This window comes from Neovison vison, chromosome 9 (genome assembly GCF_020171115.1).
Source record: "Neovison vison isolate M4711 chromosome 9, ASM_NN_V1, whole genome shotgun sequence".
Taxonomy (NCBI): Eukaryota; Metazoa; Chordata; class Mammalia; order Carnivora; family Mustelidae; genus Neogale; species Neogale vison.
In genome coordinates this window covers 66131530-66203618 of record NC_058099.1, presented here as the reverse complement: position 1 = coordinate 66203618, position 72089 = coordinate 66131530, and positions in this window count along the sequence as shown.

The window sequence follows — 72089 nt, the reverse complement described above, 5'->3', positions numbered from 1 at the left end:
CCAGACATTCTCCTGGGGAGCGCTGTTATAGGTATGTCCGTCTCGTAAGGCTATTACCACATGAGCAGCCACACTTCTCTCTCGAGCAGAGGGCATGTCCGTGTACAGAGGGTTTCTCTGGAAGCGGGTTTCTCCCACCGGCCTCCGTAATCTAGACTCAGGCAAGCAGCAGCAGCTCACAGAACCGACAGTCATTTCCCAGGAAATGCTGAGCTTTCCCAGAGGTTTTCGGCTTAGCACGAATAGCACTTCGCTGCTGCGTCCTCAACTAGTCTATAGGCGTTCACTCTCCTGCATAAGGTAAGAAGAGTTGCTGGAGAGTAGCTGCCTCTTGGGCCTTGCTTTCCCGTGCACTAGTTTCGTGCCCTGGGTTCACACTGCCCCTACGAGGTCAGCAGACATAGCCTCGACCCAGCAGCAGCGTGCGTTGCCCAGGGTGGCTCTCTATGCTGACTGCCAACTCCCGGCATAACCAGGGTCTGGCATTTTGCTCTCGCATTCAGGCGGTTTCGTGGAACAGGCCTGTGCCTTCCCCATACGAGAGGAGTGGCAACAGGAAAAATACACAGCGTCAGCGCCCTGGGATGGGGAGCCTGTGGGGGATTGTCCCATCTCCTTCCCGTACACCCCTGCTTCCGCAAACGCTTCCACATCCAGGAGGAGGATGGGAGCTGACTGCTAGTTCCTCCAGGGTACTGTTTCTGCGTGGTCAATGTCGGGCGCCTGGTGGGAACATGAAACATGCCCTAGGGATGCTGCTGTTCCCTTGCGCCCAAGAGCACAGGACACGCCTGCCTGCTGCTCAGACTCCTTTCTCAGAATAGAGCACCCACCCCTGCCCTAGTCACCCCTCGTGTCTCCTTAGCAGCCAGGCTTCTGAGTCTCTGCCCAGGGAGTAGATGAATTTTTCCTTGCCACAGGAGGCTGTTCCTCAGAGGGCAGGCTTTCCTGCTTTGAGTCAATTTCCCAACAGCAATACCAACGATTCCTCTCTTCTCCCGGGGCGGCGTCTGCACCTTCCCAGACATTCTCCTGGGGAGCGCAGTGACAGGTGTGTCCCTGTCCTTAGTGCTCTTACCCATGCGCAACCACGCTTCTCTCTCAAGCAGAGGACATGTCCAGGCATAGAGGGTTTCGCTGTATTCGGGTTTTTCCCACCACGCTGCAGAGACTAGGCTCAGGCAAGCAGCAGCAGCCCACAGAACCGACAGTGATTTCCCAGTGAATGCTGAGCTTTCCCAGAGGTTTGCGAATTGGTACAAAAACCACTTCACGGCTGCTCCTCAACTAGGCTATAGGCGTTTGCATCCTGCATAAGGGAAGAAGAGTTGCAGGAGAGTTGCTGCCTCTTGGGACTTGCTTTCCCGAGCACTAGGCTCACGCCTGGGTTCATACTGATTCTCCGATGTCAGCAAACACAGCCTCGAACCTGCAGCAGCCTGTGTTGCCCAGGGTGGCACTCTGTGCAGAATGCCAACTCCTGGCATAACCAGGGTCTGGCATTTTGCTCTCACGTTCAGGCAGTTTTGGGGAACAGACCTCTGCCTACCCAGATGAGAGGGGTGGCAACAGGAAAAATACACAGCACAACGACCTGGGATGGGGAGCCTGTGGTGGACTGTCTGCCCTCCTTCCACGGACACCCCTGCCTCTGTAAACGCTTCAACATCCTGGAGAAAGATGAGAACTGACTGCCTGTTCCTCCAGGGAACTGTTTCTGCGAGGTCAATGTCGGGCGCCTGGTGGGAACAGGAAAGGTGCCCTAGGGACAGGCGGTCATATTGCTGCTGTCCCCTTGTGCCCATGAGGCACAGGAAACGCCTGCCGTCTGACCAGACTCCTTTCTCAGAGTGGAGTAGTAACCCTCCCCTATTCACCCCTCGTGTCTCCGTAGAAGCCAGCCTTCTCTATCTCCACCCATGGAGTAGATGAATTTTTCCTTGCCACAGGAGGCTGTTCCTCAGAGGGCAGGCTTTCCTGCTTTGCGTCAGTTTGACAACAGCAATGCTAACGACTCCTCTCTTCTCCCAGGGCGGCGTCTGCGCCTTCCCCAGACAATCTCCTGGGGAGCGCTGTTATAGGTATGTCCGTCTCGTAAGGCTATTAACACATGAGCAACCACATATCTCTCTCGGGCAGAGGGCATGTCCGTGTATAGAGGGTTTCGCTGGAAGCGGGTTTCTCCCAAAGGCCTGCATAGACTAGATTCAGGCAAGCAGCAGCAGCCCACAGAAACGACAGTGATTTCCCAGGAAATGCTGAGCTTTGCCAGAGGTTTTCGGCTTTGCGCGAACAGCACTTCGCTGCTGCGTCCTCAACTAGGCTATAGACGTTTGCTCACCTGCATAAGGTAAGAAGAGTGCAGGAGAGTAGCTGCCTCTTGGGCCTTGCTTTCCCATGCACTAGGTTCGCGCCCTGGGTTCACGCAACCTCTCCGAGGTCAACAGACACAGCCTGGACCCAGCAACAGCGTGCGTTGCCCAGGGTGGCACTCTATGCAGACTGCCAACTCCCGGCATAACCAGGGTCTGGCATTTTGCTCTCGCGTTCAGGCGGTTTCGGGGAACAGACCTGTGCCTTCCCCAGAAGAGAGGAGTGGAGACAGGAAAAATACACAGCATCAGCGCCCTGGGATAGGGAACGTCTGGTGGACTGTCTGCCATCCTTCCACGGACACCCCTACCTCCGCAAACACTTCCACATCCTGGAGGAAGATGAGAACTGACTGCCCGTTCCTCCAGGGAACTGTTTCTGCATGGTTAAGGTCGGGCGCCTGGTGGTAAAAAGAAAGGTGCCCTAGGGACAGGCCGTCATATTGCTGCTGTCCCCTTGCGACCAAGAGGCACAGGAATCGCCAGCCTTCTGACCACACTCCTTTCTCAGAGGGGAGTATGCACCCCTCCCCAAGTCACACCTCGTGTCTCCTTAGCAGCGAGGCTTCTGTGTCTCCGCACAGGGAGTGGATGACACTTTCCTTGCCACAGGAGGCTGTCTCTCAGAGCGCAGGCTATCCTGCTTTGCGTCAGTTTGCAACAGCAATGCCAATGACTCCTCTCTTCTCCTGGGGTGGCGTCTGCGCCTTCCCCAGACATTCTCCTGGGCAGCGTGTTATAGTTATGTCCCTCTCCTAAGGCTATTACCACATGAGCAAACACACTTCTCTCTCGAGCAGAGGGCATGTCTGGGTATAGAGGGTATCGCTGGAAGCGGGTTTCTCCCACCGCGCTGTGGAGACTAGGCTCAGTAAAGTAGCACCAGCCCCCAGAACTGGACAGTGATTTCCCAGTGAATGCTGAGCTTTCCCAGAGGTTTTCGGCTTGGCACAAAGACCCCTTCGCTGCTGCTTCCTCAACTAGGTATAGGCGTTCGCTCTCCTGCATAAGGGAAGAATAGTTGCAGGTGGGTTCCTGCCTCTTGGGCCTTGCTTTCCCGAGCACTAGCCTCATGCCCTGGGTTCACACTGCCTCTCCGATGTCAGCAAACACAGCCTCGAACCTGCGGCAGCGTGCGTCGCCCAGGGTGGCACTCTGTGTCACCTTCCCCAAACATTCTCCTGGGGAGCGCTGTTATAGGTATGTCCGTCTCTTAAGGCTATTACCACATGAGCAACCACACTTCTCTCTCGAGCAGAGGGCATGTCCATGTATAGAGGGTTTCGCTGGAAGCGGGTTTCTCCCACCGGCCTGCATAGACTAGACTCAGGCAAGCAGCAGCAGCCCACAGACCCGACAGTGATTTCCCAGGAAATGCTGAGCTTTCCCAGAGGTTTTCGGCTTGGTGTGAACAGCACTTCGATGCTGCGTCCTCAACTGTGAAGACTGAGGTAAAACTGGAATGACTTTTGCTCTCCTGTTCTGTAGCTGATCATTTTGAAACACTCTGTGGCAGGATACACTAGTTTCCTATTGCACAAGAAGCCCTCATAAAGCTGCCATGAAAGATTTAGATCTCAGAGCATGTACATGTTCCATTGATATGTTCCTCTCAGTCTGTGCAGGTACAAAGGTAAGTGGAGAGAAATAGGGCAGAAGAGGAAAGTGGGTATTAAACATTCAGGAGGTAGCCTTCCCCTTTTTCATGAATGCCTGGGAGAGTGTAAATTGAGAAGTAGGGGGGATCTCAGAGCTTTGCCGCAGACAGGGGGGTTCTAGGTCTGCCTAGAGCTGGCAGGGATCCCTGAGGAAAGCTGAGCTAGTGGCGTGGCAGGCCCGAACTGCTGGTGCTGAGGTGAGTTACCCCAAGGAACTGAGTTGAAGTTGGGGGTCAGGTGGTGCATCAGGCTCTGGGTTTGTAGCTGGGGGGGGTGCTGCAAAACGTGGGGGAGTCCTCATGGGGGCATGCAGTTTTCTCTGGCTCTGAGGGTTTTGCACAGCTCCAAAGGAACTAGTTTCCTGCTCGGTGGCAGGTGGACTCCTATAGTGTGGCTCCAAGGTTACCAATCTAGAGGGCTTGGGGGACCGACCCCTGGGGAAGGAGGCCTGAAAACGCAACATAGGGTTAAGGTAATGGTGTTGGGGCATGGCAGGCCTGATATGCCGACACTGAGGTGGGATACCCTTGGGACTGAGTCGAGGAAATGCATCCTGCAATGCAGAAAAGTCAGGGTTTCTGGCCAGAGGGACGGCTGATGGTGGGAGTGGCTTTAAGGGGCATGCTGGTTTCTCCCTCTCTGAGGGAACTGTGGAGCTCCCAATGGCATGGCTTCCCCTGCATGGTGGTCAGGTTTCTGGCTTGTTACAGAGGGGTCCTGAATCTGGGGAGTTTGGGGACCAGGCCTCTTGGGATGGAAGCCTGAAATCAGAAACTAGAGTTATGAGAGTTATGGTAAGGACCTAGGGGCATGGCATGCTCCATCTGCTGGTGCTGAGGTGGGCTCCCTGGTGGGCTGACTTCAGGGGGTATCAGGTGGCATGTCAGACTCTGAGTTTGCGTCCAGGGGTGCCACAGAAGCTGGGGGTGACCTCAGGTTTGCATGCAGTTTTCTCCCACCCTGAGGGTTCTGCAGTGCTCCAAATGGCATGGTTTCCTCCCGTGTGGTGGACACAGTCCTTGGGTGTCACTGAGGCATCCTTAATCTATACTGGCACGAGTCTCAGAGGTGGCCAATCTGGCGGGCTTGGGGTACAGGCCTCTGGGCATGAAAGCCTGTACATTCCACCTAGGTTTCGGGTTAGGGTTAGGGCCTAAGGGCATGGCAGGACCGATGTGCCAGTGCTGATGCGGGCTCCCCTAAGGGCTGAGTTGAGGGCATAGATCTGGCATCACAGCAGAATCTGGTTTTATGACCAATGGGGGTGACTCATGGTGGGGGTGGCGTTAGTGGGGCTTGCAGGTTTCTCCCCCTCTGAGGGTTCAGCACAACTCCAAATGGCACAGGTTCCTACTGTGTGGTGAGCGGAGTCCTGGGGTGTATGTCAAGGTTCCTTAATCCAGGGGGCTTTGTTTTCCTGGACCCTCAGAATGGTAGCCTGAAAACCCAGACTAGGGTTAGGGTTAGGGCCTAGGGGCATGGCAGGCCCAATCTGCCAGTGCTGAGGGGGGATCCCCTATGGGCTGAGTTGAGGGTATGCATTTGGTGGCAGGATGGAATCCAGCTCTATGGCCAGAGGGGCCGCCGTTGGTTGAGGTGGCTTTAGGGTGGCGTGCAGGTTTCTCCCCTCTGAGGGTTCATTTCAGCTCCAAACCGCAAGGTTTCCACTCCTGCGACAGGCTGTGTCTTGTGGTGTTGCTCAGAATTCCTTAATCTGGGGGACATGGGGGCCAGGCCTCTTGGGTTGGAAGTCTGAAAATCCAAACTAGGGTTAGGGTTAAGGCCTAGGGACATGGCAGGCAGGATCTGCTGGAATTGAGGTGGTCTCCTGGGTAGGCAGAATGGAGGGCAGGAATCGGGCAGGAGTTGGGGTCTGGGTTTGTGTCTGAGGGAGCAAAGTAGCTGGTGGTCACCTCAGGGGGCATTCAGCTTTCTCCAGCTCTGAGGTTCTTGCACAGTTCCAAATGGCACCATTTTGCCCTAGGAGGCTGGCAGAGTGCTGGTGAGGGTCTCAGGCGTCCTCAGTCTATGGGCTTCGGGTACAGGCCTCTGGGCACGGAAGGCTGTACACTCCACCTAGGGTTAGGGTTAGGGTTAGGGTCTAGGGTCATGGAAGGCCCAATCTGCCAGTGCTGAGATGGGCTCCTCTCAGGGCTGAGTTGAGGGCATGTGTCCAGTAGCTTGGCAGAAACCGGCTTTATGGCCTGGGGTACCACCAATCGTGGGGGTAGCTTTACAGGGCCTTGAAGGTTTCTCCCCCTTTGAGGGTTCAGCAGCTCCAAACTGCAAGGTTCCATCCCACATGGTGGTTGGAATCCTGCAGTGTCGCTCAGGGATCCTTAATCTGGGGGCTTGGGGGCTAGGCCTCTTGGGATGGAAGCCTGAAAACCCAAACTAGGGTTAGGGTCTTGGGGCAAGGCAGGCCCGATCTGCCAGTGCTGAGGTGGGCTCCCCAGTGGGCTGAGTTGAGGGCAGATGACAGGTGGCTCATGTGAATCTGGGTTTGTGTTCAGGAGGGGATCAGATGCTGGGGCTTGCCTTGGGGGGCATGAAGTTATCTCCTGCTCTGAGGTCTGAGTAGCTCTAAATGGCACCATAACACATAGGCAGCCGGCAGACTGCCAGAGTGAGTCTCAGGCTTCCCCAGTCTGGCGGGTTTGTGGGCTAGGCCTCTGGGTACAGAAGCCTGTACACCCAACCTAGGGTTAGGGTTAAGGCCTAGGGGCATGGCAGCTCTGATACGCTGGTGTTGAGGCAGGCTCCCTCAGGGTTGAGTGGTGGACATATATCTGGCATTGCGGCAGAATCTGGCATAATATCCGGGGCACTGCCGATGGTGAGAGTGTGTTGAGGTGCTCATGCACCTTTCTTTCTGGAGGGCAGGCAGAGTCTTGTGATGTGGCTTTGGAATCCCCAGTCTGGATGGTGAGGGTTAGGGATAGGGGTTAGGGTAAGGAATAGGTTTAGGGTTAGCAGATAGGGGTTAGGGTTAGGGTTATGTCTTAGGGAAAAGGGTTAGGGTTATGTCTTAGGGACCAGGGTTAGGGTCAGGGTCAGGGTTAAGGTTAGGGGTAAGGGGTTAGGGCTAGGGGATAGGGTTATGGTTAGGGTTAGGGTTAGGCTAAATGTTAGGGCTATGTGTTAGAGACAAGGCATGTTGGATCTGCCAGCACAGATATCGGCTCTCCCAAGGGCTGAGTTGAAGGCGTGACTCAGGAGACTCCTCAGGCCCTTAGTTTTGAGGCTGGAGAGGCAAAGATGGTAGGAAGGGCCTCAGGGGAGCATGCGGTTTCAAAGGCTCTGTGGGTGTCAGAGAGCACCAAATGAAACGGTCTCCTCCTGGCTGAGAGCCTGAGTCCTGCCGTCAGTCTGATGTTTCCATCCATGGGAGGAATTGGGTGTCACATATTTGGGTCCAGGGCCTGAACACCCAACCTAGGGTTACAGTTTGGTCCTGGGAGAATGGCAGGCCTGATGTGCCAGTGTGGACTCAGACTCTCCGGAGGGCTGAGTAGAGGGCATTGCTCTGTCGGTCCATCAGGCTCCAGGATTGTGATGTGGGGGTCCAGGGAAGGTTTGTGTAGCTTTAGGGGGCATGAAAATTTTTCCAGCCAGGAGGGTTCTGCATAGGGCCATGTGGTCCAGTTTCCTTGTGGGTGACAGCCAAAGTCCTGCATTGTGACTATGGGGTGCCTAGTGGAGGACTAGGGAGCCCAGTCTCTGGGGACAGAAACCTGAACACCCAACCTAGGGATAGGGTTAGGTCGTAGGGGCCTGGCAGCCCCGATCTGCCCATGCTGTGGTGACCCATCCCGATCCCTGAGTTGAGGGCATGTGTCTGCAGGATGGTGAGACTCCTAGTTCCTGGTCCTTAGGGGCGCCACAAGTGGGGTGGCCTCAGGGAGGCATGCCGGTTTCTCTCACTCTGCGGATTCAGCACTTGTTAAACAGCACGGTTTCCTCCTGGGACCAGGGGCAATTATGGGGTGCAGCTCAGGGGTCCCCCATCTGGGGAGTTTTGGGACCAGGTGTCGGAGGACCGACGCCTGAAGACACAACATGGGCTACGTTTAGTACTAGGGTTAGTGTTAGGCTTATGGTTAGGATCATGTGTTAGGGACAAAGCATGTCGGATCTGTCAGCACAGATATGAGCTCATCCAAGGCCTGAGTTGAGGGCAGGATTCAGGATGTTCCTCAGGGGCTGGCTTTTTGACCTGGAGGGGCAAAGATGGCGGGAATGGCCTCAGGGAAGCATGCTGGTTTCAACGGCTCTGAGGGTATAGGCACCAAGTGAAACGGTCTCCTCCTGGCTGAGAGGTTGAGTCCTGCCGTCAGTCTGATGCTCCCATCCACGGGAGGAATTGGGTATCAGGCCTCTGGGATCAAGAGCCTGAACACCCAACCTAGGGTTTGGTTTAGGTCATAGAGGCATGGCAGCCCTAATCTGCCGGCATTGTGGTTACCCATCCTGATGCCTGAGTTGAGGGCATGTGTCCGCCAGACAGTGAGACTTCTCGTTCATGGTCCTTGGGGGCGCTGGAAGTGGGGGGGGCTCGGGGAGGCATGCAGGTTTCTCCAGTTCTGTGGGTTCAGCACATTTCTAAATGGCAGGGTTTCCTCCTGGGACCAGGTGCAATTATGGGATGCAACTCAGGGGTTCCCTATCTGGGGTGTTTGGGGACCAGGCTTCGGAGGATGGATGCCTGCACACACAACCTGGTCTAGGGTTAGTATTAGGGTGAGTGTTAGGCTTACGGTTAGGGTTATGTGTTAGGGACAAGGCATGTCGGATCTGCCAGCACAGATATCAGCTCACTGAAGGGCTGAGTTGATGGCGGCACTCAAGAGGCTCCTCAGGCACTGGGATTTGGCCTGGAGGGGCAAAGATGGTGGAAATGGCCTCAGGGGAGCATGCTGGTTTCTACTGCTCTGAGGGTGTTAGGGCTAGGGTTAGGGTTAGGGTTAGGGCTAGGTGTTGGGGTTAGGGTTAGGGTTATGTCTTAGAGTCAAGTCATTTGGATCTGGCAGCAGATATGGGCTCACCCAAGGTCTGAGTTGAAGGCGGGACTCAGGAGACTCCTCAGGCCCTGGATTTTGGCCTGGAGGTCAAAGATGGCATGAATGGCCTGAGGGAAGCTTGCCGGTTTCTACAGCTCTGAGGGTGTTGTACAGCACCATAAAAAAATGGTCTCCTTCTGGCTGAGAGGCTGAGTCCTGCCGTCAGTCTGATGCTCCCATCCATGGGAGGAATTGGGTGTCACACCTTTGGATCCAGAGCCTGAATACCCAACCTAGGGTTACGGTTTGGTCCTGGGAGAATGTCAGGCCTGGTGTGCCAGTGCAGACTCAGGCTCTGTGGAGGTCTGAGCTGAGGGCATTGATCTAGCGGCCCTTCAGGTTCCGGGATTGTGGTGTGGGGGTCCTCGGAATGTGTGGGTGGCTTTAGGGGGCATGGAGTTTTCTCCCACCATGAAGGTTCTGCACAGGGCCATGTGGTCCATTTTCCTCATGGGTGGCAGCCAGCATCCTGTATTGTGAATATGGGTTCCCAATCTGGAGGGTTAGGGAGCCAGTCCTCTGGGGATGGAATCCTGAACACCCAACCTAGGGTTAGGGTTAGGGTTAGGGGTTAGGGTTAGGGTTATGACTTAAGGACAAGTCATTCAGATCTGGCAACAGATATGGGCTCACCCAAGGATTAGGGTTAGGGTTATTTTTAGGGTTATATCTTAGGGACAAGTCGTTCAGATACGGCAAGAGATATGGGCTCACCCAAAGGCTGAGTTGAGGGTGGGACTCAGGAAGCTCCTCACAACCTTGGCTTTTGGCCTGAGGGGCAATGATGGCGGGAATGGCCTCAGGGGAACCTGTCGATTTCTACAGATCTGAGGGTGTTAGATAGCACCAAATGAAATGGTCTGATTCTGGCTGAAAGGCTGAGTCCTACCATCAGTCTGATGCTCCCTTCCATAGGAGGAATTGGGTGTCAGGCCTCTGGGTTCCAGAGCCTGAACACCCAACCTAGGGTTATGGTTTGGTCCTGGGAGAATGGCAGGCCTGATGTGCCAGTGCGGACTCAGGCTCTCCGGAGGGCTGAGTTGAGGGCATTGCTCTTGCAGCCCATCAGGCTCCAGGTTTGTGGTGTGAGGATCCTCGGAAGGTGTGACTGGATTTAAGGGGAATGGAGGGTTCTCCAGCCAGGAGTGTTCTGCACAGAGCCATGTGGTCCAGTTTCCTCGTGGATGGCAGCCAGAGTCCTGCATTGTGAATACGGGATGCCTAGTCTGGAGGGCTAGGGAGCAAGGCCCCTGGGGATGGAAGCCTGAACATGCAACCTAGAGTTAGGTTTAGGTTGTAGGAGCATAGCAGCCCCGATCTGCCAGCACTGTGGGGACCCATCCTGATGCCTGAGTTGAGGGCACGTGTCTGCAGGACAGTGAGACTCCTGGTTTCTGGTCCTTGGGGGTGCTGGAAGCGGGGTGGCCTCAGGGAGGCATGCATGTTTCTCCCGCTCAGCATGTTCAGCACGTTGCTAAACAGTAGCATTTCCTCCTGGGACCAGGTGCAATTATGGTGTGCCACACAGGCGTCCCCGATCTGGAGGGTTTAAGTACCAGTCATCGGAGGACGGACACCTATACGCACAACCTGGTCTAGGGTTAGTATTAGGGTGAGTGTTAAGCTTAGGGTTCAGGTTATGTCTTAGGGACAAGACATGTCTGATCTGCCAGCACAGATATCTGCTCACCCAAGGGCTTAGTTGAGGTTGGGACTCAGGAAGCGCCTCAGGGGCTGGGTTTTTGGCCTGGAGGGGCAAAGAAGGCCGGAATGGGCTCAGGGGAGCATGCTGGTTTCTAATGCTCTGAGGGTGTTAGGATTAGTGTTAGGGTTCGCGTTAGCGTTAGCGTTAGGGTTAGGTTTATGGTTTGGGGCTAGGGTTAGGGTTAAGGTAAGGGTTATGTCTTAGGGACAAGTCATTCAGATCTGGTAACAAATATATGGGCTCACCCAAGGGTTGAGTTGAGGGCAGGACTCAGTAGGCACCCCAGTCCCTGGGTTTTTGGCCTGGAGGGTTCAAGATGGTGGGAATGGCCTCAGGGGACTTTGTGGGCATTTTTCAGCTCTGAGGGTGCTATATAGCACCAACTGAAATGGTCTCCTTCTGGCTGAGAGTCCTGTCACCAGACTCTGATACTCCCACCCATGAGAGGAATTGGGTGTCAGGTCTCTGGGGTCCAGAGATTGAAAACCCAACCTAGGGTTAGGTTTGGGTCCTGGGAGAATGGCAGGCCTGATGTTCCAGTGCAGACTCAGGCTCTCCAGAGGACTGAGTTGAGGGCTTTGCTCTGGCGGCCTGTCAGGCTGTGGGATTGTGGTGTGGGGATCCTTGGAAGGTCCTCCGGAAGGTGTGGATGGCTTTAAGGGGCATGGAGGTTTCTCCCATCTAGAGGGTTCTGCACAGGGCCACGTGGTCCAGTTTCCTCATGGGTGGCAACCAGAGTCCTGCGTTTTGAATTCAGGGTCCCCTGTCTGGAGGTCTAGGGAACCTGGCCTCTGGGGACGGAAGTCTGAATACCCAACCTAGAGTTAGGGTTAGGTCATAGGAGCATGACAGCCCTCATCTTCTGGCGCTGTGGTGACCCATTCTGATGCCTGAATTGACAGTGTGTGTCTGCATGACCAAGAGACACCTGGTTCCTTGTCCCTGGAGGTGCCGGAAGTGGGTTGGCCTCAGGGAGGCATGCAGGTTTTCCCACTCTGCCCATTCAGCACATTTCTAAATGGGATGGTTTCCACCTGGGATCAGCTGCAATGATGGGGCTGCACTCAGGTTTCCCCCATCAGACACCGGAACACACAACCTGGGCTAGGGTTATATGAGGTCAGTGTTAGGCTTAGGTTTAGGGTTGTGTCATAGGGACAAGGCATGTCAGATCTGACAGCACAGATACAGGCTTACCCAAGGGCTGAGTTTAGGGCGGGACTCAGAAGGCTTGAATATTCCTATTCCTGTGAATACGCGGACATTGGGCGGCCCTTCTGACCTGGCCACTCTGGCCTTTCTGGCCCCCGTGGCCGAGGGCCTTTTCTCACTTGGGGCATGTCGCAGTGGTCCAAAAAATGCGCCAAAATGGCGCAGCCCACCCCAGGGCCCTGGCGTAGGGGAGTTTCCCAGAGCAGAGTTGAGGGAAGGATTGTGGCTGGGTGTCTGCCCCTGACTTTTCAGGTGGCTGGGGCGCCCAAGGATGGGGCTGGCCTCAGTGGCCGCATGAATGTATCTCCAAAAGGCACTGTTTGCGCCACGGTTCTAGGGGGACTCATGGCGCGGGACACAGGGTTCCCCAGTTGGCGGCCCTGAGGGACAGGGCACGGGAAACAGAAGGCTGAGGAAGCAGGCGAGGGTTGGAGCTTGGGTTTTGGGGCTGTCCTGGCCCCATCGGCCAGCGCCAGGGAGGGGACCCCCAGAGGCTGAGGAGCAGGAGGCGTCGGCCTTACCTGTGCCAGACTCCCGGAGCGCTTTCTGGCGGGGTTCAGACGCGACGACTCGGGATCCCGAGTCAGGCCAATGGGGTGGCCCTGCAGACGTGCGGCGACCGAAGCGAGTTTGTCGGGCATTTTCCAGCCAATTCTCAGGAGCGTTCTGCCCAAACTGTTCCCGGTTTGGAGAATTGGCCCGCTCCTGAGAATTGGCCAGAGTTGAGCAGCCCTGCAGGCCGCCCTGTCCCCCATGGCCAAGGGCCCCTTCTGGCTCAGGGCAAGTCGCGGCCACCCGGGAAAGCAACGCGATGACGCGGCCCATCCAGGGGCCCTGGCACGGCGGAGCTTTCCCAGAGCAGAGTTGAGGGAGGGGTTGTGGCCCTACGTCCGCCTCCGATTGTTTCGATCGCTGGGGCGCCCAAGGCTGGGGCTGGCCTTAGTGGGGGCATGAAAGTTTCTCTCGCTCCGAGGCTTTTCCGCAGCCCCGCACCCTCTGTGCTGAATGCTCACCTGAGGCAAAAACTCCACACTGGCCTGGAACTGGATTGAATCCCATGTCCCTCAGCTTTGTCCTGCTCTTTCAGATCCTCTAACTCCCCCTCTACCCCTACGCAGTAGCAACCACTAGGCTCTTCCTATACACATCTCACTTCTTGTCACTTTCCCTATGCCGAGAAGCTCCAGTGTTCCCTCTTCAGTAGGGACTGTGTCTTGTCCATGCAGTATTCCCAGGATGGAATGAATGTGTGCCAGATCATTGAGGGTCTGAATAAATGTCTGCTGGGTGGATCCTCCCCTGTCTGTCTTTCGGGAATTTGTTTCTGGTCACCCTCTCTCCCAACCCCACATCAGACCTGCATGCACTGTTTGCTCCAATACGAGCCATCCCCTGAGTCTGCTGGTCCCCAGTGCTAAGCTGTAGTACCACCTGCATGACACCCCACACCCCAGATATAGGGGCAGCGATGCCTCAGGAAAACCTGTGCTTTCCTCCTTCACATGGGCCTGCTCTTGTTTTCATAGTGAATCTGGGCCTCTAATGCCAGAACATGAGGCAGGCAGGAGCCATGCTTTGAAGAGCCACTTCTCACTGGGCCGAGTCCATGGATCAGAAATCAGGACCTAAGCTGTAGGTTGTGAGTCCACACCTGTGCCAGGGACACTACTGCACTTCCAGAAGCCAGGATGGAGTGGCCATCAGAGGGAAGCAGAGATCCCCTGGCAAAGCCCCCTGAAGATGGGGAGAACCTGGGCATAAGGTCTTCTGCCACGTGAGGACAAGTTTAGTAACCAGGACCTGAGACCCTCAGGTTGTTTGTCATTGGTCATTAGCATACACTGCAGTCTCAACTACAAATTCTTCAGGGTATGTGTGTGTGATCTTCCTCATGGAGACATTGCCTGTTTCTATAATATAGGCCCAGCCAACATGCCTCCCACCAAACGAAGACCTAGGCCGCCCTCATGAAACAAAATGCTGTCACTGTCCACAAACATCAGTTTTCCCTGTGATCACACATTTCCTCCCTCCCCTGTGCTAAGAGACCCCTGTCCTTCCAGACACACTATTCCTCCTTCCGGGAAGTTCCTCCTCCCTGCCCCTCACCTGTCCCTCCATTTACCTCCCTTAAGAAAGGGACAGGGGACTGGAAAATTCTGTTCTTCTCTTTCCTAGTATTTGCAACACAGCAATTTTCTTGGTAAACATTTTTTAACTTATCTTACGAAATGGTATGTTAATTATATATTTCCCACAAAAAACTGAAGATAACTTAAATGTGATATATATTACCTTGAAGGGTTATTGAACTTTATAGCCCTTCTCATTCTCTTATATGGTAATCATTTCTTTTCACAACTTATCTGACAGCAAATGACAGCAAAATGGAGTTAGTGAGGCATAGCACCTTGGCCTGCCCCAAAACTCACAGCCTACAGAAGATATTTACAGCACCATCCTACCTATGAGAAGTTCATGTTCTCTCTCTTTTTTAAATTTTTAAAATTTATTTTCAGCATAACAGAATTCATTATTTTTGCACCACACACAGTGCTCCATGCAATACATGCCCTCCTTAATACCTACCACCTGGCTCCCCCAACCTCCCACCCCCCGACCCTGTCAGAACCCTCAGATTGTTTTTCAGAGTCCATAGTCTCTCATGGCTCACTTCCCCTTCCAATTTCCTTCAACTCCCTTCTCCTCTCCATCTCCCTATGTCCTCCATGTTATTCCTTATGCCCCACAAATAAGCAAAACCATATGGTAATTGACTCTCTCTGCTTGACTTATTTCACTCAGCATAATCTCTTCCAGTCCCACCCATGTTGATACAAAAGTTGGGTATTCATCCTTTCTGATGGAGGCATAATACTCCATAGTATATACGACCACATCCCCTTTATCCATTCGTCTGTTGAAGGGCATCTTGGTTCTTTCCACAGTTTGGCAACCGTGGCCATTGCTGCTATAAACATTGGGGTACAGATGGCCCTTCTTTTCACTACATCTGTATCTTTGTGGTAAATACCCAGTAGTGCAATTGCAGGGTCATAGGGAAGCTCTATTTTTAATTTCTTGAGGAATCTCCACACTGTTCTCCAAAGTGGTTGCACTGACTTGCATTCTCACCAACAGTGAAGAGGGTTCCCCTTTCTCCACCTCCTCTCCAACACATGTTGTTTCCTGTCTTGCTAATTTTGGCCATTCTAACTGGTGTAAGGCGGTATCTCTTGATAGAGGATAAACTTTATTTATTCTCTGTGGCTCACAAGCTGTCATCTGGGGTAAATCCTGCACCTGTGTGAGCCAAATTAATCAACCAACCAAAGGAAAGCTTCAGAAATTAAAGACGGACTTCACTGCTGAGCTCTCTGTGGCTAAACCAGCCCACAGGGACATCAGAACACAAACTGCAGTGGGGATGTCAGCCCCAGACTATAGGATCAAGTGTGAAACAGAATCCCCTGTGGAGTCGACTCTGAGTGGAGTCTACAAGAACCACCCCTGCCCTTTCTGTGGCCTGTGCATCTGAGGTCTTTGTGAGAACCCACAAAACTCTTCAGCAGAAGCCTCTGAGACCCTCCAGTTTGCACAACCAGTAGAAGTCTCCAGAAAGAGAATAAGAGGAGCCTGGGAGGACACTTGTCCAGCCTCATATCTTGGGAGAAGAATAGGGGCAACTCCACCATGTTCTGGACCCATCTTCTCCTCCGGGTCCTTGCTCACTGCACAGCCACACTGGCTCCAGATCCTTGGGACAAGCCAGACCCTTTATCTAAGCCTTTCAGGGGCTGCCTGGGGGGAGGATGCTCCTAGACCGGCTGCAGGAACAAAAAGCTGGGTGGAAGAAACATTCCATGGTGCTCATGGTTTTGTGTGAGCCCTGATGGAATGGCCCTGCTAAGGGATAGGGTTTTTTTTATTATTTGTATTTTAAATTTCTTTTCAGTATTCCAGAATTCATTGTGTATGCACCACACCCGGTGCTCCATGCAATATGTGCCCTCCACAATACACACCCCCAGGATCACCCAACTTCGCACCCCCACATAAATTCATTTAGTTCCTTGGAGTCCACAGTTTCTCATGGTTCCTCTCTCCCTCCAATTTCCCCCAAGTGCCTTCTCCTCTCCATCTCCCCATGCCCTCTGTGTTATTCCTTATGCCCCACAAATAAGCAAAACCATATGGTAATTGACTCTCTCTGCTTGACTTATTTCACTCAGCATAATCTCTTCCAGTCCCACCCATGTTGATACAAAAGTTGGGTGTTCATCTTTCAGATGGAGGCATAATACTCCATAGTGTATATGGACCACATCCTCTTTATCCATTCATCTGTTGAAGGGCATCATGGTTCTTTCCACAGTTTGGCGACTGTGGCCATTGTTGCTATAAACATTGGGGTACAGATGTCCCTTCTTTTCACTACATCTGTATCTTTGTGGTAAATACCCAGTAGTGCAATTGCAGGGTCATAGGGAAGTTGTATTTTTAATTTCTTGAGGAGTTTCTACACTGTTCTCCAAAATGGCTGCACCAACTTGCATTCCCACCAACAGTGTAACAGGGTTCCCCTTTCTCCACATCCTCTCCAACACACGTTGTTTCTTGTCTTGCTAATTTGGGCCATTCTAACTGGTGTAAGGTGGTATCTCAATGTGGTTTTGATTTGAATCTCCCTGATGGCTAGTGATGATGAACATTTTTTCATGTGTCTATTAGCTATTTGTTTGTCTTCATTGGAGAAGTGTCTGTTATGTCTTCCACCCATTTTGTTGATATGATTATCTGTTTTGTGTGTGTTGAGTTTGAGGAGTTCTTTATAGATCCTGGATATCAGCCCTTTTTCTACATTGTCAGTTGCGAATATCTTCTCCCATTCCATGGGTTGCCTCTTTGTTTTGTTGACTGTTTCCTTTGCTGTGCAAAAGCTTTTGATCTTGATGAAGTCCCAAAAGTTTATTTTCACTTTTGTTTCCTTTGCCTTTGGAGACATATCATGAACAAAGTTGCTGTAACTGATGTCGAAGAGGTTACTGCCTATGTTCTCCTCTAGGATTCTGATGGATTCCTGCCTTGCATTGAGGTCTTTTATCCACTTCGAGTTTATCGTTGTGTATGGTATAAGATAATGGTCGAGTTTCATTCTACACATAGCTCTCCAATCTTCCAGCACCATTTATTGAAAAGACTGTCTTTTTTCCACTGTATATTTTTCTTGTTTTGTCAGTTGACCATAGGGATAGGGTTTTTTTTTTCCAGTTTTTTCAAAAGCTCCATCCACCAGTCAGACCCACACTACTCAGGGACTGAGACTGATGAGAGGGGTATCCCTGAGAATATAGAAAATCCCTGGAGCTCTGGCCAGGCCTGCAGTCTCTTGGAATAAGCCCTTGATTTTCCAGCCAGTGTCTTCTTTCCTCTCTTGTAGCTGTGGCCTCCTATGAGGTGACTCAGCCCCTGTATGTGTGGGTGGCCCTGGGACAGATGGCCAGGATAATCTGTGGGGAAACAATACTGGAAGTAAATATGCTTACGGGTACCAGCAGAGGCCAGACCAAGCCCCCATCCTGATCATCTGTTAACCCCCCACCCATAACTATACCTGTAACTCAAACTCCCAGATCCCAAAAGTTTGACACACCTCAACTACAAGACATAGTTAAAATATATATATATATCAAAAACAAAAACAAAAATAAAGTCCCCAACACCTATCAGTGTCAAATAGGCAGGGAAAAAGAGACAGTCTCAAAAGTAGCCAGAAGGAAAAGACACAGTTTTTAGGGAAAGAAAGAGAAAATTTCTAGCAAATTTCTCATTAACAGAAAGGCATGGAAAGACAGCAAATTTTTAAAACATGGGGAAAAGAAAAAAAGAATTAATTATTTACCAAGGGAGAACATTTTTCAAAAAATGCAGGCTAGGGGCCGGGCTGAGTGATGACAACTGACAGAATGGGAGAAGATATTTGCAAACGACATATCAGATAAAGGACTAGTGTCCAAAATCTATAAATAACTTAACAAACTCAACACCCAAAGAACAAATAATCCAATCAAGAAATGGGCAGAGGACATGAACAGACGTTTCTGCAAAGAAGACATCCAGATGGCCAACAGACACATGAAAAAGTGCTCCATATCACTCGGCATCAGGGAAATACAAGTCAAAACCACAATGAGATGTCACCTCATGCCAGTCAGAATGGCTAAAATCAACAAGTCAGGAAATGACAGATGCTGGCGAGGATGCGGAGAAGGGGGAACCCTCCTACACTGTTGGTGGGAATGCAAGCTGGTGCAACCATTCTGGAAAACAGCATGGAGGTTCCTCAAAATGTTGAAAATAGAACTGCCCTATGACCCAGCAATTGCACTACTGGGTATTTACCCTAAAGATACAAACGTAGTGATCCAAAGGGGCACGTGCACCCGAATGTTTATAGCAGCAATGTCCACAATAGCCAAACTATGGAAAGAACCTAGATGTCCATCAACAGATAATTGGATAAAGAAGATGTGGTATATATACACAATGGAATTCTATGCAGCCATCAAAAGAAACGAAATCTTGCCATTTGCGACAACATGGATGGAACTAGAGCGTATCATGCTTAGCGAAATAAGTCAAGCGGAGAAAGACAACTATCATATGATCTCCCTGATATGAGGAAGTGGTGATGCAACATGGGGGCTTAAGGGGGTAGGAGAAGAATCCATGAAGCAAGATGGGATAGGGAGGGAGACAAACCATAAGTGACTCTTAATCTCACGAAACAAACTGTGGGTTGCTGGGGGGAGGGGGGTTGGGAGAAGGGGGGTAGGGTTATGGGCATGGGGGGGGGGTATGTGCTTTTGGGTAAATTGGAAGGGAAGGTGAACCATGAGAGACTATGGACTCTAAAAAACAATCTGAGGGGTTTGAAGTGGCAGGGGGTGCGGGGTTAGGGTACCAGGTGGTGGTTATTATAGAGGGCACGGCTTGCATGGAGCACTGGGTGTGTTGAAAAAATAATGAATACTGTTTTTCTGAAAATAAATAAATTGGAAAAAAAATTTAAAAAATGCAGGCTAAATAAAACATTTTCTGACATACATACAAAAGGTGACAGGATTGGTCATCAGCCAACCTGATACAAAAGCAATAGTACTGGGCACCCAACAAGCAGGAAGGAGTGATTCCAGAAAGAATCAGATTCTACAAGGCAGATGAAAAAATTACAAATGCTAACTACTAGGGAAAATATTAAGACTTTTTTAGTATCTAAATCTTTTGTGAAGATAATTCATTGTCTGAAGAAACTCAAATACCTATCTATGTTGGGATTTATTATAGAGTTAAAAGCAGTATTTATGAAAAACATAGTGAGAAGGAGAGGGAGAAGTTTGCTGTAAGGATCTCACAGTCTGTGTGACATGGGGGAACACAGCTGAATGTGGACTATTACAACTCATGAGAATATGACAGACACAGGTAGAGCCAATAACCAAAAAAGTAGGAGATAAAATGGAATCCTAAAAATGTACCAGTAACTTAAAAAGGGAAGAAAAGGAGAAAGGAAACCAGGAGAACATGGACAAAGAAACACTATATACAAGGATGTTATGTGGAATGTCAGTGCTAATTACACCCTGGAAAAGGTCTAAATGCAAAGAAAAGACAGATTGTCAAACTGAGTTTCAGAGTAATACCCGACTCTATGTCCCATTTTAGAAAACTACTGTAAATGAAGCCACATGAAAATCCAGGGGTAAGTTCAAGACAAGTTACCACAAATACTGCTCCACAATGTAGAACATGAACCATTCACAGGGAAGAGACAGAGAATGAATACTTAAAAATAGTTAGAATATAATTATTTATATTGCATGTATTTTACATACACAAACAAAAAAGAAATATTCACAGAGCACGTCTCATGAGGAACTGATAGGGAAATAGTCTTCACTCCTCCCTCCTTTCCCCTACATTTAGGGGAAGGGAGGGGAAAATAAAGCAAGAAGAAACCAGAGAGGGCGACAACCCATAAAGAGACACTTCACCATAAGACACAAATTGAGGGTTGCTGGAGGAAGAGGCTGTGGGATGCGTAAGGGGATGATGGATATTAAAGAGGGCACATGATATAATAAGCCCTGGGTGTTATACTCAACTGATGAATCACTGAACTGTATTCCTGAAACTAATAATACACTCTGTTAATTAATTGATTTTAAATTAAAATAAAAATTTAAATTAAGTAAGAATTTTCCATACAGACAGACAAGAGTTCTGCTATGGAGCTGAGAGGTGAGAGGTGGGGACAGCTCCACAGGCACCAGATCCATGAAGCCTTCCAGGAGCACAGATTCTCTCCAGCAGCCTGTGAAGGAGCATTTTCACAGGAACCAGGGATGACATGACAGAAGTTTGTGGTGGCCAGGTTCAGCTGTAGCCTCAGGAGACAGAACTCTGGGGTCTCCACCATGACCGGGACCCTCTCTTGCTCCTCCTCCTCGCTCTCTACCCAGGTCTTGCCTGTGTTGCCCTGCCCATGGGCTCAGCCCCCACCTGACCCCAACCATAACCCTGAGACTCAGCTCAGCCCAGGGAATGCTGCAAGATTGGGGACAATGAGAATGAGCTCCAGAGTCTCCTGATTTTTCAGATCCTGTGATTACCTGTAAGATTAGCTTCCCCCAGTAGAGTGGTCATGACATCCTTGTCACTACCACCTGCTCATGAGACAGAGGACAAAACAATAATGTTGAGCAGAGCCCCCGGACCCAGGCCAGGGTCCTGCCTGGCCAAACAGCCCCCACTGTCCTCACAAGTTCTCCAGCTCTAACCTGGAACATGAACCTCCTGAACCTCCCCATGTGCAAGCCACAGGGGCTCTTTAGAGACCAGCCAGGATGGGGATGGCAGTGAGTTGGGAACAGAAATCCTGCTGTCCTGCCTGGCCTCACCCTCCCTCCCTATTTGCTCCCATGATCAAGCTATGCCCTGAGAAGTTTATAATAATAATAATAATAATAACAGTAATAATGCAGATTTATGTACACAAGTAAACTTTACACAAAAGCATCATCTGTTCCCACTTATGAAAATCTGCACTAATCAGGGTGGGGAAGCATCAATCTTGACACTTAACACATAGAAAACTGGTAGTGATAGGACATCACATGGGTTTATCTGGATTTGACCCTTTTCTGATGCACTACACTCTACCCTGCTCTCTTCTTTTTATACAGGACACCAGGCTAGCCCAGGATATTTCAACCCAGGGACAAGTACAGGAATCCCACTTGCCTTGCCTCCTTCACCAGGTAGGTGGCCTGTGTGTGCTAGGCTGGGCAGGGCTTGTGGGTGGGCAGCTGCCTGTGGGAGGTTGGAAACCATGGTCCACATCCCTTCTCAGGTGACAGGTGCTGTAGGGGAACCTGCAGGAGGAAAGCTCCTGGTCTGAGTCCTCCTCCACCCGCAGGGAGCAGAAGAGCTGCATCACGAACAGCAGGACAGAGTCCGGGGTTGCCCAGGGGGAGACTCACAGGGACACCAGGCCTGGGGGCAACAGGAGTCCAGGGTTCAGTCCCCAGAAAGAAATTGGAATAATCACTGCTATCTCCAGCTGCTGAAGAGACCTTTCTCTGAAGTTCAGACACACAGTGATACCCAGGACTCTGATAGGAGTCCTGACACATGGGAGTGCCTAAATGGGAAATGCATCTGCCTGTAACTGGTGTCACAGGAGCTGACTCATCTGAGTTGGACATGTTGAGAACATCTTGACCACTAACCTTCTGACTCTCCATCCCCATGTCCAGGCAGAAGCAGACCCAGGACTGCAGCTTCTTTGCTCAGGAGGGTCTCAAGGGGTGGGACAAGGAGTACTTGGAGTCCCTGGTCCCTAGAATGAGCACCAGAGCCTCCTTTTGAGACTGTCTCCAGAGTGAAGTGGATTCTCACTACCTGAGGCCACAGCTCTGGTCCCCGGATTGTCCTTGTGCAGTGACAGAATCCAGGTCCCTCCTGGGATGCTAGCCTGGCTCCAAAACTTACCCATGTGAAAAGACCTAACTCTGGGACCCTAACAACACGTCGTGTTCAAAAGTGTCAGCGGTGACTTCTCATGCAAGTCACATGTTTCCATGTAACACTGACGAAGAATTATAAAGGAATCAATGTGCTGATAATCTATGAGCTGGTCTGCTGTGGGATGGGGGTGTGAAATCACCACGTGTCAATACACTAGACATTGTGATAAATCTTCAGAAGCAGATGTTCTCTTAACAAGTGGATTCTCAGGTGCCTGGGTGGCTCAGCGGGTTAAACCTCTGCCTTTGGCTCAGGTTATGGTCTCAGGGTCCCATGATCAAGCCCGGCTTTGGGATCTTTGCTCAGCAGAGAGCCTGCTTTCCCCCAGTCCAACCTGCCTCTCTGCTACTTATGTTCTCTCTCCCTCTGTCAAATAAATAAATAAATAAATAAATAAATAAATAAATAAATGATCTTTAACAAAGCAAGTGGACTCTCACAGACACCAATGCACAAACATTCTGATGAGAAAATTCCACAATCTGATGAAACGGGAAGCATGGGATCACAGTGCCACAGGGAGACACAGTGGTGACACAATGCAGGAGGAAGGTAATGAGGGCATAGGACCACCTCTCCTTGAACCAAGTGTCTGCATCTCTCAGAGGACTCATCCCAGCTCCATGGCCAGGCTTCTGAAAGACCCCAGAGAGAGCCAAGAGCAGACCTCATACAGAGTAGTTTCATTTGGTTATCATGTGTTCAGATGCCAGGAAAGTAACTGATCCCAGATGTTTGTTGTTGAGGATGGTTTTGAAACTGGCAGCTGCTTGGAGTAAACTCAGGGCTCCTCTCTTCCACCTCAATCACATGTTCTGATCTCACAACTCATGGATCACTTAGGAGCCCCTGAAGTGGACAAAATTTGCATAACTTCTAACAATCACTGACCCAAGGACCTAGAAAGGAATAAAAGAGGCTGGGGTAGAACTCAGCAGTGCTGTGGGATCTCAGGAGGCAGAGCTCTGGACATCTCCACCATGGACTGGATCCCTCTCCTACTCCCCATCCTCATTCTCTGCACAGGTGATGTCCCTGGACCCTCTGCAAATGCTCAACCCCTGCAGGACATGAGCTGAGCCTGCCTCAGAGCTTGAGCTCAGACTCAAAACAACCTCATTACAGGGACCCAGGGAAGTGAACCTCACACCAACTTCTCCTCTTCTGTCTTTTCAGGCTCCATGGCCTTCAGTGTGTTGACTCAGTCTCATTCGGTGTCAGTGTCCCTGGGACAGACAGCTACCATCATCTGCTCTGGGGAGTACTGAGCAAATACTATGCACAATGGTACTAGCAGAAGGCAGGTCAAGCCCCCAAGCAGGTCACTTATAAGGACACTGAGCGTCCCTCTGGGATCCCTGACCAATTCTCTGGTTCCAGTTCAGGGACCACACACACCCTGACCATCAACGGGGCCCAGGCCGAGGATGAGGCTGACTATTACTCTCAGTCATCAGATAGCAGTGATAAAGCTCACAGTGAGACAGGCAGATGGGGAAGTGAGACAAAACCCCCTTCCCTGCCTTTGTCTCACCCTCCGCCAGCCCCAGGTGCACTATGCACAGAGCAGGGAGCAGGTTTAGCCTAGGATCCCACTTCTGAGATCCACAGGCTGACTCTTCTCACATACCTTCAGACAGGTTCAACAAGATGGATTGGCAGAGGATAAGGATACATTTATTCTAACTATACTTAAACTGTGGATGTGAGCTCATGAATGACTGACTATGTTAGGAGCAGACAATAGAAGACATTTTCCAAAGCCCAAATCTTTTAAAACTTCCCTAAAAGATAATCATATATTCTGAGACTTAAAAATACAGAGATGGAGATCGACAGCAGATTACATGTTACCAAAGAAGAGACTAGTCACCTTGATGTCACAGCAATAGAGATTGTTCAAAATGAAACAACAGAGTGAAATAGCTGGAGAAATTGAAGAAAGTCTCAGTGCAGGGAGGACAGCTTCTTTATACCTAAAGATGTGTAATTGGAGTAACTGAGGCAGAGACAGTGGGGAGTGGATGGTGATTGAAAACATCTGAAGGAAAGAGTCACCAAGTTCTCAAATTGTGAAACCCATGAACAAATGTATCCAAGAAGCTCAATGAAGCTCGGGCACAGGGAACATGAGAGATAGCACAGCAGACATCGTAATGAAATGGCTACAAACCAGTGATGTAGGCACTCTCACAGCCAGAGAGGAGAGTCATGTTCCCTACAGGGATCCAGTAACGTAGTGGGAGTACATTCCTCCTTACAAACCAAGTAAATTGGACAACTGAGTAAGGGGGTGGAGCAATGTCTTCAAAATACAACTAAAAAAATGGACAATCTTATTTTTTTTTATTTTTGTATTCTCTGATGCTCATGATCTACCTCAGTCATCCTCCCACCCCACCCTGTGGTAATCACCAGTTTGTTTTCTACACTGAAGAGTCTGTTTCTTGTGTCAACCTTCATTTTTAACCAGTCAAAATGTCTTTGAAAAGTGAGACAAACTAAATCTTTCTCAGACTGTAAACCTCCTAGAACTAATCACCCACAGACTCTTGGCATAAGAGACAGTGAAGGACACCCTGGGACAGAAGGAAAGTGTAGCAGAGTGAAATGTGAGTCTACACAAAGGTATAAAAATTATCAGATAGCAAAAACTAAATGGGTAAATGTAAAGATTTTATTATTTAGTGTCTATTAAAAGTCAACTGTTTAGGTAGAAATAACAATATATTGTGATTTATAATATGTATCTATAAAATATATGACAGGGGCTGCCTGGGTGGCTAAGTGGGTTAGGCCTCTGCCTTCAGCTCGGGTCATGATCTCGGGGTCCTGGGATTGAGTCCTACGTCGGGCTCTCTGCTGGGCAGGGAGCCTGCTTCCTCCTCTCTCTCTCCCTCTCTCTCTCTCTCTGCCTACTTGTGATCTCTCTCTGTCAAATAAATAAAATCCTTTGGAAAAAATATGACAGTCATCAGTAAAAATGTTGGGGAAAGAAAATTTTCTTATCACATCCTTCTTCTACATGTAATTGACACCATGTCACAGGAAGGTACTTGACAATTAGCAGTGAGGATTTCCAACACCAAGTAAGACACCAAAATAAAAATGGATAAGGAAGATGTGGTCCATATACACTATGGAGTTTTATGCCTCCATATGAATATGAATGCCCAACTTTTGTAGCAACATGGACGGGACTGGAAGAGATTATGCTGAGTGAAATAAGTCAAGCAGAGAGAGTCAATTATCATATGGTCTCACTTATTTGTGGAGCATAACAAATACCATGGAGGACATGGGGAGATGGAGAGGAGAAGGGAACTGAGGGAAATTGGAAGGGGAGGTGAACCATGAGAGACTATTGACTCTGAAAAACAACCTGAGGGTCTTGAAGGGGTGGGGGGTGGGAGGTTGGGGGAGCCAAGTGGTGGGTATTGGGGAAGGCACGTATTGCATGGAGCACTGGGTGTGGTGCAAAAACAATGAGTACTGTTAAACTGAAAAGAAAATAATAATAATAATAATAAAACCATTTGAAAAACAAAGAGAAAGAGCTGATAAGGTGGATTAGTTAGGGTTCTCCAGGGAATATAGATCCAATATGGCTTGTATCATACACACCTGGATATATATTGATGTATTATACACACATATCCAGAGAGACAGAAACAGGGAGATAGAAGCTGATTTAAAGAAATGGATCATGGGGATGCCAGGGTTGTTCAGTCAGTTAAGCAACTGCCTTCACCTCAGGTCACGATCCCAAAGTCATGGGATCCAGTCCTGTATCAGGCTCCTTACTTGGCACGGAGCATGCTTCTCCCTATGCCTGGAACTCCCCCTGCTTGTTCTCTCTCACTCTTTCTCTCCCAAATAAATAAATAAACAGATAGATAGATAAATGCTTTTTTAAAAAAAATGGGCATGAGGAGGAGTCAAGATGGCGGAGAAGTAGCAGGCTGAGATGACTTCACTAGCAGGAGATCAGCTAGATAGCTTATCTAAAGAGTGCAAACACCTGCAAATCCATCGGCAGATTGAAGAGAAGAAGAACAGCAATTCTAGAAACAGAAAAACAACCACTTTCTGAAAGGTAGGACTGGTGGAGAAGTGAACCAAAGCGACGGGAAGACAGACCCTGGGGGGAGGGGCCGGCTCCCGGCAAGCGGAGGAGCAATGGAGCACAAAATCAGGACTTTTAAAAGTCTGTTCCGCTGAGGGCATCGCTCCAGAGGCTAAACCGGGGCAAAGCCCACACGGGGTCGGCGTGGCCTCAGGTCTCACAGGGTAACAGAAGGATTGGGGGTGTCTGAGTGTTGCAGAGCTTGTGGATATTGGAACGGGAAAGCTGGCTACAGAGACAGAGCCGACAGTAAGCTCACAGCTCGGTGTTGCCTTGAGCCAGTCGAGGGCTCGGTGAGCTCGGAGCGCGGCCGGAGGTTAGGCAGACGGGAGTTACTGGGAGCTGTTTGCTGAGGGCGCACTGGGGAGCGGGGCCCCGGGCTCTCGGATCCTCCGGCCGGAGACAAGGAGGCCGCCATTTGTATTCCCGTCCTCCGGAACTCTACGGAAAGCGCTCAGGGAACAAAAGCTCCTGAAAGCAAAGCCCAGCGGATCACTCAACCCGGCCCCTGGTAAGGCGGGGCAATTCCGCCTGTGGCAAAGACACTTGAGAATCACTACAACAGGCCCCTCCCCCAGAAGATCAACAAGTAATCCAGGCAAGACCAAGTTCACCTACCAAGGAGTGCAGTTTCAATACCAAGGAGAGCAGCAGAATTCCAGAGGAGGAGAAAACAAACCACGGAACTCATGGCTTTCTCCCTGTGATTTTTTAGTCTTGCACTTAATTTAATTTTTTTCTTTTTCATTTTTTTTTCTCTTCTTCTGCTAAAATTTTTTTTTAACTTTTACCCTTTTCTTTTTTTTTTAAATTTTTATTTATTTATTTATTTATTTATTTCCAATTTATTTATTTTCAGAAAAACAGTATTCATTATTTTTTCACCACACCCAGTGCTCCATGCAAGCTGTGCCCTCTATAATACCCACCACCTGGTACCCCAAACTCCCAACCCCCCGCCACTTCAAACCCCTCAGACTGTTTTTCAGAGTCCATAGTCTCTCATGGTTCATCTCCCCTTCCAATTTACCCAAAAGCACATACCCTCCCCAATGTCCATATCCCTACCCCCCTTCTCCCAACCCCCCTCCCCCCAGCAACCTACAGTTTGTTTAGTGAGATTAAGAGTCACTTATGGTTTGTCTCCCTCCCTATCCCATCTTGTTTCATGGATTCTTCTCCTACCCACTTAAGCCCCCATGTTGCATCACCACTCCCTCATATCAGGGAGATCATATGATAGTTGTCTTCCTCCGCTTGACTTATTTCGCTAAGCATGATACGCTCTAGTTCCATCCATGTTGTCGCAAATGGCAAGATTTCGTTTCTTTTGATGGCTGCATAGTATTCCATTGTGTATATATACCACATCTTCTTGATCCATTCATCTGTTGATGGACATCTAGGTTCTTTCCATAGTTTGGCTATTGTGGACATTGCTGCTATAAACATTCGGGTGCACGTGCCCCTTTGGATCACTACGTTTGTATCTTTAGGGTAAATTCCCAGTAGTGCAATTGCTGGGTCATAGGGCAGTTCTATTTTCAACATTTTGAGGAATCTCCATGCTGTTTTCCAGAGTGGTTGCACCAGCTTGCATTCCCACCAACAGTGTAGGAGGGTTCCCCCTTCTCCGCATCCTCGCCAGCATCTGTCATTTCCTGACTTGTTGATTTTAGCCATTCTGACTGGTGTGAGGTGATATCTCATTGTGGTTTTGATTTGTATTTCCCTGATGCCGAGTGATATGGAGCACTTTTTCATGTGTCTGTTGGCCATCTGGATGTCTTCTTTGCAGAAACGTCTGTTCATGTCCTCTGCCCATTTCTTGATTGGATTATTTGTTCTTTGGGTGTTGAGTTTGTTAAGTTCTTTATAGATTTTGGACACTAGTCCTTTATCTGATATGTCGTTTGCAAATATCTTCTCCCATTCTGTCAGTTGTCTTTTGATTTTGTTAACTGTTTCCTTTGCTGTGCAAAAGCTTTTGATCTTGATGAAATCCCAAAAGTTCATTTTTGCCCTTGCTTCCCTTGCCTTTGGCGATGTTCCTAGGAAGATGTTGCTGCGGCTGAGGTCGAAGAGGTTGCTGCCTGTGTTCTCCTCAAGGATTTTGATGGATTCCTTTCTCACATTGAGGTCCTTAATCCATTTTGAATCTATTTTTGTGTGTGGTGTAAGGAAATGGTCCAATTTCATTTTTCTGCACGTGGCTGTCCAATTTTCCCAACACCATTTATTGAAGAGGCTGTCTTTTTTCCATTGGACATTCTTTCCTGCTTTGTCGAAGATTAGTTGACCATAGAGTTGAGGGTCTATTTCTGGGCTCTCTATTCTGTTCCATTGGTCTATGTGTCTGTTTTTGTGCCAGTACCATGCTGTCTTGATGATGACAGCTTTGTAATAAAGCTTGAAGTCCGGAATTGTGATGCCACCAACTTTGGCTTTGTTTTTCAATATCCCTTTGGCTATTCGAGGTCTTTTCTGGTTCCATATAAATTTTAAAATTATTTGTTCCATTTCTTTGAAAAAGATGGATGGTACTTTGATAGGAATTGCATTAAATGTGTAGATTGCTTTAGGTAGCATAGACATTTTCACAATATTTATTCTTCCAATCCAAGAGCATGGAACATTTTTCCATTTCTTTGTGTCTTCCTCAATTTCTTTCATGAGTACTTTATAGTTTTCTTAGTATAGATTCTGTGCCTCTTTGGTTAGGTTTATTCCTAGGTATCTTATGGTTTGGGGTGCAATTGTAAATGGGATTGACTCCTTAATTTCTCTTTCTTCTGTCTTGTTGTTGGTGTAGAGAAATGCAACTGATTTCTGTGCATTGATCTTATATCCTGACACTTTACTGAATTCTTGTACAAGTTCTAGCAGTTTTGGAGTGGAGTCTTTTGGGTTTTCCACATAGAGTATCATATCATCTGCGAGGAGTGATAATTTGACTTCTATTTTGCCGATTTGGATGCCTTTAATTTCCTTTTGTTGTCTGATTGCTGAGGCTAGGACTTCTAGTACTATGTTGAATAGCAGTGGTGATAATGGACATCCCTGCCGTGTTCCTGACCTTAGTGGAAAAGCTTTCAGTTTTTCTCCATTGAGAGTGATATTGGCGGTGGGTTTTTCATAGATGGCTTTGATGATATTGAGGTATGTGCCCTCTATCCCTACACTTTGAAGAGTTTTGATCAGGAAGGGATCCTGTACTTTGTCAAATGCTTTTTCAGCATCTATTGAGACTATCATATGGTTCTTGTTCTTTCTTTTATTGATGTGTTGTATCACATTGATTGATTTGCGGATGTTGAACCAACCTTGCAGTCCTGGGATAAATCCCACTTGGTCGTGGTGGATAATCCTTTTAATATACTGTTGAATCCTATTGGCTAGTATTTTGGTGAGAATTTTCGCATCTGTGTTCATCAAGGATATTGGTCTATAGCTCTCTTTTTTGATGGGATCCTTCTCTGGTTTTGGGATCAAGGTGATGCTGGCCTCATAAAATGAGTTTGGGAGTTTTCCTTCCATTTCTATTTTTTGGAACAGTTTCAGGAGAATAGGAATTAGTTCTTCTTTAAATGTTTGGTAGAATTCCCCCAGGAAGCCGTCTGGCCCTGGGCTTTTGTTTGTTTGGAGATTTTTAATGACTGTTTCAATCTCCTTACTGGTTATGGGTCTGTTCAGGCTTTCTATTTCTCCCTGGTTCAATTTTGGTAGTTTATATGTTTCTAGGAATGCATCCATTTCTTCCAGATTGTCAAATTTGTTGGCGTAGAGTTGCTCATTGTATGTTCTTATAATAGTTTGTATTTCTTTGGTGTTAGTTGTGATCTCTCCTCTTTCATTCATGATTTTATTTATTTGGGTCCTTTCTCTTTTCTTTTTGATAAGTCTGGCCAAGGGTTTATGATATGATTTTATTAATTCTTTCAAAGAACCAGCTCCTAGTTTGGTTGATTTGTTCTATTGTTTTTTTTGGTTTCTATTTCATTGATTTCTGCTCTGATCTTAATGATTTCTCTTCTCCTGCTGGGCTTAGGTTTTCTTTCTTGTTCTTTCTCCAGCTCCTTTAGGTGTAGGGTTAGGTTGTGTACCTGAGACCTTTCTTGTTTCTTGAGAAAAGCTTGTACCGCTATATGTTTTCCTCTCAGGACTGCCTTTGTTGTGTCCCACAGATTTTGAACCGTTGTATTTTCATTATCATTTGTTTCCATGATTTTTTTCAATTCTTCTTTAATTTCCCGGTTGACCCATTCATTCTTTAGAAGGATGCTGTTTAGTCTCCATGTATTTGTGTTCTTTCCAAACTTCCTCTTGTGGTTGAGTTCTAGCTTCAGAGCATTGTGGTCTGAAAATATGCAGGGAATGATCCCAATCTTTTGATACCGGTTGAGTCCTGATTTAGGACCGAGGATGTGATCTATTCTGGAGAATGTTCCATGTGCACTAGAGAAGAATGTGTATTCTGTTGCTTTGGGATGAAATGTTCTGAATATATCTGTGATGTCCATCTCATCCAGTGTATCATTTAAGGCCTTTATTTCCCTGTTGATCTTTTGCTTGGATGATCTGTCCATTTCCGTGAGGGGAGTGTTAAAGTCCCCTACTATTATTGTATTATTGTTGATGTGTTTCTTTGATTTTGTTATTAATTGGTTTATATAGTTGGCTGCGCCCACGTTGGGGGCATAGATATTTAAAATTGTTAGATCTTCTTGTTGGACAGACCCTTTGAGTATGATATAGTGTCCTTCCTCATCTCTTATTATAGTCTTTGTCTTAAAATCTAATTGATCTGATATAAGGATTGCCACTCCTGCTTTTTTCTGATGTCCATTAGCATGGTAAATTCTTTTCCACCCCCTCACTTTAAGTCTGGAGGTGTCTTCGGGTTTAAAATGAGTTTCTTGGAGGCAACATATAGATGAGTTTTGTTTTTTTATCCATTCTGATCCCCTGTGTCTTTTGATTGGGGCATTTAGCCCATTAACATTCAGGGTAACTATTGAGAGATATGATTTTAGTGCCATTGTATTGCCTGTAAGGTGACTGTTACTGTATATTGTCTCTGTTCCTTTCTGATCTACCACTTGTAGGCTCTCTCTTTGCTTAGAGGACCCCTTTCAGTATTTCCTGTAGAGCTGGTTTGGTGTTTGCAAATTCTTTCAGTTTTTGTTTGTCCTGGAAGCTTTTAATCTCTCCTTCTATTTTCAATGATAGCCTAGCTGGATATAGTATTCTTGGCTGCATGTTTTTCTCGTTTAGTGCTCTGAAAATATCATGCCAGCTCTTTCTGGCCTGCCAAGTCTCTGTGGATAAGTCAGCTGCCAATCTAATACTTTTACCATTGTATGTTACAGACTTCTTTTCCCGGGCTGCTTTCAGGATTTTCTCTTTGTCACTAAGGCTTGTAAATTTTACTATTAGGTGGCGGGGTGTGGGCCTATTCTTATTGATTTTGAGGGGCATTCTCTGAACCTCCTGAATTTTGATGCTCGTTCCCTTTGCCATATTGGGGAAATTCTCCCCAATAATTCTCTCCAGTATACCTTCTGCTCCCCTCTCTCTTTCTTCTTCTTCTGGAATCCCAATTATTCTAATGTTGTTTCGTCTTATGGTGTCACTTATCTCTCGAATTCTCCCCTCATGGTCCAGTAGCTGTTTGTCCCTCTTTTGCTCAGCTTCTTTATTCTCTGTCATTTGGTCTTCTATATCGCTAATTCTTTCTTCTGCCTCATTTATCCTAGCAGTGAGAGCCTCCATTTTTGATTGAACTTCATTAATAGCTTTTTTGATTTCAACTTGGTTAGATTTTAGTTCTTTTATTTCTCCAGAAAGGGCTTTTATATCTCTGGAGAGGGTTTCTCTAATATCTTCCATGCCTTTTTCAAGCCCGGCTAGAACCTTGAGAATTGTCATTTTGAACTCTAGATCTGACATTTTACCAATGTCTGTATTGATTAGGTCCCTAGCCTTCGGTACTGCCTCTTGTTCTTTTTTTTGTTGTGAATTTTTCCGCCTTGTCATTTTGTCCAGCTAAGAGTATATGAAGGAGCAAGTAAAATACTAAAAGGGTGGCAACAATCCCAGGAAAATATGCTTTAACCAAATCAGAAGAGATCCCAAATCATGAGGGGGGATTTCTCCCCTCTCACGATTGAGTGAGGGATCTCCTCTGATTGGGATCTCCTTTGATTGGGATCTCCCAATCTCTTCTGATTGGGATCTCTTCTGATTTGGGGATAAAAAGAGGTTCAAAAAGAAAGAAAGAAAAAAAAGAAAAAAAGAATTAAAAAAAGATTGAATTAAAAATTCAATCAAGAATTTAAAAAAGAATGAAGAAAAAAAAGATTGAAGAGATTAAGATCTCTTCTGATTTGGGGATAAAAAGAGGTTCAAAAATAAAGAAAGAGAAAAAAGAAAAATAAAGAATTAAAAAAAAGAAAATGAATAAAGAAAAGTATAAAAAAGAAATATATATATATATATTAGATAATCTAGTTAAAAATGTTAAAAAAGAAAAGGGTAAAAGTTATAAAAAATTTTAGCAGAAGAGAAAAAAAAATGAAAAAGAAAAAAAATTGAATTAACTGCAAGACTAAAAAATCACAGGCAGAAAGCCATGAGTTCCGTGGTTTGTTTTCTCCTCCTTTGGAATTCGGCTGCTCTCTCCTTGGTATTGAAACTGCACTCCTTGGTAGGTGAACTTGGTCTTGCCTGGATTTCTTGTTGATCTTCTGGGGGAGGGGCCTGTTGTAGTGATTCTCAAGTGTCTTTGCCCCAGGCGGAATTACACCGCCCTTACCTGGGGCCGGGCTGAGTGATCTGCTCGGCTTTGCTTTCAGGAGCTTTTGTTCCGTGAGCACTTTCCGTAGAGTTCCGGAGGACGGGAATACAAATGGCAGCCTCCTGGTCTCCGGCCCGGAGGAGCCGAGAGCCCGGGACCCCACTCCCCAGTGCGCCCTCAGCGAACAGCTCCTAGTAACTCGCGTCTGCCTAACCTCCGGCCGCGCTCCGAGCTCACCGAGCTTGCAACCGTTTCCAGGCAACTCCGAGCTGCGAGCTTAACTGTCGGCTCTGTCGGCTCTGTCTCTGTAGCCGGCTTTCCCGTTCCAATATCCGCAAGCTCTGCGACACTCAGACACCCCCAATCCTTCTGTGACCCCGCGGGACCTGAGGTCACGACGACCCCGCGTGGGCTTCGCCCCAGTTTAGCCTCCGGAGCGATGTCCCTCAGTGGAACAGACTTTTACAATTCCTGATTTTGTGGTCCGTTGCTCCGCCGCTTGCCGGGAGCCGGCCCCTCCCCCCGGGGTCTATCTTCCCGTCGCTTTGGATTTACTTCTCCGCCAGTCCTACCTTTCAGAAAGTGGTTGTTTTTCTGTTTCTAGAATTGCTGTTCTTCTTCTCTTCGATCTGCCGATGGATTTGCAGGTGTTTGCAATCTTTAGATGAGCTCTCTAGCTGATCTCCTGCTAGCTGAAGTAGTCTCAGCCTGCTACTTCTCCGCCATCTTGACTCCTCCCCCAGGCTATGTGCTTTTGGGTAAATTGGAAGGGGAGATGAACCATGAGAGACTATGGACTCTGAAAAACAATCTGAGGGGTTTGCAGTGGCGGGGTGTGGGAGGTTTGGGTACCAGGTGGTGGGTATTATAGAGGGCACAGCTTGCATGGAGCACTGGGTGTGGTGAAAAAATAATGAATACTGTTTTTCTGAAAATAAATAAATTGGAAAAAAAAAGAATATGGAAAAAAAAAAGAATTCTTGAGAAAAAAAAAAAAAGAAATGGGCAGAGGACATGAACAGACGTTTCTGCAAAGAAGACATCCAGATGGCCAACAGACACATGAAAAAGTGCTCCATATCACTCGGCATCAGGGAAATACAAATCAAAACCACAATGAGATGTCACCTCATGCCAGTCAGAATGGCTAAAATCAACAAGTCAGGAAATGACAGATGCTGGCGAGGATGCGGAGAAAGGGGAACACTCCTACACTGTTGGTGGGAATGCAAGCTGGTGCAACCACTCTGGAAAACAGCATGGAGGTTCCTCAAAATGTCGAAAATAGAACTGCCCTATGACCCAGCAATTGCACTACTGGGAATTTACCCTAAAGATACAAACGTAGTGATCCAAAGGGGCACGTGCACCCGAATGTTTATAGCAGCAATGTCCACAATAGCCAAACTATGGAAAGAACCTAGATGTCCATCAACAGATGAATGGATCAAGAAGATGTGGTATATATACACAATGGAATACTATGCAGCCATCAAAAGAAACGAAATCTTGCCATTTGCAACAACATGGATGGAACTAGAGCGTATCATGCTTAGCGAAATAAGTCAAGCGGAGGAAGACAACTATCATATCATCTCCCTGATATGAGGAAGTGGTGATGCAGCATGGGGGCTTAAGTGGGTAGGAGAGGAATCCATGAAACAAGATTGGATATTGAGGGAGACAAACCATAAGTGACTCTTAATCTCACGAAACAAACTGTGGGTTGGTTGGGGGAGAGGGGTTGGGAGAAGAGGGGTAGGGTTATGGACACTGGGGAGGGTATGTGCTTTTGGGTAAACTGGAAGGGGAGGTGAACCATGAGAGACTATGGACTCTGAAAAACAATCTGAGGGGTTTGAAGTGGCGGGGGCATGGGAGGTTGGGGTACCTGGTGGTGGTTATTATAGAGGGCACGGCTTTCATGGAGCACTGGGTGTGGTGAAAAAATAATGAATACTGTTTTTCTGAAAATAAATAAATTGGGGAAAAGAAATGGGCATGCACTCAAGATGCACGGAGGCCAGAAGCCTGGATTTTCTAGCAAGAATTATGTTGCAATGTCTCATCTAAATGCAGTTTGAGTGCTGACAGGTTCACAGGACACAGAGAAGAAAGTTAAAGGGTACAAATCTAATTCCTACAGATGAATCTACGGTGTCTCAGATCACAAATCCAGGGGTTGAGAGTAACAGCAGACACGACAAAGTGAAGAACACATGAGGGAACTTGAAGACAGCACAGATACTGCAAAATGAGAGAGAGAAGAAAAGACACAAGAGTGAACAGAGAAACCCCAAGCTGGAGGACACCTTTAGGAGTGTAATAGGATGTAGTGTGTCTGAAAAGGAGAGAGCAGTGTGTAGGGGATGGAAAGATATTTGGAGAGTCATTGGCGAGAATGTTCCAAACTTGATGAAACTGAAGATGCACGGGTCCAAAAATCTCAACAGACCACAAGCACAAGACAAAGGAAGAAAAAAACACCACCACCCATTTATATTAAATATTCAAGGCCATGAACAAGAGAGTCTTAGAAGCAGCCAGAGGGAAAGAGTACATGCACTCAGGGGAACAAACAGAAGATGTTAGTGGTTTTTGCGTCAGTGGAAATGCCAGCAAGAAACACTGAATTAATGTCTCTAAATTAGAGATGAAAGAACGGGCGAGAGCACTGGGGGAGAACCAACATCTTTCACAAATGAAGTCTCAATGAAAATTTTCACATGAAATAAGTGAAAGAAGTTTTCATCAGCTGACACACAATACAAGCAACAATATACATCCCTTAGGAAGATAAAATGATTCCAGGAAGAATCTGAACCTACAAAATGAATGTAAACATCATAAATGCTAACTAGGGTGGTAAATATTAAGACCTCTTTATTATTGAATTCTCTTTAAAAGTGTGCAGAAAAATATGCTGTGCAGAACATAAAATAGCTATGTATGCTGGAACTCCTGACAGAGTTGAAATAATATGTAGGAAAATCACAGTGACTATGCTGAGAGGTGAGACACAGAAAGATGTTATCAGGGGCTTACGTTCCATATAAATTGGTAGCATCACAGAACGTAGACTATTGCAAGTTATTGATCATCAGACAGAAGGAACTTGAGCAAAAATGGGAGATAAGATGGAATCATTTAAAAATATTCTATTATTCAAAAACATATATATGGAAATAAGGAACAAAGAACACATAGGACAACAAGAATGTAAAGGAAAGTTGCTATATTGAAATGATATTACTAGTCACATTCAGGAAATGCTCTAAATGCCACGATTAAAGACGAAGGTTGTTAGATTGAATTTCACAGTAACACCCAAGTAGATGCTGCCCATCAGAAACCTCCAGGAAGGGAAGTGACACAGAATCTAAGCCACAATTTAAGATAATTTCCACACAATTCTGCTGCACAATCTGGGACATGAAACATTCACAGGGAACACATAGAAAATCTGAGAAGATGAATGGAGTCCCTAAAAATAATTAGGATGATTTTCTCTTATGTGTATCACACACAGGATGAAGAGATGGAATACACACACTGAACGTTTCATGAGAACAACTACAAAATGCCCACACATGTCCTTTCTCTCCCGGACTTTAAGATTTTCAAATACAGAGTGACCAGAGCTCCCCAAGAAGAGTCAAGAGGTGAGTGTGGCACATCATGCACCAGATCCGGGAAACCCACCCAGAAGCACAGAGATTCTCTCTACCAGGCTGAGAAGGAGCATCTTCAAGGGGACCAGTGAGAGAATGAGGGAGGCTTGCAGGGGGGAAGACTCAGCTGTGGGCTCAACAGACAGAACTCTTGTCCCCATCATGACATGGACCCTTCTGTGCTCTCTCTCCTCACTCCCTTTGCCCAGGGGCTGTCCCAGGCCCTGCCTACAGGTTCAGCCCCACAGAACCCTGACCATGACCCTGCCCCTGAGCTCTGCCCAGGGCTTGCTGTGGTGGTTGGGACAACAGAGAACGTCCCCCAGAGTTTCTTGAATCTGCAGGTACTCTGTTCACTTGTAGGACCCAGATGCCCCTGTAGATGGCCATAAGATCCCTGTTACTCCCACTGGCTCAGCAGAGCAGAGAAGAAAAAGCAGTGATGCAGAAGGGAGCCAGCAGGACCCAGGCAAGGCCCCAGCACACCCAAACTGACTCCAGGGCCCCATAGACTCTGCAGTTGTAACCTGGAACACAAGCCCACAGACCCTCCCACTTTCAGGGGGAGAGTAGGGGGCTCCCTGATAGACTAGGCCAGGATGGGGATGGCTGTGAATCTGTGGGCACAACCTTGGATGTACACTCTCTTCTTTCAACCACAGTCAAGTTCTGCCCCAGAGGCTCCAGGTCTAAATCTAAGACACCTGGGCTGCATTTCCAGACTCCCCCTATCTTCCTCTGTTTTCCTGGGAACTTACTCTCTGGGCATCTGCTTTACTTGCTGTGAAATGGGGAAGCTCATACTCAAGTAGGAAACATGTCATTTCAAATTAAATGATACAAAACACTGAAGTGTCTCTTTAATGAGAACAACTCAGTGGGTTCTTGGTGTTGGAGTCTCCAGTATGCTTCTGTGGATGCACAAGGACAAGTTTACAGCTACACTGTACCTACAGCATGTGCGATTGGATCCAGGTCTGAAGGAGCAGTTTGCCAACATCACTAAGCCACAGACTAGGATATTTTACAAATCTTCCCACACCAAACTTCAGAAGGTGAGTGCTGGATAATTTAAAAAAAAAGTAATAAAAGCAGCAGTAATAACAATAAAATTAAATATATCCCGGCTCAACTGAACTTTACACCAGAAGCATCACCTGTCACTCCCATGTCCCAACTACACTGATAGGGATGCAGAAGAATCGATTCTGATCCCTAAATAAACAGGAACCCGGTGGCTGTGGAACACCACACAGGTTTGTTTGGACACTGGCCCTTTTCAAGTGTACTACACCATACCTTCCCTTTCATTCTTATAACAAGACTGCAGCCTAGAGCAGGGCATTTCAACCCTGGGACAACTACAGGAATCACACCTGTCCTGTCGCCTACACCGCGTATGTGACCTTTCTGTGTTCGGCTGGACAGGGCAGTGGGGCAGTTGCCTGTGGGAGGCTGTGAATTTTGTCCACACTCTTTCTTTTTTTTTTTTTAAATATTATTTATTTATTTATTTGACAGAGAGAGAGATCACAAATAGGCAGAGAGGCAGGCAGAGAGAGAGAGGAGGAAGCAGGCTCCCTGCTGAGCAGGGAGCCCGATGTGGGACTCAATCCCAGGACCCTGAGATCATGACCTGAGCCGAACGCAGCGGCTTAACCCACTGAGCCACCCAGGCGCCCTGTCCACACTCTCAGGTGACAGGTGCTGTGGAGCGACTTGCAGGAGGGAAGCTCCTGGTCTGAGTCCATCTCCACCAGCAGGGGGCAGCAGAGCTGCATCAGGAACTGCAGGACAGAAGCTGGGGCTGTTCAGGGAGAGCCTCACAGGGACATCAGGCCTGGTGGTCAACAGATTGTCTGAGATTCAGTCCTCAGAGACTGTCAGGATGATCTACCCTAACTCCCCAGGCTTCAGGGACCATGTTCTGTGGGTCAGACACACTGTGTCAACCAGAACACTGACAAGAGTCCTGACACAGTGAACATCTCACCTGGGAAATTCAGGTCCCTTCTCTGTCCACCAGTGACTACAGGGATTGACTCCTCTGTGCTGGGCACATCCAGAGACACAGTCTGCCTCTCCTTCCCCATCTCCACCCCCACTAGGAACTGGGGCTCCAGCATCTTTGTTCAAGAGCATCTCAGGGGGAAGTAGGCAGAGCACTCAGGGATCCTGCTTCCTGGAGGAGCAACTGGAGCGTCCTTGTGAGACTGTCTCCAGAGTGATGTGATTCTCTTGGCTGCAGGGACCATGGCTCAGGCCCTCGAGCTCACAACATATGGGAACGTGTGATCATGTGGATCCTCACAGGATCACAGACCTTGAGGTCGCTTCTCATGGATTCAGGCCATTTTCATATGTTCCCATGAAACATTGATGAAAAAATTAAAAGGGAACAAATGGCTGACAATGCCATTTGCTGGTCTGCTGTGGGATGGGGGCTGTCATAGAGACAATAGCACCATGTGTAAATAGACTACAAATCCTGATAAATCTCCAAAAGCAGGTTATTAGGCTAAGAAAACTTGCACATACAAGATGATGAATGAACCTCAGAATAAGAGAGTTTCCTATTCTGTTGACATGCCAAGGGTGGTACCGGTGTCTGTGGGGATACAGAGGGAACCTGAAGGAGGGGGGCGGGGAAGGTACTGAGGTCACAGAACCACCTTTCCCTGAATCACATGTTGTCTGACTCTCTCAGAGAGACCAGACCAGCCACATGGCCAGGATTCTGGAAGGCCATGAACTAGCACCAAAAGATCCCAGACATAATGGGTAGAGACAGTGGCTGTGTTCAAACCTCAGGATGTGAGCGTGATACTAAATTTGGAGACCAAGGCTCATTTTCTGATCTGAGAGTTGCTTAGAGGAAGCTGAGAGTTCCTCTCTTCCTCTTCAGTCACCTGGTCTGAGCTCACAAGTGGTTTGAATGCATGTGCAGTCCCAGAGAGGAGGAAATTTGCATAAATACTAACATCATTAGACCCCAGGGCCTGGAAAGAAATTAGAGGATAGAGTGAGCCTGGCCCAGCTGTGTTTCTCAGAAGACAGAGCACTGAGCACATGCACCATGGCCTGGACTCCTCTCTCACTTCTTGTCCTCACTCTCTGCACAGGTGCTGTCCCCAGTCCTGCCTGCACTCAGCTGCACAGGACCTGAGTTGAGCCTGTGCCAAACCCCAAGCTCAGGCACAGCATAGCCTCAATATTGGGACCCTGGGATGAGTCCTCGACCTCACTGCCACCTCTCCTCTTCTGTCTTTTCAGGCTCTGTGACCTCTAGTGAGCTGACTCAGCCGCCCTTTGTGTCAGTGGCCCTGGGTCAGATGGCTAAAATCATCTACACTGGAGAGGAACTGGAATATGGTTATGTACACTGGTACCAGCAGAAGCCAGGTCAAGACCCTCTGATGGTCTTTTATGATGATAGTCAGTGGCCGTCTGGGATCCCAGAGTGAATCTTTGGCTTCTAGTCAGGGAACACGGCCACCTTGACCATCAGCAGAGCACAGGCTGAGGCCGAGGCTGACTTACTGTCAGTACTATGACAACAGTGCTGGTGCTCACAGTGACACAGGCAAATGGGGAAGTAAGACACAAACCCCTTCCCCATCTGTGTCACCCTCTCCTCCAGTGCCAGCAGATCTGTGCACAGAGCACTGAGCAGGTCTGTCCCAGGTCCCCAGGTCTGAGGTCTCCAGTTTGTCCCCCCCCCCATCCTCCAGGCAGGCTGCACAGGGCAGATCAGCATGAAATTTGTAATCAATTATTAGAACTCTGTTTCCCTGGGACTGTGGGTGAAGAAAAGACTACACATGTGGGGGCGCCTGGGTGGCTCAGTGGGTTGGGCTGCTGCCTTCGGCTCGGGTCATGATCTCAGGGTCCTGGGATCGAGTCCCGCATCGGGCTCTCTGCTCGGCGGGGAGCCTGCTTCCTCCTCTCTCTCTCTGCCTGCCTCTCTGCCTACTTGTGATCTCTCTCTGTCAAATAAATAAATAAAATCTTTAAAAAAAAAAGACTACACATGTGAGAAGCAGAAATGGAAGACATTTTTTAAAGAATCTTTCTTTTAAAAACCCTAAGTGAATATGTCTGAAATTTAAAAATACAGGGGATAGACTGACAGCAGGTATGATGCTGCAAAAGAAAAGAATAGGGAATTTGATGAAAAAGCAATATAAAGTGTTCAAAATAAAAGACACAGTGAAATGACTAATAAAATTAATGAAGGCTAAGTGCCTGTAGGACACCTTCGTGCCACCCGGACAGTGTGCAAGTGCAGGGGCTTCAGGGAGGGAAGGTATGAAACTGAGGGTGAATCAAAAAAATAGGAGAAGAAACAATCTACAGAAAAGTCTTCAAATTTGGAGAAACCCAGGAACTAATATATCCAGGAAGCTCAATGAAGCTCCGGCACAGGGAACATGAGAGACAGCACAGGAAACATCATATGAAATTATAACAAAAAAACAATACAGAAACTCTCACAACCAGAGAGGAGAGTCTTGTTTGCTACAAAGAACCAGCATCATGGAGGCAGTATATTTCTTTTTGTTTGTTTGTTTGTTTTGGTTTGGTTTTTTTGGGAGGGGGGAAATCACTCTGGTTTTTATTTTTTATCTTATTTTATTTTTTTATTTCTTTTCAGCATAACAGTATTCATTGATTTTGCACCACACCCAGTGCTCCATGCAATATGTGCCCTCCCTAATACCCACCACCTTGTTCCAACAACCTCCTGCCCCCCCGCCCCTTCAGGACCCGCAGGTTGTTTTTCAGAGTCCATAGTCTCTCATGGTTCACTTCCCCTTCCAATTTCCCTCAACTCCCTTCTCTCCATCTCGCCACGTCCTCCATGTTATTTGTTATGCTCCACAAATAAGTGAGACCATATGATTATTGACTCTCTCTGCTGGACTATTTCACTCAGCATAATCTCTTCCAGTCCCGTCCATGTTGCTACAAAAGTTGGGTATTCATCTTTTCTGATAGAGGCATAATACTCCATAGTGTATATGGACCACATATTCCTTATCCATTCGTCCGTTGAAGGACATCTTGGTTCTTTCCACCGTTTGGCGACCATGGCCATTGCTGCTATAAACATTGGGGTATAGATGGCCCTTCTTTTCACCACATCTGTATCTTTGGGGTAAATACCCAGGAGTGCAATTGCAGGGTCATAGGGAAGCTCTATTTTTAATTTCTTGAGGAATCTCCACACTGTTCTCCAAAATGGCTGCACCAATTTGCATTCCCACCAACAGTGTAAGAGGGTTCCCCTTCTCCACATCCTCTCCAACACACGTTGTTTCCTGTCTTGCTAATTTTGGTCATTCTAACTGGTGTAAGGTGGTATCTCAATGTGGTTTTAATTTGAATCTCCCTGAAGGCTAGTGATGATGAACATTTTTTCATGTGTCTGATAGCCATTTGTATGTCTTCATTGGAGAAGTGTCTGTTCATATCTTCTGTCCATTTTTTGATATGATTATCTGTTTTATGTGTGTTGAGTTTGAGGAGTTCTTCATAGATCCTGGATATCAACCTTTGGTCTGTACTGTCATTTGCAAATATCTTCTCCCATTCCGTTGGTTGCCTCTTTTTTTTTGTTGACTGTTTCCTTAGCTGTGCAGAAGCTTTTGATCTTGATGAAGTCCCAAAAGTTTATTTTTGCTTTTGTTTCCTTTGCCTTTGGAGACATATCTTGAAAGAAGTTGCTGTGGCTGATATCGAAGAGGTTACTGCCTATGTTCTCCTCTAGGATTCTGATGGATTCCTGTTTCACGTTGAGATCTTTATTAAATTTCGAGTTTATCTTTGTGTACGGTGTAAGAGAATGGTTGAATTTCATTCTTCTACATATAGCTGTTCAGTTTTCCCAGCACCATTTATTGAAGAAACTGTCTTTTATCCACTGTATATTTTTTCCTGCTTTGTCGAAGATTATTTGACCATGGAGTTGTGGGTCCATATCTGGGCTCTCTACTCTGTCCCACTGGTCTATGTGTCTGTTTTTATGCCAGTACCATGCTGTCTTGGTGAACACAGCTTTGTAGTAAAGCTTCAAATCAGGTAACGTGATGCTGCCAGTTTTATTTTTGTTTTTCAACATTTCCTTAGTGATTCAGGGTCTCCTCTGATTCCATACAAATTTTTGGATTATTTGCTCCAGCTCTTTGAAAAATACTGGTGGAATTTTGATCGGAATGGCATTAAAAGTATAGATTGCTCTAAGCAGTATAGACATTTTAACAATGTTTATTCTTCTGATCCAAGAGCATGGAATGGTCTTCCATTTTTTTGTGTCTTCTTCAATTTCTTTCATGAGTGTTCTGTAGTTCCTCGAATATAGATCCTTTACCTCTTTGGTTAGGGTTACTCTCAGGTATCTTATGGTTCTTGTGCTATAGTAAATGGAATCGATTCTTTAATTTCCCTTTTTGTATTTTCTTGTTAGTGTATAAGAAAGCCACTGATTTCTGCACATTGACTCATTGACTTTGTATCCTGCCACATTACTGAATTGCTGTATGAGTTCTAGTAGTTTGGGTGCAGCGTCTTTTGGGTTTTCCACATAAAAAATCATGTCATCTGCGAAGAGAGAGAGTGTGACTTCTTCATTGCCAATTTGGATACCTTTTATTTCTCTTAGTTGTCTGATTGCTGTTGGTAGAGGAAGTACATTTCTCATCATGAACTATGTAAACTGTAAAACTGTAGGAAAAAAGAGCTACATTTTAAAATTCTAGTAGGAACTATCTGTCATCTTTGGTCTTTACTGACAAAAAATGTCATTGCAAAGTGAAGACGAAATCAACCTTTCTTAGACAACAATCTTCCCAGAACCTATCACTTGCAAACCCTCAGTATGAGTGACAGTGATGGACGCTCCTTGGAGAGAAGGAAAGGGTGACAGAAGGAAAAGTGAGTCTGCACAAACTTTAATAAGCTTGGGAAATTGTAACTACATGGATAAACCTAAAACAAGTTTTAGTGGTTAATGCCTAGAAATACAGTCATGTGCTTAAAGCAAAAACCATAGCAACATGTTTGATTTATAGTGGAAGAACAAGTAAAACATGACAATGAAAGCAGAAATGATGAGGGAGATGGGACCATGTTATGAGGTCCTTATCCTGCAAGTGCATGATGTCAGGTCACTGGGAGGAACTCTGATGAGTTAGGAGGTAAGGACTGACTACAAAGCCATAAGAAAAAAAACCATTAAAACAACATCATTTTAACAACAAACAGCTATAGATACTAAGGTGCATTGACTTAGGAATATCCGGAGGGTACAGATCTAATAGGACATGGATGTCATGTGCATGTATGTGTGTATTTCTCTGTGATGCACAGAGAGACAGAGATGGTGGAAGAGAGTCACTCAGGTTAAGAATAAGCTCAGGCAGTCCTGGGGTGGCAGGTCTGGAAGCTGCAGGACAGGACAGAAGGCATGGAAGTCAGGAAAATGTTGCAGACGTTCACCCAAATTTCATCTGAAGGATTGAAAAGCTAAGAGGATACAGAGAAGAAAATTAAAGCACCTCAATCAAACCACTAGAGATGAAAACAACAGTGTGTCAGATCACAAACACAACAGTTGAGATCACCAGCAGACACGACAAGATGAAGATCATGAGGGAATCTGAAGATGCAGCACAGATACGGCAAGTGAAAGGCACAGAGAGACTTTATAGGTGAGCAGAGCAGCACTCAGTGTAGGAAAATGTGAGCAATGTCATGCACATATAATTGTGAACCCAGGGAGTGAGGGTGGGGAGGGGAGGATAAAAAAATATTTGAGGAGTATCTGCCAAAAAGGTTTCATATTTCATGAAAATTCAGTACCTATAGTTTCCAAATTCTTGAGAAAACCTAAGTACATGAAATTCGGGGCGTGGGGGGAAACAAGAACCCAACCCCCACCCACTATCTCATTGTGAAAGGCAGAGAAAAAGAGATAGTGTGAAAAACACCCTGAGAGGAAAGACACTAGATTCAGAGGAACAGTGAAGGATACCAACAAATTTCTCATGAGTATAAATGCACACATCTTCAAAATACTAAACATCTTCAAAATACTAAACAAACAAACAAAGAAACAAACGAAAACCCTTATTTCTTTATCCATGGGAAATATCCTTCCATAACGAAGTCCTTAAAAAAACGTTTTTTAAGCTTTACCAAACTGACAGAACTGATCAACAGCGGACCCATATCACAGGAAATACTACTGGACATCCCTCAGGCAGGAGGAAGGGAATTCAGAAAGAATCCAGATCTATGAAATGATTGTAAGAGTCAGAAATTATAACTACAGGGATAAATATGAAGAATTTTATTTGACGATTTAACTCTCTTTGAAAAATAAATCACTGTCTAGAGCAAATCTAATTCACTGCATATGTTGGAATTTATCACGTAGCTAACAGTCACATTCCTACCACAGCCCTGAGAAGAGAAAGTGGGAATGGGGCTCTAATGTCTGTTGCTCCCTGTCCCATGGTGTGATGACAACTGAATGTAGCCTGTGATGAGTCACAGATGACAGGAAAGCAAGGAGTTACTGTAATAAGACAAAACAGAAAAACAAAGCAGATTATAGAAAAATGCTCCAATTCTCAAAAAGAAGATAAAAATGGAAGAGAAAAGACAACCCATGGAACATAGAGAAAATAAAAACTGGGATGGGATCTAACAAACTATATTACCACACAAAGTCAGGAAAGGGTCTAAACCCCACAATTAAAAAGAGACATTGTCAAAATGATTTTAATAGCAACATCAAAGGATGAGAAAACTACATAAATAATCTTATACTAAATGCAAGATCAAGACAATATTTGCACTCAATTCTGTTCCATAATTCAAGATGTAAGAAAAAGTACAGAACACAGAATCTAGGAAGTTGAACTGAACTCTTACACGCAGTCAGAATGGAATATTTCATGTCTAGTGTATCTGAAACACTCACAGAAATAGAATCAAATGATCACATGACAAATTTCATGAAAACTTCAACAGAAATGACATCTGCTCTCCCTCTCCCCAGTCGTGATGCAGCTCAAACACAGAGTGACCAGAGCTCCCCTATGGAGCTGAGAGGTGAGCACAGCCAAACCTGTGCAGCTCACGCAGAAGCAAGGAGATTCTCTCCGCCAGCATGAGGACCATTTTCACAGGAACCAGTGAAAAGGCATGAGGGAGGCTCAGGGAGGCCAGGCTCAGCAGTGGACTCAAGAGAAAGAGTCTGGGCTGCCCAACAAATGCTTGGACCCTCCTCTGCTCTTCCTCACTTGCTGCCCAGGTGCTTCCCAGGCCCTGCTCACAGGCTCAGCCCCCACAGGACCCTGAGCATGACCCTGACCCTGAGCTCTGCCCAGAGGGTACCACAGGTGGTGGGACCCAGAGAATGAGCCCCTAGAGGTCCTTTGTCCACTGCAAGACTCATCTGACCCTATTACTGTGCCCTCAAGACCTCTGTCACTCCTCCAAACATGGAGCACAGAGAGAGCAAAACAATAATATAGAGCAGATGCAGCAGGACCTGGGTCAGGGCCCTGTACCACCAAACAGCCTCTACTCTCCCCACAGATTCTCCAACTCAAACCTGGGGCATGACATCCCTGACCCTCCACATGGGCTGACTAGCCAGGTTCCCTTATAGGACAGGCCATGAAGAGGATGGTAGTGAGCTGAGGGACGGAAGTCCTGCTGCCCAGCCTGGCCTCACCCTCCCTCCCTCCTGTCCTGGTCATGCTCTGCCCTAATGAGAACAGTATCTGAATCTAGCACATCTGGTCTCCATTTCTGGACTTGCCCCACTATCCTGTTTTCCTGGGAATCTAGCCTCTCTGGGCCTCAGCTTTACCTGCTGTGAAATGGGGTAGCTTACACTCAAGTAAGAAACACTGTTTAAATTTCACATTAGCGTATGTGCTGCCGAAGTGAGCACTTCATTTCACATTAAATGATACAAAATATTTTAAAAGTCCTACTAATTAGAGAGAGTCAATGTGAGTTCAGTGAGTTGAGCTTGTAGTTGGAGTGTCTGGTTGTCCTCTGTGGGAATCCAAGGAAAAGTTTTCAGCTGCCCTGTGACCTGTATCATGTGCACCTGGGTCCAAGTATAATTAATAGATGCCCAGCTCCACAAAAGCAAAGAATAGGCTACAAATCCTCCCACACAAAACTCATGAGAAGAGGGCTGGAGTAATTTAAAATGCAGTAAAAGTAACACTATTGAGGATAAAAGTTAAGGTTTGCCTGCTCAACTGAACTTGGCACTAGAACCATCTCCTGTCACTCCCATGACCCAACTATATAAATACGGATGCAAGAAGCATCGGCCTGATTCCTAAATACACAGGAACCCAGTGCCTGTGGGACATCACACAGGTTTGTCCAGACACTGACCCTTTTGAAATGCACTGCACTGACCCATGCACTCTCCTTTCTGAAAGAAGACAGTGGGTTACTCCAGGGCATTTCAACCCTGGAATACAAGTACAATAATCCCACCTGCCCTGCCTCCTGCACCTTGTATGTGACCTTCTCTGCTGGGCTGGGCAGACCAGGAGGGCAGCTGCCTGTGGGAGGCTGGAAACTGGTCCACACCCCTTCTCACGGTGACAGGTGCTCTGGGGTGACCTGCAGGAGGGAAGCTCCTGGTCTGAGTCCGTTTCCACCAGTAGGGGGGCAGCAGAGCTGCATCAGGAGCTGCAGGACAGAGGCTGGGGTGGCCCAGGGGGTCTTCAGGAACACCAGGCCAGGATTTCAGCAGGTTGTCTAAGGTTCAGTCCTCAGAGGCTGTCAGGATGATCCATCCTAACAGACGGACAAACCCCAAGAAGAATGTGTAGGGTCAGTGGTTGTGTTCAAATCTCTGGAATGTGATCGTGATACCAAATTTGGAGACCAACTTTCATTTTCTGACCTGAGAGCTGCTGGAGGAAGCTGCAGGATCATTTCTCCCTCCTCATTCACCTGGCCTGAGCTCACAGATGGTTTGAGTCCCAGAGAGAAGGAAATTTGCATGAATACTTTCAACCACAGAACAAAAGGCCTGGAATGAAGTAAGAGAGGCCAGGGTGAGGCTGATTCAGCTGTGATTCTCAGAAGCAGCCCCGAGCAAATCTGTCATGGCCTGGACTTCTCTCTCACTCCTCGTCCTCACTCTCTGCACAGGTGCTGTCCTCAGTCCTGCTCACACTCTCAGCCCCACAGGACCTGAGCTGAGCCTGCCCAAAACCCTGAGCATAGGCACAGCACAACCTCAGTATTAGGATCCTGGAATGAGCCCCTGGACCTCATTGCAAGCTCTCCTCTTCTGTCTTTTCAGGCTCCGTGGTCTCCAGTGAGCTGACACAGCCACGCTTTGTGTCAGTGGCCCTGGGACAGATGGCTACAATCACCTGCACTGAAGAGGAACTGGAATATGATTGTGTACACTGGTACCAGCAGAAGCCAGGAGAAGACCCTTTGACAGTCATTTATGAAGATCGTGAGCGGCCCTCTGGGATCCCAGAGCGATTCTCTGGCTCCAAGTTAGGGAACACGGCCACCCTCGCCATCAGCAGGGCACAGGCCAAGGACGAGGCTGACTATTACTGTCAAGTGTGGGATAATGGTAATGCTCATAGTGACACAGGCAGATGTGCCCTTGCCCATCTGTGTCACATTCTCCTCCAGCTCCAGGAGGAGAGCAGAGCAATGAGCAGGTCAGGCCCAGGACCCCAGGTCTGAGGTCCCCAGTCTGTCCCCTTCTTCCCAGTCCTCCAGGCAGACTGCACAGGGCAGATCACCAGGGCATTTGTAAGCAGTTGTTAGAACTCCGTTTCCTCTGGGACTGTTTGTGGAAGAAGGACTGCACATGTGAGAGGCAGAAATGGAACACCTTTTTAAAGAACTTTTCTTTTAAAACTTCCCTAAATGAATATGTCTGAAATTTAAAAATACTGGGGATAGACTGACAGGAAATATAATGCTGTCAGGGAATCTGATGCCACAGCGATGTAAAGTATTCAAAATGAAACACACAGTGAAATACCTAATAAAATTAATGAAGGCTCAGGGCCCAGAGGATACCTTCACACCACCGAGACAGTGTGCAAGTGTAGGGACTTAAGGGAGGGAAGGTGAGGGCCAGGGGGTGAAATAAAAAGTCTGTGAAGATATAATCTAAAAAAGGCTGTAAATTTTGAGAAACCCAGGAACCAATGTATTCGACACTCTCACAGGCAGAGAGGAGAGCCTTGTACCCTACAGAGTTCCCAGCATCGTGCTGGGAGCACATTTCTCATCATGAACCATGTAAACTGGAAAACAGGGAGCAATGTCTTCAACATACTAATAGGAAAAATCTGTCGTCATTGGTCTTTACTGATGAAAAATGTCATTGAAAAGTGAAGACAAAATCAACCTTTCTCAGACAGCAAACCTCCCAGAACTGATCACCCACAGACCCTCAGCACAAGTGAGAGTGAAGGACGCCCCTCAGTCAGAAGTAAAGAGTGACATATGGAAATGTGAGTCTGCATAAAGTATAATAAGCTTCAGAAATCATATCTACATGGAAAAACCTAAAACAAATTTTAGTGGTCAATGTGTGGAAATACCATCCAGTGCTAAAAGCAAAAACAATAGCAACATGTCTAATTTATAATGGAGGAACATGTAAAACGTATGATGATGAGAGCAAAAATAATGACAGAGAAGAGACCATGTTATGATGTCCTTATCCTGCACCTGAGTGATGTTGTGTCATTGGGGGGAATTATAAGATACGGGGTGAGGGCTGCAAACCCACCATGGGCTGGACCCTCTCCTGTTTCCCAACTCACTCGCTCCCAGGTGCTAACCAGGGGCTGCCCATTGGGTGAATCCCCAGAGGAACCTGAGCATGACCTTGAACCTGAAGTCAGCCTGGAGAGTGCTGCAGGGTTGGAACCCAGAGAAGGAGCCTCTGATTCTCCTGAAACTAGAGGCCTTGTGTCCACTGTAGGACTCACTGACCCCAGCTGTATGGCCAGAAGACTCCTGTCATTCTCTCCAACTTAGAGGACAGAGAGGACTAAGCAATAATACAGAGCAGATCCAGGAGGACACACGCCAGGTCCCTGTATAGTCAAACATTCTCTACTGTCCTCACAGATTCTCCAGCTCTAACCTGGGATGGGACACCGCTGATCTGCCCCACGTGCAGACTGAGGGGACTCCTTCATAGACCAGGCAGGATGGGGATGGCAGTGAGTTCAGTGACAGGAGCCCTGCTGCCCAACCTGGCCTTACCCTTCCTCCCTCCAGTTCTGCACAAGCTCTGCCCCTAGGTGCCTGAGATCTGAATCCAGCACACCTGGGCTCCCTCCTGGACTAGCCCCACGTTTCTCTGCTCTCCGGGGAACCTTTTCTCCCTGGACCTCAACTTTATGTGATATGAAATGAGGACAATTATGCTGATGTTAAAAACAGTTTGTTTCCCAATTTGATGATATACAAATATTGACAGAATCTTATGAATGAAACAGTTTGTGGGGTCTCAGTGAGTGGACACTGGGCGGGAGTCTCTTGTCCATCCTCTACAGAAATCCAAGGGAAGGGGCTCAGCAAAAGTGTTACATGTATGTTGTGAAATTACACATGCAGGTCTGATTCCCAACTTTCTTGTTTCATCCACATCACCCAAGAGGCTCGTGTACAAATCATCCTCCCTCACACTGCTAGTGCACTGGGTTGTAGTAGAAACAACAGTGTCAGAGATGACAGGAATATGCTGATAAAGATTTAGGTGCACATGTGAAGGGTAGTGCTAGAAAGATTCGCTGTTGCTCTGTGACCCAGCGACACTCACTGGGATGCAAGCAGCATCAGACTCGAATCCTAAATGGAGAGAAAGGAGTGCCAACAGGATATCACAAAGGTTTCCTGAACTGTGACCCTTTCAGCACACTACACTTTAGCCTGCACCCACACGATTGCAACAGCCAGTGGCACAGGCTAGGCCATATCAACCCCTGGACAAAAGGAACCCACCTGTGCTGTCTCCTGCACTCTGCGTGAACTTCTGTGCTGGTCTGGGCAAGGCAGTGGGGGCAGCTTACTGTGGGAGGCTGGAAGCCCTTGTCCACACCCTTTCTCAGGTGATAGGTGCTGTGGAGTGACCTGCAGGACAGAAGCTCCCGGTCTGAGCCAGTCTCCACCAGCAGGGGGCAGCAGACCGCATCAGGAACAGCAAGACAGGCTAGGGCTGACCAAAGGGAGCCTCATAGGGAAACCAGGCCTGGGGGTCAGCAGGGGTCCAGGGTTCAGTCCTCAGAGCCTGTCAGCCTGATTTTTCCTGAGGAGTTCCTCAGGCTTCAGGGACTATGTTCTGAGGGTCAGATTCACACAGTTACCCAGAACATTGAAAGGAGTCCTGACCCACTGAGTAGCTCATCTGAAAAATTCCAGTCCCTGTCTCTCCACCTGAGGTCCCAGATAGCTGACTCTTCTCTGCTGGGCACGTCCAGAGGCACCCTGACTCTTCCCCCTCTGCCTCTCCTACCCCACTCCTTGCAGATGCAGATCTGGGGCTGCAGGTGCCTTGCTCAGAAGTGACTCGGGGGACGGGAGATGGGGCACTCAGAGCCCCTGGTTCCTAGAAGGTGGGTCTGCAGCCTCCTGTGAGACTGTCTACAGAGTGAAGTGATTCCCATGGCTCGTGCCATGTCTCTGGTCCCTGTGCTGTCCTTGCTTCAGAGACAGGATCCTGTCCCCAGGAGGGACCACAGACTATCCTATCCCCAGAACTCATTCCCTGCGCAAAGATGTAGCCATGGGGACCCTCAAAGAGGCACAAAACATGAAGTGAGTCCCTCAGTCAGGGGTGGTTTCTGGCACTTTTCACAAACTTACATGAGACATGGAAGAAAAAAATGAAAGGAATCAAAGTGTTGAGATGTACATTGCTGGACTGCTGTGGGATGGGGGGGAGTCATAGAGATAGTCAGCCCACACGCAAATAAACTAGAAGTCATGGTGAATCTCCAAGAGCAAGTGATTCTACAATAGTAAATTCCTAAACGTAGCATGATAAACAAGTGTCATAATGAGAGAGTTTCCCATTCTCATGACATGTTGAGGATGGGACCAGAGTTCAGCTGGGGGATGCAGAGGGGACGTGAAGCAGGAGGGGTAGACACTGAGGTCACAGGACCACTTTCCCTGAATCAGGTGTTGTCTGTAGCTGTAGACAGCTACAGACAGCTGTACAGGTGTTGTCTGTAGCTGTAGACAGCTACAGACAGCTGTAGACAGGCTGCAGTTCAGCCCCATGGTCAGGCTCCTGAAAGGCCTCCCTGGAGCTGACTCAGCTACCCTGTCCTCACTGACCCTGGGACAGATGATCATGATCACCTGTCAGGGAGACAGTACAGAAATCTTCAGTGTTCAGTGGTACTTGCAGCAGTCAGGACAGGTCCCTGGCTGGCCATATGTAACAATAACAAGGGTTCCACAGGGATTTCCTGATGCTAGGAGTCCAACTTGGAAGAAAGGGCCACCCTAAACACCAGCAGGACCAGGGCCAAGGACGAGGCAACTACTACTATCAGGTGTGGGACAGTGGTACTAACACTCAAAGTGAGAGAGACAGGATTGTGAGACAAAAACCCCTTTCCTATCTGTGTCATACTCTCTATCAGCCCCTGGAAGACTGTGGACAAAGCACATAGGTCTGGTCCAGGGCCGCATATCTGAGATTCCCAGGTCTATCTCCCAACACAGCCCTCCAGGCAGCCTCTGTATCATGTGGATCAGGGGTGCCTGTGCAGGAGGCAGGATGGCACTGTCATTTCTGGCTTAGGGTACTTGTTAGAGATGAAAGATCAGGCTGGAAGGACAAAGAAACATCCATGGAGACAAGACAAGCTCAAAGTGACAAGGCAAAGTCTCAGCTTTCCATTGAACAGAATCATTGTGGTGTTTCTGTGTGGAAGCAATTCTCCTTTATTTTTTTTTAAGATTTTATTTATTTATTTGACAGAGAGAGATCACAAGTAGGCAGAGAGGCAGGCAGAGAGAGAGGAGGAGGCAGGCCGAGCAGAGAGCCCGATGTGGGACTCGATCCCAGGACCCTGAGATCATGACCTGAGCCGAAGGCAGCGGCTTAACCCACTGAGCCACCCAGGCGCCCAGCAATTCTCCTTTAGAACTAAGACCCCTAGGGAAGCAAAGTGTACGGTCATGGTACAAGGACTGAAAATTTTGCAGTAGATCATCCGAAATATCATTGAGTAAGGATGTTCACCATTCCACCCATTTGTTCCTGGATCCATGAATGCTGCCTATGGGAGAAACAGCTCATATTTTGGACACCTATTTAGAGCAAATATCACCTCCTGCCAAATATTGCCCACAATTCCACAAGGTGTGGCATGTGACTGGATGGTAAACAAGTCTGCAAGAAGCCCCTAGTCCATCATTCAAGCCAACTGTTTCTCTCTGCTGTAAAACAAAAGAAACCGGGGCGCCTGGGTGGCTCAGTGGGTTAAAGCCTCTGCCTTCGGCTCAGGTCGTGATCCCAGGGTCCTGGGATCGAGCCCCGCATCGGGCTCTCTGCTCAGCAAGGAGTCTGCTTCCTCCTCCCTCTCTCTCTGCCTGCCTCTCTGCCTACTTGTGATCTCTATCTGTCAAATAAAATAAATAAAATCTTTAAAAAAAAAGAAACCATGAACGACATGATTTCTGGGGGTGCCTTGGGCTCAAACCCTGCCAAGGTGTCCATCTGCACACCTGGGCCCAAACCCATGTTCTAAATTGTCAGGATTTCTGGGAGCTGGGAGGAAGGTAAGGACCCAGAGATCGAAAATGAAGGCATGGAGAGGCATGGGTGGTACAGCTGGTTCAGTGGCTGACTCTTGGTTTTGGCTCAGGTCACGATCTCAGGGTCATGGGATTGAGTCCAGCTTGGGCTCTGTGCTCAGCACAAAGTCTGCTTGAGAATCTTTCTCCTTCTTGCTCTGCTCCTACCCCCTGCTTGCTCTCTTCTCTCTCATGCAAATAAATAAATAAAGTCTAAAAAAAAAAAAAAAAGAAGAAGAAGAGTAGGCACGGATGGTAGTTGAGGAGTCAAAGCCATGGGGGAAAGTCCCACCAAAGATACAAAACATGTGTCCTTGGAAATAAAAGACTTCTGCTTCTTTGGTGAATAAACAAGATCCAAGATTACCCACAACGTCTTGGGCGTCCATCATTAACTAAGACAGTTCTCCAGCTTGCAAAGGGTTGAGAACTTCCGTCTTCGTCCTTGTAGGGTACTTGGCATAACACTATCAACAAGCACACTTGGCATTCCATGGCTTAAAAATTGGGGTGGGCCCCCTGCCCGTCAGATCCTCTGGGCAATATACTGTGCAGTTTTATCTGTGAAAGGTTTTGTTCAATTTCAAAGAAATTAGTTACTGAGAGGCTTTCAACAGATAAAACAGCATCTTTTTATTTGGTGGCATTTTGTTACTAGGAACTGATGCGAGCTCTCATAACTTGTTGGGAGGAAGAGGAGACTGGAGGGCTGTCCTGCTAGGTCGAGTCTGCAAATCCAGATGCAAATGTAGTCTAGGAAATCTGCAGCTTCTGTGGGGGGCGGGAGAGGCAGGGGATAGGCGTTTACCACAACAATATTTCAGATAGCAAAACAGTTGAACCAACCTCAAGTTCCACAATAAGGAAACTCTTCAATTACTCTATGGCCAAGAATATAACAGGATATGAGATGGACATTCTCCTAGTGTCTCAAGAGCTGTGACTGGGGCCCCGAGTGGAGGACAATGGTATGCATCCATTCCCCAGTGAGGGGCCAGGTAAATCCCAAAGGACTAGCTACGAAGGGGCCAAAAGTGGTGGTGTGACCATTAATTACTCTAACCCCACCTTCAACTTATGTAAGAAGAGATTTCTTTGAAGGAACTGAAAGAAGTGAACACTGTAGCTATTCCCCTTCCCTGGCCATTAGGAGGAAGGGGAGACTTTCAGTCCACCCAAGCCAGATGAGGGGGCCTCCGGATCACCACCTGTGAGTGTGCTTGCCAGCAGGGGGAGGACCAGCCTCTCACTCCTTGATTGGAAGCTGACTGATGTGTAGATACTCTGGGCCCAACCCTCTGCTCCTGGGAGGTCCTCACCTACAGGTATGAGGAAGTGCCAAGGGAGCCATCCCTGTCCTTGACAAGTTCCCCATGGCCAAGTGGACAAGTGGACAGGAGACATCTTGAAAGGGCCCTACTCAGGTAAGATGGTATGATAATGGCGCTGGGGGAGAAGTGGCTGGGGTTGGCTGCTCCAGGCAGATATAAACATTTGGCTGGGAGTGCTCTGTCCACACCATGTCATTATACAGTGCTGTGTTCTCACTTGGGGAAGGAGAGGGGGAGCACGTCCACATCTCTTTTCAAAATTTCAGGTGCGGAGAGGAGGTGAGGAGACAAGTTTTGAGTTTGAAGGTGAAGAGTTAATGAGGTATGGTATGGTGTTCATTTAAATGCAATACTAGGGGCACCTGGGTGGCTCAGTGGGTTAAGCCTCTACCTTTGGCTCAGGTCATGATCCTGGGTTCCTGGCATCGAGTCCTGCATCAGGCTCTCTGCTCAGTGGGGAGCCTGCTTCCTCATCTCTCTCTGCCTGCCTCTCTGTGTACTTGTGATCTCTGTCTGTCAAATAAATAAATAAAATCTTATAAAAAATTAATAAATGCAATACTAACCAGGTATTTATTGAGCATTTACTATGTGCCAGGAGACTGGTACCCATTTTAGGAAGGAGGAAACAAAGAGGTCAAGCAACTAGCTACAAGGCCCGTGGTGAGGCCAGTAGCAACCGCAAGCATGGAGTCTGGCATGAATATGCCTGCATGGTTCAAATCTTGGCTCCACTCTCAGTAGCTGAGTGACCTTAAACAAATTATTTAACCTTTCTGTGTCACAATGTGCATCTTTAAAATGGGCACAGTAACAGTATGTCCCACACAGAGTCATTTGGAAGATTAAATGAATTCATACAGGTCAGTGCTTGGAATAAGTCTTAGCCTTAAAAATGTTCATTACTATTCTTTCGGTTACATCACATTAACCTCATAGAATGCTTAGGATACTGTACTAAGTTGAGAAAGGAGGGGCATGTAGGTGGCTCAGTCGGACTCTTGGTTTCAGCTCAGGTCACGATCTCAGGGTCGTGAGATCAAGCCCTGTGTTAGGTTCCCTGCTCAGCACAGAGTCAGCCTGACATTGCCTTTCCCTCTCCCACTTGCACTCTCTGTCTCTAAAATAAATAATATTTTTAAAATAAACATTACATTGTACTGTGTGGTTACAACTACATACAAAATTGTTATATCCTCATAAAGGGAAAAAAAAGAGGAAATAATACTTCTGTTGGGTCCATTATCAAAGGAACAAGACTGAGACAAAGTGAAAGTTATGCAAAGCCTTATTCTATGCCAAGTACTGGAAGTTAGACTGACCAGCCAGGGGAACGAGGCTGAGACAAAGTGAAAGTTATGCAAAGCTTTATTCTATGCCAAGCATTAGAAGTCAGACTGACCGGCCAGGGCCACCTCCGAAGAGAGCGACCCCTCCTTAGTCTTACAGGTTAGTTTTATAGGGCACAACCACAGACCTCTATAGCTTTCACTGATTGGATGTCTCCTACCTGTGTGTTTTAGTAACAGTTACCTGAAACTGATATCAATAACTGTTGAGGCGTTTATTAAACAAAATGGCCTTGTTTTAGGTGTGTGTTTTAGCAACAGTTACCTGGAACTGATATCGGTAACTGCTGAGGCATTTATTAAACAAAAAAATGTCTACCTAGGCAACATGGAGTCACTTTGGCTAAGTAGGCCCAGGCAGGCCCTAGGGGTTTAACGGTTTTAACGTGGAATTGACCCCAACACTTCCCTTTTCTTCATTGTGTAAGAACATGACTTTTATTTGGAGGTTAGTTAGTTGGGAAAGCTCTGGCTCTCTGCTTGGAAGAGGATGTAAACAATCAGGGTGTTATGTTTTGTGCACAGATTAGCGGCTGGCATACACAATACCCCGGGTGCTAGAGGATAGGTATTCATCCGTCCATCCCACTTCTTAAATGCCTACCGAGTGTCAAATTCCAAGATAAATGCTGTAATATAATCAATACCAAATCACTGAATGCTGATTAAGGTTGAATTGTGCCCCTCTTACCCCTGCTCCAAATTCATATATCGGAGTCCTAACCTCAGTACATGACTATATTCGGAAATAAGGTCTTCATGGAGGTAATCATGTTAAAGAGAGGTCATTAGGGAGGACCCTCATCCCAGAGGATGGGCATTCTTAAAAAAAGGGGACATTTGGAGAGAGGCACCACGTAGGGCTACACCTGAAGGCAGCCGGTGGGAGCAGCCCACATGCGTGGAAAATGAAGAGTTAATGTTGTGGGCATGTCTGGACCCCTCACGCCATGTATGCATGATCTACATGCCTCCCAGTGAAATTCCTGGGGCATCAAGGGCTAGCAGTGATGGAAGCCTACACCAAACCGTCTCTGTCAGAATCTCTATGGGATGGAAGCCAGGCACTGGAGTATCACAAAAGTTCTCCAAGTGCGATGCCTGGGTGGCTCAGTGCGTTAAGCATCTCCCTTCGGCTCAGAACATGATCTCAGGGTCTGTGATCAAGTCCCGCATCAGGCTCCCTGCTCAACGGGAAGCCTGCATCCCCCTCTCTTTCTCTGCCTGCTGCTCTGCCTACTTGTGATCTCTCTCTCTCTGTCCAATAAAGAAATAAAAAATCTTGAAAAAAAAAAAGTTCTCCAAGTGATTCCTATGTGCAATCAGGATCCAGATCCACTGGGCTGAGCAGATCGTAGGAGGGCCTAATTTTAGTAAGAAAATTTAAATCTGTTCTGTAGGTCACTAAGAGGTGTTTCCGCATTTTGTAAATCTGTCCCTAAGGATTCTCATTCCTGCCGGCAGTGTCGGATCGTACTTGCTGTGTGAAGGACCCCTGCCCCTTCTCTCTGCAAAATCACATGCCAGGCTCATGGATGATCCAAAAATGGCCAAGATGGGTAGGGTGGTGACAGGATATGGTGGATGAAGGGTAAGAGGTACTTTTGTGATCAATCTCCCAGTAACTGCAACTGCAGATTTATGTTAACATGAGCCAAAATTATTCATACAGCAGCCTTGCTGTGGAACAGGTGAATTTTACCCATGTCTGGATGCCATGACTCCTATTCAGTGATTTTGTTTGTAGGAGAGGAAGTTGGGTGCATCAGAATCACCTAGGGGGTTTTTAGATCTACTCCTAGGTTTGGGAAGATTCTGCCCTCCCTCTCCCTATTCTGGAAGCTCAGAGCTCCTACAACCTGCCCCACTCCCTTGTCTCTACCCCGCCTGCCTCTCTTCTCAGCGATGGCCAGCAGGGTGGTCTCACTAAGGCCTCTCCACCCCCTTCCCCTGGGTAACAGGACTGACCCAGTGCAGGAGAGAGTCCTAGTCTTGAGGAGCAGGAGCACGACTGAACCCCCGGAGTCAATGCCTCGAGCACTATCACCAGGAGAAACACCATTTGTTCCTCATCAGTCCTACTTACTAGTTCCACGCCCATAAATCATCTGTGATGTGCTGCACGACATTTTAAGAGCTTCAAGAAAGATCAATTCGTTTTCATCCCCCACTGCCCAGATTCATGTTTTCCTGTTTTTGACAGTGACCCCCCATGCACCTGGTCACCAGCAGTCACCAGCTTCCCTTCTCTACAGTCCCAAGCCCCGACAGATGCCAAACCCTTTCACCTCCTTCCAAACATCTTGTCATTTGTTCTCATTTTGTTCTGTTGGCAAATGTTCCTATGAGTTGACTTAGGTACCCCCCACAAAGAGATCCAACACATCGGGGTCCTAGCACCCAGGACCTCAAAACATGTCTGTGTTTGGAGATGGGCTCTTTTCAGAGGTATCAAGTTCCAATGAGGTCATGAAGGTGGGCCCTAAACCAGTATGACCAGTGTCCTTGGGTAAAGGGGACATCTGTACAGAGAGCCACGCAGAGGAAAGATGGCAGGAAGACGCAGGGAGGAGATGGCCTTTGACAAGCAAGTGCAGAGCCTGCCCCCAGTGCCCGCAGAAGGATCCACCTTGGACTTGCAGGGTCCAGAGCAGCAAAGCAGCCCTAGACACCAGCACGGATGTTCAGAATGGCACCCTCCATGTCTTGTACCCGAGCCCTGGGGACCCCATTCCTGGATGAGCACCATTGCCTCCGTGTTTCTCCCAAGCCCTCCCCTGGACGAGCCACTGCTGGGAGGACTTGTCTAAAACTCTGTTCTGTGCCATCACTCTATGGGGAGACTCTTCCAGGAAGCTCCCCAGGTCTGGGAGACTAAGACTGCTATGCCCAGAGCAGCACTTTGCAAAGTGGAGCTTTGGAAAACCCGCCGGATGCTTGGGTTAACGGTTGTGGGAGTTGGGAGGTGTTTCTCCCAGGTGGTGGGAGAAACAAGGCTTTTTCCTCTGTTCAGAGACGTCGGCTTACCTGTCAAACGAACTCAACCAGCAGTCTCCTCTCTCTCCCTTCCCGGATGGAGATGTGCTGAGACTCTGAGAACAGAAGGGAGAGTTTCTCAGCTTACATGCCTACAGAGCATCTTGAAGTACAGTAGCATTCCTACTCTGCTTTCCAGGCTGGATATGTCAAATGCTAACTTTGGAGCTCTAAGCATTCACCATTATATCCCCAGCACCTAATAAAGTGGTGGTATCAAAGACTGGACGGATGGACGGATGGACGGATACTGGATACGGCATTATCTATCCTGACGCAATCCATTTCCAACTTACCAAATGCCACCACGTCCCTGCCTCACTCACGATGGCCTCTGGTCTCCCTGCTGTATGGATGGAACACACCTTTTAACCTCCAATCTCCTCACTAGATTTCCCCCACTTCTGCCCCACTCAGGGGTCACCATTCAAGGCGCTACTCAAATCTGCCATCAGCTATCTCAGCTTCCAGAATCTTTACATCTAAAAAGAAGGGTTGTTTCTTTACCTATCCAGGCTTCTTTTCATCCTGTCTCTGAAAAAGCTGAGATTCTTAGTTTTATTTATTTATTGTTGAAGATTTTATTTATTTATTTGAGAGAGAAAACATGAGCAGGGGGAGGGGCAAAGGGAGAATCAGACCTCCCACTGAGCAAGGAGCCTGGTGCAGGCCTCGATCTCAGGAACCCAGGATCATGACCTGAGACAAAGACAGACACAACCAACGGAGCCACCTAGGCACCCTGAAATTCTTACTTTTAAAAATGCTAACTCATCAATTATGTGCATCGAATAACTTTATTTATCTTATATATGTTTGCATTTATCTTCCCTGCCAGATTATACATTCCTTGAAAGAAACCAATATATTGGGTGTTCCCCACAGAACATTTTTTTTTTAAATAGGTGTCATACCCAGTGTGGAGCCCAATGTGGGGACACTAAGACCAAGACCTGAGCTGAGATCAGCAGTCAGACACTTAACTGACTGGGCCACCCAGGTACCCCCACAGAACATCTTCAAGCACATTATCTATCAGTATTTTTGAGGAACATTAATCCTGTAAGGAAAACCAAGCCCACTAATTGTCACGTCTTCTTCTCCTGTTTCTGATCACTCCACTCCTGGTGATACCTTATCCTTTAAAATCCACTATTTCCCATCTTGAAAAGAATCAGCTTTTACTGTATTTTCTAACACGCTCAAATAAGAATTTAATAATTTTTCCTTGCTCCCTTAAGGAATCTGACAGGACTGCATGAACTTTCTTATCACCCACTCACTCTTTAAGCCTAGCAATTGTATTTTGTCCCAAGGACTGATTTCTGCTTCTGAGATCCTTTTCTTCCTCTGGCCTCTAACATGACATGTTCCTCAAGCTTCTGTCCTTGGTTCCCCTCTTTGCTTTTCTACAAGGACTCTGTCCTTGACAGTCTCATCTACTCCTGAGGCTTCAGCTGTAACCTAAAGATGCAAGAGATCTAAACCAGGACCCAGAGCTGCATTTTCTAGCACTTATGGGGCATGGCCATAAACCTCACACATCGTGACCTCTAACAAATCTTCACATCTTGTCTCACAGCCCATAAACAAACAGAACTTAATCCCCGCAACATGAAATCTCATCTTTTTCCTGAATTCTCTGTATTTTTGGTAGGAACAGCTCCCAGTTACAGGCTTAAAATTTACCTTTATCTTTTGTACAGTACCCCTGGGCTCCCAGATATGGCCACTGGGCCATGACTCCCCACACCCAATACCTTCCATCCACCTGTGTCTGGCATTCAAGCTCTGGGGCCTGGGCTCCAACTCATCCCTCAGTCTTATCCCCTAGGATCTTCTTCTTCTTCTTTTTCTTCTTCTTTTAAGATTTTATTCATTTATTTGACAGAGAGAGAGAGCACAAGCAGGGGGAGCAGCAGAGAGAGAGAGAGAGAAGCAGGCTTCCCCACTGAGCAGGGAGCCCGATGCAGGGGCTTGATCCCAGGACCCTGAGATCATGACCTAAGTGAATGCAGATGTTTAACTGACTGAGCCACCCAGGCGCTCCTCACTTAGGATCTTCTAATATTTCAATCCAGGCAAAGTACTTGTCAGTGGCTCTCTCCTCAGAGCGCTGACAGGTACCACTGCTGATAGCAGGGATGCTTCCATCCTGCCCTCAGACACGCATCCCAGAATCACTTCCATGTCAGAGACGGTAATACACAGCCATTCAATCCGATGGCACAGCCATGTCGCAAGCTGGATAAAGTTTGTGAAATAACATCACATGACAAAAGCAAGATATATTTACAAACAGTTTTTATAGTAATTCACATGAAAAAAAAGTATGAAGGAACACATCCAAATGACCAAAAAAAAATGGTTATAGTAGAGTTTGTGAATGAGGTTTTCTATTTTTTTAGATTCTAAATTTTACTTAGTGTGGTTTTTAAAATACCTTTTTACTCTAGGGCTGCCTAGTGAATCAGTTGGTTAAGCTCCTGATTCTTGATTTGAACTAAGGTCTTGGGGTTGTGGGATTGAGCCCCGAATCTGGCTCCACGCTCAGCACGGAGTCTGCCTGTGATGCTCTCTCTCTCCCCCTCTGCCCCTCCCCCCACCTTCACATACTCTCTCTAAATAGAACTTTAAATGAAATAAAAAACATTTTAATTTTAGAATAGTTTTAGACTTACAGATAACTTGAGAAAATGGTATAAAGAGTTCCTATATACCCTCTACCACATATTCCTTTATTATTAAACAGCTTTTATTAGTACAATACTTTTGACACAACTAAATGAACCAAGTACTTTCATGTAGTTTTTAAAAATTTTAAAAAATAAAACTTTTTGTTTGGTGAAACCAAATAAATAACTTAAATAGAAGAGAATGTCATTCTTTCTATAACCTCTAACTCTGAGTTAGCAACCTCATATTTATTATTTTTATTATTACTCCAGTTTCCTCTTGGCACAGATTGTTGGCCACAGACTGGAAGAAATTTTGCCTTATTCTCATTTGCCTGATGTTTGTGTATGTAGTCCACATAACTGAAACTTCATTGTTGGCTAAAGTTGTGGAAAGTGTTTTCTTGAACATAAAGGTCTGCAGACATTTTCTGTTGTTTTTTTTTTTCTTTTTCTTTTTTTTTTTTTTTTGGTTTGTTTGTTTTGTTTTGTTTTTTTCCCTCTAAGAAGGTTCCATGCTGAGCATGGAGCCCAGCATGAGGACTGAACTCACGACCTGGAGATCAAGACCTGAGCTGAGATCAAGAGTCAACACTTAACCGACTGAGCCACCCAGCTGCCCCACGTTCCATGAACGTTTTTAAGCCCTGTGAACCATCCCCACTCCTAGAATCTCATTCTGGGTGCCTTGCTTCTCCAATGAGTCTGTAAACTCCGTGGAGGTCTTCTCTTACCCCCTACGCCCCCTCCTGCTTTTTCTTACACCCAAGAACACCCAGTCCAGGTTTGGTCTCAGAACATCCACTCAACAAATGCCACTTGTAATAAACTGCAGAAGTAGTGGAGGCTCTAGCAGATGGGGTATGGATTTTAAGTTCCTTAAAGTAAAGGATTCTTTATAAAATTTTGTGTGAGAGGTCAGACTTTGACTTTGCACACCAGGACGCCGCATTATTTTCCGTCTGCTTCATTCAAAGAGGTAGATTTTAGTTTTCAAATGACAAAAAGCACTCACACACCAAATGTTACATATTCTGAAGAACATATTTTTGGCTTGCTTTTAATGTCAGAGCTCTAGAAAATAGACTGTGGGGGTTTTGTTTGTTTTTTTAAACGTGTCTCCCCTAGTAAGTCTTTTTTTTTTAAAGATTTTGTTTATTTATTTGACAGAGAGAGAGATCACAAGTAGGCAGAGAGAGAGAGAAAGAGAAGCAGACTCCCTGCTGAGCAGAGAGCCTGATGCGGGCCTTGATCCCAGGACCCTGAGATCATGACCTGAGCCGAAGGCAGTGGCTTAACCCACTGAGCCACCCAGGTGTCCCTCTCCAGTAAGTCTTCTTTGCTCTAACTGCCAAGTTGGTTTCAAAGAATCCTCTGAATATCTAGCAGTTAGAACAAATCCTATAGATTATACAAAGAAATAACAAACTGAATTAGCTAGGTACAGACCTCCTTTTCATAGGAATATGACGGTTTCTTTTACAACAGAACTGAAAAAAAATCTCAAATAGGATTCTGCCCCTTTTATTCATTGATAGATCTATTTTCATCTTTTAGGAGAGTCTTTACTTCTTATAGCTAGAACTATGACTTAAAATTAAACAGCTTCTCAGCAGTGTCCTAAGGTATATTCCATACGTAATCTTAACTGGTTTTGGAAAATTCCTAAAAGCAGGCTAAACAAACCATGTAGCATTCTTGCCTCTTCCTTGAGTCTATATCATGTTACAAAACATGCGAGGAGCAAGACTTGGCTAAACAAATTAAGGAATGTGAGAAGAGAAAATTTCATACTTTGGGTTTACTACAGTTGTTTAAATTTAGTCGGCACCAAACTCAAACATTAGATCGCAATTTCAAGGAAAACACTAAGGATGACTAAATAAGAATATGATGTTCATAGTAGGTGACCCAAGAACCCCAAACCAAAGTTAAAAAGCAGCATCACTGACAACTTTTGAGAGAGCTGTGTACAATTAAAATTGGCTGTTCTAGGGGCGCCTGGGTGGCTCAGTGGGTTAAGCCGCTGCCTTTGGCTCAGGTCATGATCTCAGGGTCCTGGGGTCGAGTCCCACATCGGGCTCTTTGCTCAGCAGGGAGCCTGCTTCCTCCTCTCTCTCTGCCTGCCTCTCCGTCTACTTGTGATTTCTCTCTGTCAAATAAATAAATAAAATCTTTTAAAAAAATAGTCCATTCTATCAACTACAGTATAATTTTGTTTTTTACAAAAGTGATCTGACTACCCAAGAGCATCACTATTAATGATTTATGACAGACTGATATTTGACAAGAAGCCTAAACAGAACTTTTAATTTGTCTCGCTAAAAATCATCTTGCTGTTATAGAACGGGCAGGACCAAACTAGCCCATGTTGAGGTAAGACATGCTTTTTGAGACATTTGATACTCTAAATATAGTTCAGCTGCTGTGAAGCATTGTGCAGTTTTGCCAATGAGCTTTGAAAGAGTGGAAAGCAACGGGCTGGACAGTACCAGAAGTAACTGAACCACACGGTGACCCAAGGAAGCTTCTAGAAGGATGTACCTCAAAAGTAAAAAATGGAATGACAGGCAAATCTCAATTTGGGAGGATATATTTCTGTCCTATCTGAAGTTTAAAATAACAACCATTCTTTTATAATCAGAAAACAATCCCTGGATTTGGCATTGTGGGAAAAGACCCCCCCCCGCCAAAATAAATAATAAATAAATAAAGTGTTCCTGAAAAAAGGTAAAGTTTTATAAAAACATTACAAAACTGTTATTAGACTATCAAGTTTTGTTGTGGCTTTAAAAAAGCTTCCCATTCACAGCATACCAAGTCCATCTGAAAGAAAGCAGGTTCTGCTCCTTCATTCATTGACATTGCTGGTCTGTGTGTAGCCTACAGACGAATGCTTTTTTTGAAGAATGGACTAAAGCTACCATAGTTACTGGGAGTAACAGAAGTTGTGTGCATGTACTCTGTCACTGGGCTGTTTAAAGATCATTTCCAGACTTATTTTATTACCTAAAAATCCTCTTCTTTTTTTTCAAAGCTCTGGCAGAGAATTTCTAAAAAATTCTAGATGGATTAGCAAGAAGCCAAGCGTGAAAATATAAATGAAATGAGTCTTACCTGATGTTGCACGTCAGACTCTGCTGGGCAGTTCAAAGTAATGGGATCACATTCTTCAGCTGCAGAGGGAAAAAGACACAGGCTTGATAAGGAACACGGTCTGCGGTGTAAGGTCTACCACGAGGACTCAGTATTATGTGCTGCTTGGGCATCCGGTGAAATCAGGAAGGCCTCAGGTTTCTGCCCTCTCTGCAGCCATGAGTAAGGCCCCTCAGCTACACCCTACTGCCTGGGAGGGCACCAGCCACCGTCCCCACTCAGCCCTGAGTACTGAGTTTCAGGTCCCTGCCGGCACACAGAATTTCTCAGATGAGCCAGTCACATCCTCCCTGGGGAACCAGGGCCCTCTGTCCTCTCGCCACCCTTAGAACTGCAGCCGCTGCTTCGTCACGTGCTCTCGAGGGCAACCCTATGTGACCCTGCATGGCTTGCGGCATCCCCCTCCCCCAAGTGAGGATAAGGAACTCATAAACTGCTGTCCATCTCATCCATCCAGTGTCAGGTATGTGTGGCTGTCCACCTAACCCTGGGCAGGGTCCTTCCCTGTCCAGCCGGGTGAGTAAATGGCACTCCAAACACATTTCCCTCTGCTTAACACCACAGCAGATGCCACTGGGCTCATCTGCTCGTTGGACACTTTACTATGCCTGGCGGATAGCAGACAGTGGGAATGACACATGTCTTCAAAGCTCAGCCTCCTAGAGGACAGAGCAAAGCTACGTCAGCTCTATTGTTCAACTGCAGATTGCCAGAGAAAGCCAAAGGAACCTGAAAGGCAGGTGCCATGTTTAACACCTTCCAAAACCGTGACTTGGGGAGGAAACCTCCATTCTTAGGTTGTTTGACACAGGGGTTAACTTTGCAGCTCCCCGACTTGTGGTGAAGATGGCACCAATGCGTGGAAATCGGATTTTGGTCCCCTCAGATTAGAACCTTTGTAGAATTCAACACTGTGCTCTCAACTTGAAAGTTGACAGACATAGAGAACGTTATGAAAGAAAGCCTTGAGCAAACTCTGAGAGTTATAAAGCTTTGTGTTTTTAAATTTTTTTAAAAAATTTTAAGGATTTTATTTATTTATTTGACAGAGAGAGATCACATGCAGGCAGAGAGGCAGGCACAGAGAGAGGAGGAAGCAGGCTCCCCGCTGAGCAGAGAGCCTGTTGTGGGGCTCGATCCCAGGACTCTGAGATTATGACCTGAGCTGAAGGCAGCGGCTTCAGTTATAAAGCTTTGAAGAAAGAATCATTTATCGGGGGCCAAGAGTTAAGACTGAGTGAGAGATTGGTTGATTGATCTCTTTCTTACATTCTTTAACATCCATTCACCTAGTAAGCGGCAGGGTGCTGGATTTGTTCAAACAAGGGGCTATGTTCACGGCCTCCCACATGATTCCAACTAAAGGACATTCCCTCAACCCCTTAATAGTATTATCTGAAAAATTTAAACTAAAGGCATAGTTTTTCACTAAGATTCTACGTGGTATCTCTTGAAGTGAGAGCAGTAGAGATCTTGCCTTGGCCTGTGTGTCTCAAGAGACAGAGCCCAGCTTTCTGGAGTCTGAAACTCCTGTGCTGACTAACAATGCAGATTCCCAGGCTCCACACCAGACTTACTTAACTGGAATTTTGGGGACCCCCAGAAATCTGACATCCAACAGGCATCTCACAGAATTGAGGCACCATGGCACAAAGTAACAGACATGTGATTTCAGTCACACCGGTTCTCAGAATGGCTACTGTCATAACAGTCAGCCTGGCATTTTTGTGAAAGCATGTTTTTTTTTTTTTTTTCGCCAACAGGAGGACAACCTGAACTTACATACTTTTGTGAAGTGGCACCCCAAACACTCCTGTGGTCACATCCTTCCCTCTCCTCTCTGCCTTCCTCAAAAGAAAAAAAAAAAAAAACACTGTGCAGGATCGGGGCACCTTAGCGGCTCAGTGGGTTAAGCATCTGCCTTCAGCTCAGGTCATGATCCCAGGGTCCTGGGATGGAGCCCTTCATCAGGCTCCCTGCTCAGCAGGGAGCCTGCTTCTCCTCTGCCCCTCCCTGCTCAGCTCGTGCTTTCTCTCTCTCTCTCTCTCTCTCAAATAAATAAAATATTTTTTTAAAAAATGGTGTAGGATGGTCACTTTTGTATTCAAATCATAATTTGGGGAAGGATGGTTGATTTGGGAGTTTATTATAATAGGAGTCCCAGTCAAGGTTGAGTGGGAGGCCATGAACTTATGGAATGAGCAGGACCAGGGCACAGCAATTCATGCAGGCAGGAAGGTGTTTGGCTTCCTTTTAGAACAGGGAAGCCTATTAACAAAATGCTTCAGTCTATGAGAGGAAAGATCATATATAATACAGCATATTGGCTTTTGAGTTTTAGGGCAAGTATTTTTACTTCTGAATTATTTTAGTGAATTCCTTCATATTTTTCTCCTCACTTTTTCAAATTGAACCACTACTTCTACATTTAGTTGACAAATTGCTCTAAAACATTCCCCCTAGTATCATCTGTTAGAGTTCATATGCCTCAAATTTAGCAACAATAGAATTAGTCTGCTTTACTTCTCTTTAACTTAAAATTCACCACAAAATTTTTTGAACAATAAAAGAGCAGGAACCCTAGAGAAAAAGAAGATAAAATCTTGATTACTTTATAATGTATTTATGTGCAATAATTTTCCCTCACTGGGAGTAGTGCTTCAAAAATGAGAATTTTTTCCCAAACACACTTTCTCTTAAATTGTGAAGAGTCACATTTCCTTCAAAAACACTTAAGCCAGCAGTTTCTACAAGATATCAGGAGCTCTTTGATATAAAATAAGCCCCATTCATGTCGCAAACTGTACAATCTCATCCTTTTTAACGGTTGTGTAATATTCATTCACACACACACACACACACACACACACTCACTCACACCCCACCTCACATCTTCTCATGCATTCATCTGTCCGTAGACACTCAGGTTGCTTCCAAAGCTTGGCTATTGAAAATAATGGTGCTATAAACATGAGTGGATATATTTTTTTGAATAAGCTTTTTTGTTTTATTTGGGTAAGTACCCAGTAGTGGAATTACTGGAGCATATGGCAATTCTATTTTTAATTTTTTAAAAAGATTTCATTTATTTATTTGACAGAGAGAGAGAGATCACAAGTAGGCAGAGAGGCAGGCAGAGACAGAGGGGGAAGTAGGCTCCCAGCTGAGCAGAGAGCCCGATGCGGGGCTCAATCCCAGGACCCTGAGATCTTGACCTGAGTCAAAGGCAGAGTCTTAACCCACTGAGCCACCCAGATGCCCTTATTTTTAATTTTTTTAAGGAAGCTCCATGCTGGGTTTTGCACTATGCCCTACACCTGAAACTAATGTAACATTACGTGTCAACAATACTCAAATAAAAAACCTTAATAAAATGAACCTCACTCTTATATTAGTCCTGAGTTTAGTGCCAGCAGACTCTCTCAGAATAGCTCTCAGAAAAGAGGCCCGCCAGAATGTACCCCTGAAATCTCTAAAATCAGGGGATGCGGAAGCTACACATTTGTTCTTGATAAGAAAACAAGTTTAGCAGCATGTTTCATCTCAAAAACAGGCTGGTCATTAGAGCTGCATTAGACTTCACTGTTGATTTATGGTGAAAGCAGCTAATTCAGAACCCCTCCATTCAGGACTGTGTGAGGAATGGTTTTATACTGCCCATGGAGACAGCAGGAATATACTAGAAGCATCATATTTTGTGAAACATGGTTAGTCTGCTTAAAAAAATAAATTTTGAAGACTTTTTAAGCATATGGAAACCACTGAAGCTAATTACAGGTAAATCCTCTGTTGAAGAAAGCAAGACCCCCTAAAATTCACTTAAATGTTAGAGTCCGAGTTTGGACTCAATTAGATTATATTTGCTTTTGAATCTATACTTTGATTCTGCACTGATTCACATGGGTTCTTCCCCTAAAAACATTTATGATGAAAAAATTACCATAATATGGACATTGGGGAGGATATGTGCTATGGTCAGTGCTGTGAAGTGTGTAAATCTGGCGATTCACAGACCTGTACCCCTGGGGCTAATAATACATTATATGTTTATTAAAAAATTACCATAAAAGTTTAATGGTGATATTGGCCCCATTGGTAGGTTTTTAAAAATACTAGCAAATATCAGGTCATAGATGATATTATTATTATTATTATTATAAGATTTTAGTCATTTATTTGACAGATAGAGACAGCACACAAGCAGGAGGAGCAGCAGAGGCAGAGGGAGAAGCAGATTCCCCACCGAGCAGGGAGCCCGATGCAGGGCTCGATCCCAGGACCCTGGGATCATCACCTGAGCCAAAGGCAAATAATTAGCTGAGTGAGCAACCCAGGCATCCCAAGTCATAGATATTATTGCATGCAAATGTTGAAGTTTTTTAAAAAGATTTGATTCATTTATTTATTTATTGAGAGAGAGGGAGCATGCATGTGTGCATGTGAGTGAGTTGCAGGTGGGGCAGAGGGAGAGAGAATCTCAAAGAGATATTGTGCTGAGCAGAGCCTGACACAGTGGTTCGACCCCATGGCCCTGAGATCATGACCAGATCATGAGAGCTGAAACCAAGAGTCAGATGTTTAACCAGCTGAGCCATCCAGGCGCCCATAGAGTAAGTTTATAAACTTCTAGACATTATGTATAAGATGATGTATTTCTTTAGAGATAAGAAGTCATGTGCTTGGGGCACCTGGGTGGCTCAGTGGGTTGGACCTCTGCCTTCAGCTCAGTTCATGGTCTAGGGGTCTTGGGATTGAGCCCCATGTCAGTCTCTCTGCTCGGCGGGGAGCCTGCTTCCCCCTCTCTCTGCCTGCCTCTCTGCCTACTTGTGATCTCTTTCTGTCAAATAAATAAAAAAAATCTTAAAAAAAAAAAAGTCACGTGCTTAGTTAGACAGTTCTCCGTGAATCAGGATAGATCTAGTCACATTTCCCATAAACGTGGTTTTCACAGTCATGCTACTTGTAAAATCTTCACCAGTTTAATTAAGGTTTTGTGAATCTCAAATTCCAGGAGAAACCCAATGATACAGTTACTGCAGTATCAGGTTGTTAAAAAACCACTCTTCTTTTTTTCCCCCTCCAAAACAGGAAATCACTTTTAAGGGTGTTAAAAAAGATCTTTTAGACAGATCAAAACCATGACATTGCATTTTCAGAGTCACTGCAGCTCAACGGTTGTCTCAAGCAGTGCTGTTCTTGCCATGGGACTGGGAAAGCATCCTCAAGCCTGAGTTTGCACATTTCCTTCTTCCCATTTCCCTCCACCATCTGGCTCACCTGTGTCAGGCTCCATCCTGGACTCATTTCATTGGATTCTCCTTAGCATCCTAGGAGGAGAGGAGAACACTGTCCTTTCTCACTGGGAGACAGGGAACTGAGACCCTGAGAGGTGCAGCCACCATTCTAAGGGCACTCAGAGTCCAGCTAGTGGTCTGGCTACAGATTGGTTCTCTTGTCTATATGGCTCCCTGGTGGACAAACCAAATCCTTGAGCTTCTTAGGTTATATACTTAGTGAGGTCTGCCTCCCAGCTGCTCAGGTATACATTTACAGGTTCCTGGGCCTGGCCCCACACCTGCCACATGGTGATTTCAAAGCCACTGAGCCCAGAATCTGGATTTTCAACAGCTCCCCCCATGCCCTCAATAATTCTTCACTGCACACTAAAGTTGAAGCCATACCACCTGAGACTGCCTCCCATGTCCCTGGTTGCCTGGTTTGTGTCTTCTACCTTCTGGCTGAACTAGAGAATTGAATCATGGACTGGAGGATCAGGACACATAGAAATCACTCACCACTAGGGGAAGGGGAACTTGCCACAAGCCTTCCCGTATACAGCCAGGATTTGGATTCAAACCTGGCCTTCGGTCTCCTTTTTCCACATCACTGCCACTCCCAGGACATGCACAGATGGCAAAAGGAATGAAATGCTGGAGGTTTAATTTCTGGGTGTAAGGAGAAGAATCTGGCCAGTAAGGACTGGAGGGAGGGGAACCTTCGCAGAACCCTAGATCTAACCCCAAGTGGACCCTGGCAAGGAGCTCCCCCCTCACCCTCCAGTTGGGTGACCCTATGACTACCCGGTCACAAGGACTGCCAGGAAAACCCACAGCGGCAGGTGCTGGGAAGTCCCACCTTTCCAGGAAGCTGAGGGGCCCTGCCATCTCTGAAGCTGCTCAGATCAGATTGTCCTTCACCCCGTCCACCCCTCCTCTCAGGCCTGTCAGCGGAGCACAAGGTAAAGACTCAAGAGGGCAACCAGATGACCCCACAACAGACTGCCCCACAGAAGAAATCACGAGAGGCTGAGCCTGGCCATGTCTACACCGTGGCTAAACCATTAGTCTGTGAATTACAAAAGATATGTTTTTTGGATTTGTTTTTGTTTTATTTTGCTTTGGGGCCTGACAAGCATCCTTTGCCCCTCTGTCTACTAACAGAGGCCTCTTTCCTGTGGTTTGGGGAGAATAACTCCATGCCCTTCCCCACCTAACCTCAAGGTGCAAACCTGGCCCACGTCCTCCATCCTCCTAAGGGCAACAACAGAGTCACGGATGGCCATGTGACCCAAACTCCCCATATAACAGCTATCCGTAGAAATTGTGCCGTGGGCACTAGGGGAAAGGCACGACCTTGCTCTGCCATCTCGATGGGCACCGTGTACAGCCGGAGGTGTTGGTGACCATCCTTCCGGCCATGAAGGGAAAGCCTGCCCCAAAATGGAGCCAACACAGATGAAGACAGAGAGATGAGATGAGAGACACAAAGAGATGGAGCCTGAGAGCATCCTTCAAATTTGCACCTTGCAGTATCCAAAGAGCCTAAGCCAGTATGTCCCGTCCCTTTTTAAAACGAGCTTGAGTTAGGTTTCTGTTATTTGCAACACAGAGCGCTGGCTCTGTTCATTTTATGCATCTTAAAAATGCCACAGGGATTTAATGTATAATTTGTAATGAAATAATTTGTACATTTTTTTTTGACTTGGGTGATTGTTACTGAATC